General features: G+C 38.4%; 1 protein-coding gene and 1 pseudogene across 1 annotated transcript; one reads left to right on the forward strand and one right to left on the reverse strand.

Moving 5' to 3' along the window:
- Positions 1-12949: 12949 nt before the first annotated feature.
- Positions 12950-31167, forward strand: Anxa1 (annexin A1). The gene is made up of 13 exons (XM_052713232.1): positions 12950-13201; positions 19129-19208; positions 19306-19414; positions 20770-20864; positions 21624-21737; positions 22392-22482; positions 23882-23961; positions 24603-24659; positions 26053-26146; positions 26923-27018; positions 27886-27944; positions 29630-29752; positions 30831-31167. The coding sequence occupies exons 2-13, from the start codon at positions 19143-19145 to the stop codon at positions 30885-30887; spliced, it is 1041 nt and encodes a 346-aa protein (XP_052569192.1). The 5' UTR covers positions 12950-13201; positions 19129-19142; the 3' UTR covers positions 30888-31167.
- A 14680-nt stretch (positions 31168-45847) lies between these two features.
- LOC128125298 (60S ribosomal protein L36a-like) lies at positions 45848-46164 on the reverse strand (annotated as a pseudogene).
- Positions 46165-72089: the final 25925 nt, after the last annotated feature.

Raw genomic sequence — 72089 nt, forward strand, 5'->3', positions numbered from 1 at the left:
ATCACCATAGATGGAGTGAACAAGACATTCCATGACAAAGCCAGATTTAAACAATACTTATCCACAAACCCAGCCCTACAGAAAGCACTAGAAGGAAAATTCCAACCTAAGGAAGTCAGATACACCCTCGAAAACACAGGCAACAGATAAAGCCACAGCAGTAAACCCCAACGTATAGAAGTACCCACACATCACCACCAAAAAATAACAGGAATGAACAATCACTGGTCATTAATTTCCCTCAATATCAATGGACTTAATTCACCTATAAAAAGACATAGGCTTACAGAATGGATACGAAAGCAGGACCCATCTTTCTGCTGCATACAAGAAACACATCTCAAATTCGAAGATAGACACTACCTAAAAATAAAAGGCTGGGAAAAGACTTTCCAATCAAACGGTCTTAAGAAACAAGCGGGTGTAGCCATCCTGATATCCAGCAAAATAGACTTCAAACTAAAATCAATCAAAAGAGATCAAGAAGGGCACTACATACTCATCACAGGAAAGATCCACCAAGATGAAGTCTCAATTCTGAATATTTATGCCCCAAACACAAGGGCACCCACATATGTAAAAGAAACATTACTAAAGCTTAAATCACATATAAAACCCCACACATTAATAGTGGGAGACCTCAACACCCCACTTTCACCACTGGACAGATCTCCCAAATTGAAACTTAACAGAGAAATAAAGGACTTAACTGATGTCATGACTCAAATGGACTTAATCGATATCTACAGAACATTCCATCCTAACAAAAAAGAATATACCTTCTTCTCAGCACCCCATGGAACCTTCTCTAAAATTGACCACATACTTGGCCACAAAACAAATCTAAACAGATACAAAACAATTGGAATAACCTCCTGTGTTCTATCAGACCACCATGGTCTAAAGTTGGATTTCAACAACAACAAAAACTACAGAAAACCTGCAACCTCATGGAAACTGAATAATACCCAACTGAATCACCAATGGGTTAAGGAAGAAATAAAGAAAGAAATTAAAGACTTCCTAGAGATCAATGAAAATGAAGACACCACATATCCAAATTTATGGGACACTATGAAAGCAGTACTAAGAGGGAAATTCATAGCACTAAATGCCCACATAAATAAGTTGGAGAAATCTCACACTAGAGACTTAACAGCATACCTGAAAGCTCTAGAACAAGAAGAAGCACAGTCTCCCAGGAAAAATAGACGCCAGGAAATTATCAAAGTGAGAGCTGAAATCAATAAAATAGAAACAAAGAGAACAATACAAAAAATTAATGAAACAAAGAGTTGGTTCTTTGAGAAAATCAACAAGATAGACAAGCCCTTATCCAAACTAACCAAAAGACAGAGAGAGAGCATCCAAATCAACAAAATCAGAAATGAAAAGGGGGACATAACAACAGACATTGAGGAAATCCAGAGAATCATCAGGTCATACTTCAAAAACCTCTATTCGACAAAACTGGAAAACCTAAAAGAAATGGATAACTTTCTGGATAGGTACCACATACCTAAGTTAAATCAAGACCAGATAAACTATTTAAATAGTCCAATAACCCCTAACGAAATAGAAACAGTCATTAAAAGTCTCCCAACCAAAAAAAGCCCAGGACCAGATGGTTTCAGCGCAGAATTCTACCAGATCTTCAAAGAAGAGTTAATACCAATACTCTCTACATTGTTCCACACAATAGAAACAGAAGGAACATTACCAAACTCCTTCTACGAGGCTACAATTACCCTAATTCCTAAACCAAACAAGGATACAACAAAGAAAGAGAACTACAGACCAATCTCCCTCATGAACATTGATGCAAAAATACTCAATAAAATACTGGCAAACAGACTCCAAGAACACATCAAAACAATTATCCACCATGATCAAGTAGGATTCATTCCAGGGATGCAAGGGTGGTTCAACATACGAAAGTCCGTCAATATAATACACCATATAAACAAACTCAAAGAAAAAAACCATATGATCATCTCACTGGATGCAGAAAAGGCATTTGACAAAATCCAACACCCCTTCATGATAAAGGTATTAGAGCGATCAGGAATACAGGGAACATACCTAAACATAATAAAGGCAATTTACAGCAAGCCAACAGCCAACATCAAATTAAATGGAGAGAAACTCAAAGCAATTCCACTAAAATCAGGAACGAGGCAAGGCTGTCCACTCTCCCCATACTTATTCAATATAGTACTTGAAGTTCTAGCCAGAGCAATAAGACAACATAAGGAGATTAAAGGGATACAAATTGGAAAGGAAGAAGTCAAGCTTTCCCTATTTGCAGATGACATGATAGTATACTTGAGTGACCCCAAAGATTCCACCAAGGAACTGGTACAGCTTATAAACACCTTCAGCAACATAGCAGGATACAAGATCAACTCAAAAAAATCAGTAGCCCTCCTATATACAATGGACAAAGAAGTGGAGAAGGAAATCAGAGATACATCTCCCTTTACTATAGCCACAAATGGCATAAAATACCTTGGGGTAACACTAACCAAGCAAGTGAAGGACCTATATGACAAGAACTTTAAGTCCCTGAAAAAAGAAATTGAAGAAGATGTCAGAAAATGGAAAGATCTCCCATGCTCATGGATAGGCAGGACTAACATAGTAAAAATGGCAATCTTACCAAAAGCAATCTACAGATTCAATGCAATCCCCATCAAAATACCAACACAATTCTTCACAGACCTGGAAAGAATAATACTCAACTTCATATGGAAAAACAAAAAACCCAGGATAGCCAAAGGAATCCTGTACAATAACACAACTTCTGGAGGCATCACGATCCCTGACTTCAAGCTCTACTATAGAGCTACAGTAATAAAAACAGCTTGGTACTGGCATAGAAACCGACATGTGGACCAATGGAATCGAATTGAAGACCCTGACATTAATCCACACACCTATGAACATATAATTTTTGACAAAGAAGCCAAAAGTGCACAATGGAAAAAAGAAAGCATCTTCAACAAATGGTGCTGGCAAAACTGGATATCAACATGTAGAAGGCTGCAAATAGATCCATATCTATCACCGTGCACAAAACTTAAGTCCAAGTGGATCAAGGACCTCAACATAAATCCAGCTACTCTGAACCTGCTAGAAGAGAAAGTAGGAAGTAGTCTTGAACGCATTGGCATTGGAGACTACTTCCTAAATAGAACACCAGTAGCACAGACTCTGAGAGAAACAATCAATCAATGGGACCTTTTGAAACTGAGAAGCTTTTGTAGAGCAAAGGATACGGTCAACAAGGCAAAGCGACAGCCTACAGAATGGGAAAAGATCTTCACCAACCCCACATCTGACAGAGGACTGATATCCAGAATATATAAGGAACTCAAGAAATTAGACATCAAAATGCCCAACAGTCCAATTAAGAAATGGGCTATAGAACTAAACAGAGAATTCTCAACAGAGGAAACTCAAATGGCCGAAAGACATTTAAGGAATTGCTCAACATCCCTAATCATCAGGGAAATGCAAATCAAAACAACTCTGAGATACCACCTTACGCCTGTCAGAATGGCTAAGATCAAAAACACTGAAGACACCTTATGCTGGAGAGGATGTGGAGCTAGGGGAACTCTCCTCCACTGCTGGTGGGAATGCAAGCTTGTACAACCACTTTGGAAATCAATATGGCGCTTTCTTAGAAAATTGGGAATCAATCTCCCCCAAGATCCAGCTATACCACTCTTGGGCATATACCCAAGAAATGCTCAACCACACCATAAGAGCACTTGTTCAGCTATGTTCATATCAGCATTGTTTGTAATAGCCAGAACATGGAAACAACCCAGATGCCCTTCAACTGAAGAATGGATAAACAAAATGTGGTACATATACACAATGGAATACTACTCAGCAGAAAAAAACAATGGCATCATGAGGTTTGCAGACAAATGGATGGATCTAGAAAAAATCATCCTGAGTGAGGTAACCCAGACTCAGAAAGACAAACATGGTATGTACTCACTCATAGCAGGATACTAGACATGAAACAAGGATGAATTGTCTGCTACTCACATCACCAGGGAGGCTACCCGGAAAACAGGACCCCAAGAAAGACACAGGGATCGCCCAATGACAGAGAAATGGAATGAGATCTACATGAACAGCCTGGACATGAGTGGGGGTAATGAAAGGCGAGGGTCGAGGGAAAGAGAGCTTGGGGGAGCGGGAGATCCCAGCTGGATCAACAACAGAGAGGGAGAACAAGGAATAGGAGACCATGGTAAATGAAGACCACATGAGAACAGGAAGAAGCAAAGTGCTAGAGAGGCCCACAGAAATCCACAAAGATACCCACACAACAGACTGCTGGCAATGGTCGAGAGACAGCCCGAACTGACCTACTCTGGTGATGGGATGGCCAAACACCCTAATTGTTGTGCTAGAAACCTCATCCAACTACTGAGGGATCTGGATGCAGAGATCCATGACTAGGCCCTGGGTGGATCTCTGGGAGTCCAATTAACGAGAATGAGGAGGGTTTATATGAGCGAGAATTGTTGAGACCAAGGTTGGATAAAGCACAGGGACAAATAGCCAAATGAATGGAAACACATGAACTATGAACCAATGGCTGAGGGGTCCACACTGGATCAGGCCCTCCGAATGGGTGAGACAGTTGATTGGCTTGATCTGTTTGGGAGGCATCCAGGCAGTGGGACCAGATCTTGTGCTCATTGCATGAGTTGGCTGTTTGAAACCTGGGGCCTATGCAGGATTGCTTGCCTCGGCCTGGGAGGAGGGGACTAGACCTACCTGGACTGAGTCTACCAGGTTGACCTCAGTCTGTGGGGAAGGCTTTGCCCTGGAGGAGATGGGAATGGGGGGGGGGGCGTTGGGGGGAAGGTGAGGGGGACGGGAGGGGGGAGAACAAGGGAATCCGTGACTGATATGTAGAACTGAATTGTATTGCAAAATAAATTAAAAAAAAAAAAATAGAAAAAAAAAAAAAAAAATCAGTCTAGATCAAATTACTTTTTTTTTTGGTTTTTTGAGACAAGGTTTCTCTATGTAGCTTTGGCTGTCCTGAAACTCACTATGTAAACCAGGCTGGCGTCAAACTCACAGAGATCTGCCCACCTCTGCCTCCCAAGTGCTGGGATTAAAGAAATGCACCATCACTGCCTCACTTTAAATTACTTTTTATCTTTTTAATACACATCCATCCCTTAACCTGGAATTTCAATTCTCTTTGTAGCCTGAACCAGTGGAGCTGACAGTCTGTCTTATAAAAGATATGCATGTCTTAAGCTGTAGACTTTGAAATTATTCTTAATTACCACATTAGGAATTATATAGCACTAATATATCCTAAGAATAATGCAGTCAACTGACTTTTTTTCTTTAATAGACTCTAGTTTCTAAAGAAAACTCAGGTTTCTAGAAAACTTAGGCAGAAAGTACAAAGAGTTCTCATGGGTTCCATTCATTCCTGCCCCTGGTCTCTCCTCTTATCTGTAGCTTGCATTGATGTGGTTGACGCATTTGCTGTATTTGTGAATCAGTGCTACTACATTATCCTTAGCTGTTGGCCCCATTTTGGTTATAAGACACTTTTTTTTTCTTTTCTGGAGCTGAGGACCGAACCCAGGGCCTTGTGCTTGCTAGGCAAGCACTCTACCACTGAGCTAAATCCCCAACCCCATAACAAACTTTTAATGTTATACAGTTCTGTTTTTTGCCAAATGTCTGATGTGTTTATATCATCACCATCTCATACACAATAGTTTAACTTCCCCAGTGGGGACCTGGCCCCTCATTGCCCAATCTTTTCCTTTTATCATTTACTTTCTGCAGAATTTGTACTGTTGAAATTCTGCATCCTATGCATGTATTTCTCTCATATTGGCATTCTTCCAATAGGAACATGTACATTAGATTGATTTATTTGTGTCTTTTTTGGTTTGATACAATCATGCTGTATAGCCCAGGCCAGTCTTAAACTCAAAGCAACAATCTTACCTCAGGTTCTCAAGTGCTGGGATCAATACCTGACATATTCATTTTATCTTTGAATAGTATTCTGCACATGAATGTACTGCAGGTTTTTTTTTGTTTGTTTGTTTTTTTTACTTATTCATCTCTAAAGAACACTTTTTTTTTTTAATTGTGAATGTTCTTATGTGGAGTTGTATGTAGACATGTATTTGCAGACTCAGTTAAGAAAAGCCAGGCTCACAATTGCTAGACTTTAGAGTTTGTAAAGAGTGCCATCCCACTGTTCACAGCGATGTGCCCCTTTGCAACCTTCCCACAACGAATGAGAATTTCTGCCAAGTTAGCAACTGAACGAACAGGAAAGTGGATGGAACTGGCAATCACCATTTTAAAAGGAGTAAGCTAGACACAGAAAGACAAGTATCATATATTTTATCTCTGTGTGGAGATTGTGTTTTAAAAATGTATATGTGGAGGACCTGAAAGTAGAAGAGGACTGTTTGGAGGAAGAAGTGGAGTGGTATGAATGGGAAGTGGGTACAAGAGGGAGCTATGGGCAGATAGTAAATGCTGCACATATGAGAACACGTCATAGTGAGGTTCATCATTTTGTAACATTAACATATGCTAGTTGAAATGTTTTTAATTAAAGAAATCTGTTGATCAAACAAATAACTGTCTGCTTTGAGTTCATGTATTTGTTAATTTTTAATCAAAAGTTCTGTCACAAGTGGATTTAAATATTAAGGAGAAAAACTCTAAAGGAACACATTATTAAATGTTACAGAAGAATTTATATACAGGCTTTGTGGAACTAGAGCTACCACTGAGAAAGTTAGAATTCCCAGTTTCAGACTTGAATAACAGTTTTGTTCTTGTAGAACCAAGAAGCTGAATTTGACCTCTTGGCCTTAACACACATCTTACTTTTTCTCCCCAAAAATTTTCTGGGATTTTATCAGAGATAAATTTATCCTAACACTGCATGTGACAAATTCAAAATGTACAATGGGAAAACAGGGTAACACAACCATGTATAAAGAGACACTAAAAATTACAGGTCCTTGCACGATCCTGTGTATAGATTCTAATAAAAAAAACCATTAAATCATTTACTGTCATCTTCTAAGATACTCCATAGAAGGCACTAACCTGTCACTGAACATTTATCTTCTCTGATATTCTTTATATTTTCTTACCTGGAAAAGAAATTCACAGAGATAGAGAGACAAGATTTAAGTACAAATGTATTAGTTATTTTTATTTGGTAACAATTTAAATCGTGTAATTAGGATAAAAGAAATGCAATATTCCTTTAATATATTAATGAATTTAAAGTTCCTTTAAAACTGGAAAACTAAGGATAACAATAATCTCAATAGAAATGAATTTCCACTATTATTATTAATTATTGTTATTATTTTGCTTTATGTCACAACAAATGCTAGGTTCCACAAACAACAACAATAAAACACTTAATAAGATGGGGGTTAGAACAACAACAACAACAACAAACCAAAACCTAATCTTGCTTCAAAATGTTCTAAGATGCTGGTTATAGCTTGTCAGGGACACTCAATGCTGAGGGCTGAGACTCTGGGTTGGTAGCACTCATCACACACTGTGAATGTGGTCTCTATTGAGACAACACTGGAGGGAAGGCACATGAACAGGTTCAAATGTACTCAAGAGAACTTGCTTTATCTGTCTATCCTAAAGGCCTAGGATTGCATCACCTCTGTTACATGGGAAAGTAAGTTCTTACAAAATGGATACACTCCTGTTAAAGTATCTACACTCAAAACCAGAACCTTAACACAGCTACACAATTACCTTAGTGCTAATAAGAAGAACTGCCAATCTTATTGCTAATGTTACAGGTAAATTTTACATCCTTATGAACATTGTACAAACCATCTAGAATATACCAGATAAACAATCTGTAAGAAAATTGGACTGAAAACTGGAACTGTCAGTTCATAAAAGGAATATAGCCAATGGTGTGTATTAGTGACATATGTGTTTGACATGTGTGTGAGTGCATGTGTTCCTGTGTAAAAGAGTGCTTGCCTACTTTAGTTGTTGGAGAAAGACAAATTATTACAATGTCTATTTCACAACAGAATACTTAACGTGAAAAAGAAAAAGCTAATAAATAGCCAGATTTCTTGTTTATAATGATTGGATGTATAACTTGTTACAATAACTTTGAGAAACTTTATGATAGAATCTGCTAGAGTTTAAAATATATATACATAATCCATTACTTGGAAAAATGCCAAAGATATGCATCAGACTGTTTATAGCAGCATAGTTTATATTAGTTAGAAGTTAAATGCTGCAAGTATTCAATGACAGAAAAACATATTGAATAACTTGAGACTTACTTTTGAACAGGAGCCATAGAGAAATGGAAAACTGAAGACATACTGGGCACACCATAATGGTGTTCACAATAATCATGTATACACTCTCAGAGTTCATGAATATACTGCATGGAAAAGTCATATGGGATGTCTAATTCCCTTATCATATAAATTTTTGGACTTAAAAAATATGTCAAATTACAGAGAAAGCTATAATGAACACTTCTATTGAAGAGCAAAACATACCAAATGTTGCTTAGTGTTAAAATGTTTTTGTTTGTTTCTTTTTTAAAGAAAACAAATATGTAAATGTGTTGAAAAAGCCATACTCATACTCTATGTCATTCTTTTTATTCTCAAAGTTAACCTGTATCCACAGTTGGGAAGTCTCTTTCTCAGGCATACTGTTGAGGTATTGCTTAAATGCTCACAATTCTAAAATATGTATACTTTTATTTTTAGAATTTTATGTGTGTGCTAAGGATGGAACCCAGGGCTTCACATGTGCCAGGCAAATGCTTCACTATTGAGCTCTGTTGTTGTTTTGATACTTTAAAGTCATTTTCAGCAATAGCTTACTTATTTTTTGCCGCATGACCTTTTCAAATGGTTTTGTATCTTCAGGAATTATCTTCATGTTGTTTATTCTATATCTAGTTTATTCATACTATGTCAACTTTATCCCCAGTTGATGAAATACACTGAATAGAACTGAATGGAATCATGGACAAATACAAAACTTAATATAATTTTATTCTCTAGATTTTATATTAAGAAGAACACAACTGTAGGTGGATCCACTTTACTATCCAATTGCAAGTCCAGACTGGCGTTGAACTCACTGTGTAGTGGATAATGACCTTGGATTCCTAAAACTGCTACCTTCATTTTTCAAATGCCAGGATTATAGGTGTGAGCTTTAAATACTTTTAAACACAAAATTTTAGTTGGAAAAAACTTATGAATTTACAACACACATTATTGTAAAACAAAATCTTACAGCATAACACATCACTGAGTGATATTTCATTTGTTTCATGCTATTCCCTTCCATTTTGTTTTGTATTTTTAACCAATTATCATTCTAAAACCATTATTAATTTTAAGTAAATGTTGGAATACTTTGTTCTTTGTGGATTTCAGCATTCTAGTCTCCTTCTGGTCCCCTTGTCTTCTCATGATCCAACTTTAATGATAATTTTTTTATTTATTTATTTATTTTTTTTTGGTTTTTCAAGACAGGGTTTCTCTGTGTAGCTTTGCACCTTTTCCTGGAACTCACTTGGTAGCCCAGGCTGGCCTTGAACTCACAGAGATCCGCCTGGCTCTGCCTCCCGAGTGCTGGGATTAAAGGCGTGCGCCACCACCGCCCGGCTCGATAATTTTTTTTTTTTTGCATGTTTGTTTCATGTGGTCAAAGTCCAGCTCGTTTTGTTGAATCCATATTAGGAAAAGAGGAGAACTTATCAAAGGACCATTTGACAAATTTTCAAAAAGTATTCTTCACCCTTCAGATTTGTTTATAAATGAAATTTTCTTTCTTTGACTCATTTGTATACAGGTCAGTTTGTCTTTTTTCTTAAAGAGAAGACCCTCCCAAGGCCTTAGCTATGTACATGTTATCAGCTTAAAAAATGTTCTTTATTTTATATGATATTGATAAAACTTAAGGATAGTGATAATTATAGCTTCACTAATTAATTCTGATGGGGGGAGGAGAGAATAAGAGAGGGAATTATTTGCCTTATATTTGACATATTTAGAAACCCATTTGGAACGTTAGTTCTCAAAACTACAAAACTACTTTATCTAGGAATGTTAGAGACTAAAACAACAATTTTCATTGGTTGTCAACAGTGGGTAAGGGGGGGCTGTGGGGCATCTGGGATCTGGGTGAATTTATGTTCTTTGTGGTTCTATATGCATTTCTTGTTCTACTGGAGACATGAGGCTCAGAGGGAGCTCAACAATAGTCAGGAAGCACCTAATTAACAACCCCTCCTTTTTTTTTTTCTTAACAGTTTTGTTTCCTTGCCAGGTATTACATTAGAGGAAATGAAATAAATATGCTGTGGAAAGGCACACATGTGGCTGCTCTCAAGTCTTCTATCCCACCTTTTCCCCCAGTGTTTTGCTTTCTAGCTGCTTGTGAGTGTGTGAGGCTGATGAGTCATCCCCTTCAAGAAACAGATTGACTGGTGAGTCATAGCTTTGGAACTGGGGCTGTGCTTCACTCACAGGGACTGTTTAACCCATGGTTGTCCCTTAGCTGTCAATGAGAACATCTTTCATATGTTCCTTTATTTTCAGAAATCCATTTGACAGGACCAGAGAATGACTGTGTCTGTCCCAGCAAAAGCTCCAGTAGTGTCCACAGGACATCACATTCTACATGACTAATCTTTACCCCTTTATGTTTGGGAGTTTCCCTGCCTTCACATTATAGCTGGGAACTGTTTGTGGAAGTATTTCTTTAAAACAAATTTTTCCCTTAATTCTATCCTAATAAGTACTATGTTTAGCTTTGCTATTATGAGTTTCCTACTGCATCACAAACTCAAGTATATAAAGCATTTCAACTTGGTTTATGCCATAGGAAACAAAAGCTAAACAGAATGAGATTATGTATCCCTTCTACAGTGTCAATTCTATTTTAAATACATGGATGTTTTCATTTCATAAGGCTTTCAATGTGCATGAATACTCCAACATTTCTGTTACCGAAGTTAGACATATAAATAAAAATAGATTAAAAATGGAAATTAACTAGAGTTTATATAATTATCTTTTCCCTTCTCAGTTGACAACATAAAAATGATGCTGAAGAGCTAGTTTACATGTGTCAGGATCAATTTTCCATTATGTCAATCATATTAATTAGTATCCAATTAGTTGACTTTTATTTTTAACACATACATGCAGCATGTATCAAAAATATAGATTGACTTTCTCTTAAGTATTTACATTAAATGGCCATAATACTTAAGGTCACATTGGCTTCCTTGAAATTGGCATTAGTATTCAGTAATGTGCCATAAATATTGCCAATCTTAAGATAATATCTCCATGGATTTAAGTTTCTCTCTTTCTTTCTCATTCTCTTTCTTTCTTTCTTTCTTTCTTTCTTTCTTTCTTTCTTTCTTTCTTTCTTTCTTTCTTTCTTTCTTTCTTTCTTTCTTTCTTTCTTTCTTCTTTCTCCCCAAAGATCTTTCACTATAGTCCAAGCTAGACTCTTAGTCACTGTGTAACCCAGGCTGACCTTGAACTCATAAAAATCCACTTGTTTCAGCCTCCCCAGTGTTGAGATTGTAGATATGAGCCACCATTTCTGGTCTACTGATTGACTGGTGTGTGTGTGTGTGTGTGTGTGTGTGTGTGTGTGTGTGTGTGTGTGTGTGTGTATGTGTGTCCGTTGTGTTGTGTATACATAACTTATGGAGGTCAGAGATCAACCTCAGCCTCAGGTGTCATCTCCGTTGGTTTTTTGAGACAGGGTCTTTCACTTGGTTTGGAATTCACCAATTACACTGAACTGGCTGATCAAAGAGCCTCGGGGATCGATCTGTCTCTGTCTCTCCACTGGTAGGATAATAATCATGCCATTATGCCAAGTTTTTAGATTGAGCTTCTGGGAATCAAACTCATGTACATGCTTGCATAGCAAACACTTTAGTGATGAGCTACCACTCAGGAACTATTCACTGACTTTTATAAACATGACATATATAATCACCTGAAAGACCTGTGAGGAAAAGAAGAAAAAAGGACAAAATATAAAAGTACAATGCAAGCAAAACCTTCCTGTGCAAAGTTCAGAGGAAATAGCAGATACTCTTTTGTGAGGTTTTGTGAAGAATGAAATGAATCACTATTGAGGTTCCTGGAAAAATTTCCCCTCCTTATGTCAGGTAAGAAGTTTCCTATGACACCTGTCATGTGGTAGTTACTAATCCATTAATCTTTACAATTCACAGTTCCAGGTCTTTGCTTATTGCTCAACTCTTGTACAACACCTGGCCTCTATTTATACTCTAGTTATGCAGCTTGAGTCTATTCAAAAATTAAGAAAATAGGCTCTCTTCTAATACCAACATTTTAATTAAATGTCATTATAATTAAATTTTTAGCATTTATTATTCAAAATGTTGAAGCAATCTGGAGCTTTAGATCTTTCCTATTTCTTATTTATGCCAGTACAAAAAGTCTTGCTGGTGAAATATAAAAAAGTACTCATTACAGCATTATTTCAAAACCTACAAATAAGTTGTATCTCAATTGTCTATGAGTTCTTGAGAATAAGTATAGCCTTAGTGATTTAACTCTTCATGCAAAAATGGTAACAAGTTCAGAGAAATAAAGTAAATTCCCAAGGTCACATAGTAGAAAGTGTTATGGATGAAATTAATCCCAAAACCTCCACCCCTTTACTTTTCTCTTTTAGTTTTGTAGTTAATGTGCTTATAATTCTATAATGTGCTTAGTATGAAAGAAGTTCCAGTACGTTCCTTAGGCTAGGGCTGGGAGCTCAACAGAGTTGAAACTCAATGCATTCCACCACTCCTGGGAGGAATAAAACCACAGAAGGAAGAGGGGGAGAAAATCCATCCTTCCTTTTCTGTTCTGTAACTGAGCTGGTTCCGGGAGGAGTTTTGCAAGACTCATTTCTCCTTCGTTTTGACCAGGGCTGAGCCAGTTCTTCAAACAAAAGACAGCCAGTTACTAACTTCTGGTTGCTAGGTGTGGCCTCCCTTCATACCCTATAAAATCAGAAGTCCAGCCCTCCACTTTCAGACTGAAACCGTCCGAACAGAGCCTCTCTTCAGTTCCTGGGAAGACAAGAAGATAAAAAGGTAAGACTAAGCTTTTGTTTTACAGATTTCTGCTTGGTTTAGAAACTATGAAATCGGGTGAGCACTCCTTGCTTGGTTTGCCTGGGGCTTCATAGAGAAGTGTTGTGGCTGCTGAACTCTACTACAGTTATGGCTCGTTGCATTTGATATAGTTTAATGACTCTTGCTGTAAAATTACATTGTGTTTTATCTTTTAGACACTAAAAATCATAAAGTTTTGCCTTTCTTAGCTAAGAAATGCAGTTTTGAAACTCTGGCAAGTTTACTTTATTGTCAGAGGAAAGGAAGTGTGCTCCTGTCTGGCAGTCATAGAATGAGGTTTTGCTTTCCTCCCCTTCAGAAAATGTTGTCTCCAGAGCTTTATGTTTTGTTGAGTGCATCGTTGAGTGGGAGGCAGGATGAAGGTGGGGACCCAGAGAAACCAGATGTGGCATACTGTGAAGAATTTTTCCAAAACAGAAGGCTTTTATAGCTAAAATATTTTTCTTTAATAAAACTAAATGAATACCAGCATCAGAGTAGTCTCCATGCCCTTTTTAATTAACGTTTTGAATGAATGTTATGTTTACTCATAGCTTAAGATGGTCCGCTTATTACTCGTTTCATTTAAACAGGGTGTGGCCACATTCCCTCCCTGTAATCTCTGTGTCATAGACAGGCTTTTCTGGTGCTCATTTGAAAACCTAAGGGGAAAGCAGATTTTTCCTGGGTGATGTCAGATCAATCATCCCACTGACTGCCAGAGGGGTCCACAGAAGCTCTCCTGCCTAGTGGCTTCTTGGAGGTCACATATGCCAAGGACATAAACTCCCTAGAAAAACAAAATGCAGATCTAAAGTCACACATCGTTGGAAAGACTTGCAAGACAAACGTGGCATATTACAAAAAAATGTTCCTTCCGGGACTTTCTTCTTAGCCCACTTTAAAAACATAATGAAGTGCCTTAACTTCTAATTTTATGGGAGCCAATTAGGAAAATTGTCCTTCTTCTTGCCATAGAGGCCTACAACTGTGTGAATCCTGAGAAATCAATGCCCCCTAATACTGAGTGAGGAATATATTCTGCTAGCTGCAGATAAGGCCTGTTTCAGCTGATTCATATGTGGTAAAAATGCTGGTTTCCTGATTCAGAAGTGGCCTCTTCCGCAGAAGTTACGTGGTTACCAGAGGCCCAGAAACACACCCACAACGCTTAGATACCTGATATGAGATTGATGCTGACAAGACTATAGCAACACCCTTATGGAACCAGCTTAATTTACATGCTTATTAAATACTTTCCCTTCCTCCCGCCCTCTCTCCTCTCTTGAGACAAGGTTTCTTTGTGTAGCTCTGGCAGTTCTGGAACTAGCTCTGTAGACTAGGCTGGCCTTAAACTCACAGAGATCCTCCTGCCTCTGCCTTCTGAGTGCTGGGATATCAAAAACATCTGCATAGTTGATTTATAAGCTTGAAATCAGCAGACTGGCTGACTGTCTTAGTTTTCTCTAGACCTATTAATTTGTTGCATATTTAAAGTCAGAACGAAACAATTTACTGGTCTTTAATGATGAGCCATAAGCAATTCTAAAAGTCAAATATGTCTTTTTCCTTCAAACTTGCACACATTTATCAGAAAGATCAAATACTCGAACTACTTAATATCCCTTTCCTTTAGGCTAATTCTCTCCTATTTGTATTGAAGGTGAAATGTAAGCTATGTGCTTCAGAGCTCCAGTGGATGTTAGAAACTTTATTTCAACATCCTCATTTTATAAATTAAGTTTCACATTTTTGTGAAGTCAGATTTTTTAGTTAAAGAAACTTAAGACCCATGACACCATGATTCTTCTATTTAAAATACTATTGACATGGGCCAAATTTGTTGGTTAAATTTGTGTAGCTGTTTGTTTATTCAGTAATTATTATTTGTTTATTTACTAATAATTCATAATCCTTATGAATATGCAGAATGATGGGTACTTCATAAGGTATTGGTGATGCACAATGAATGGGCTCTGCTTTCAGGGAAGACTGCAGGAGGTACAGATGCCAACATGAAGGGATAATGCATAATGGCATGAGGTTATAGGATGGGTAGAGACAAGATGCTTTGGAAGGTCCCTTAGTGTAATGCTGAGTACCAGAGAAGGCATCATGAATCCTCAATGCATAGTCTTCATCAAATATCAGTGAGTCAGGCAAAAGATAGTGGTGTGGATGAGGTCAGAGCATTCCAGGCAACAGAAACACCCTGTTCAGAAGCCCAAAGCAAAATATCCAGGAGCTACCTTTTATTAAATGGCTTTTTTAAGTGACATCATCATATAGTCTAATTATCATATCATGTGGTCATTGAACAGCCTAATTATCTTCTGCATGTGGGTAGTTGTGAGAAGGACTTACAAAACACATATTCAAAGAACAACTGTACATAAGATAAAAGCATGCAAAAATAAATACCCTCAGGCTGCAGTGAAACCTGAGTCTGCATGGATTCTCTTTAATGAATCTGATTCTCAAGTATATTAAAAATAGTGTTGATCTTGTTCTCATCTCTTTGTTCACTAATTTAAAGAAATATATAGTATTTTGCAGCCAGGAAGCATGTATTTACATTATGATACTGACACTACTAGCAAGATGTCTATCTGAAAAGGACAACATGTGCAAGAATAATAAGGATGGTGACCAAGTTATTTTGTCAAGAAATGGCTAGTGATTGCTAAAATCATTGTGAAACTGGTGTTCCCTAGCATGTAATCGGGACATAAGCCACATAGCTGTCTTCTCTAGCTGTCTTGTGTTAATAAGTTACTCAACAATTTTTTCTTCATTTTGTGCTTTGCAATTAATACAGAAATAATGTTGAAACCAGGAAGAGTTGTTAAACCAGGAAACTCAGCTGCTTTCCACACAGATTCTGGAAGTCACGTTCCATGACACTCAGAAAGATAGAAAAATGAAGATGACTACATACATATAAATATAGAAAAAGGCGAATCCTTAGAAGTTTCTCACTTTATATATAAGTAGAAATTAATAGATGGAGAATATTCACAAAAGAGATTGTCAAGTAGAAAAAAAAATGTGAAATGGTGTCAACTTCCAAGGGGGTTATCTTCAAATGAGCACATTTTAATCCTGGAGATTAACTTGGATTGAGAACTCATTGCTAATTAATTGAAATATATGTTGTGATGAAACAACATTATAGTAAAAACAAAATAAGATAGAAGAAACAAATCTTTTTGAACCAATTCAATTGTCCATGAAGAATCTAAGTGCTGGGCAGGCAAAATAGATCCAATGTGAATCTGCCTGATATTCTTCCTGTGGTATTTGAGAAGTGCTTTATATGTAAGTCATCCTGTTAATGAGGGTTATTATCTTTGGCACTTAACAGGCTGTGAATAAATGAATTTCCTTTTACAGTCCTTGCATCTTTAAACTTTTCCAAGAGCTAGAAGCTGACTTTAGAATCCAATTTCTTTTGTTGACATTCATGAAGACCATTCTGTTCTGGATGCTTTGCTTTTCTGGACCATCCTTCTGGGTTATCATATACATCAGGCTAGAATGTAGATGCTCAAAAGATATAAGTTCAAAACTGTCTTCTCTAGGGACACTCTTATCAAGTAAATCACTCAACCTACTCTTTCTTGTTCGGTTGCACAATATAATTAACATAATCATCATTATTACATTACACTTTCTCAGTTTTCAAAAAGAAAGCTGTGCACTATGCAGTTCATATTAATAGCAAAGAAACTGTGAAAGCGCAGTACTTTCATGAAATTCCTAAGATCAGTATTGAGTTGTCATATTCACTTTTGATATTATATTCTCCTCTAGTTTAAAGAATTTTTTCTCTCTCTTAACTGAAAACAACGAAATTACTGATTTTTTTTTTTAAAGCAAGTGATCAGATCACTCATTTTGAGGACTCCATTTTTCTAGGGGCTTGGGTGTGGTGTCAAGATAGCAAGTCTGAATGCTGAAACTGCCAGTGGCTATGAGGCTGTAGTTGTGCCAACTTGGCAGTCAAAATGTGAAATATCATGTGGCAACAGCAATTGCACCAGAGTTGACTTTAGTGGGAAATACAATGTCATGCATGATTGCATATCTTGACTTTACCTGAGGGAATAGCTTTAAATGTGTTGGTTATGGGAGAGAATACAGGACATTGGTCAACATTCTTCATACAAATGACAGAACACTAATTTGAACCAGCTCTGTGGTGATCAGGTGTGGCCTGTTTCTCTTTTGAGTGATTTTCCTCTGGTATTTAATCTTGTTACTTGGGACTTAGTCATTCTTCTAGCAGATTCAGACTGAAATACTGTGTCTGGACATGTTAGAAAGGGACCAGTTTATGAGTTTTACTCTTCATAAGTCTTAGGGCTACATACCATGAAATGAAGTCCCAGAGCTTATATTTTCAGCCTCACTCAAAGGTATTGATCACTATGAAATCTCCAAAGGGTGTCAGAGATAGATCAGTGTAGACACTGGACACTGGCTCCTAAAAATGTGGACTAGACAAAAGGAATCACTGATGACATTTGGTGTACGTGGAGAAAACAGATTGTTTACATACTTCAAGTTTTAAAAAGATTTTGTTCCACCAGTGGTGGTGGCATACACCTTTGATCTCAGCACTTAGAAGGCAGAGGCAGGTGGATCTCAGTGAGTTCCAGGCCAGCCTGGTCTAGAAATTGAATTCCAGGACAGCCAGGACTGTTACACAGAGAAACCCTGTCTCAAAATAAAAAAAAAAAAAAAAAAAGAAAGAAAGAAAGAAAGAAAAGAGAAAAAGATTTTGTTCTATTAAATTCAAACACTACCAGGCTGCAAGCTATTCAGGCAACTTAAGAGGCATCCTCTAAGATAGTTGCCAAAAAGTTATACATATTGCAGCATCACCTAAGTGATTGTTATGGGGCATTACAACAATAATATTCAAACAACTCAAATGTGAAGAACGTGACGATAGTTATTTACTCAAATAATTTTACATAGAACAATGGGGAAAATAAAGAAGCTATATTATTTAGAATGAAATATGCAGAGTTCTGAGTTGATCCAGTCCAGTAGATGGTTCGAATTATTTTACCTTATAAAAGTAAACATATTTTCTCTAGGCCTGCCTTTGGCACAGGCCCTGATTAATCCCACACAGGTGCTGGGATGACTACTAACTGGTCTCACCCTTTTCTCTGTACCCTTTAGCATGCTTCCCATGATGCAGAAATGATGTTTCATCTAAAATGCTAATGTTATTACACTGTTTTCCATTTAGAGACCTAATGACGTTGCTCTTAGCGGTGGACCTACGTTTAAATTCCTTGTTACAATTTCTATCAACATTTCTGTCTAGTGAACTTTGCTTTGCTTCTCAAATATGATGGACTTTCTTCTATTTTTTTTTTCCCCTCTGAAGCTTCCTGTCAGATTTGCTTTAACTCATTTCAGGAAAGCCTCACCTGAATCGGCACTTTCCTCAGAAGTTTCCTTAGCCTTTTCCCTTTCAGTCTGAGAGCACAGACCAGCTCTAGATCCTCCAAGGCAAAGGATGTCATATCAAAGCTTTTGTACCCTCTTTGCTTAGCATCTGCTGGATGATTTGTAAATTTAGATCTGAGACAGGGCACCCCACTCCTCTCCTCAGACCATATGCTTACATGCTGTAATCCTCTGTTCCTTAGAGGGTAGGGCTGTAAAGATGAAGAAAACAGCCCCATTTTTTTGAGTAGAGGTTGTGGGTTTCTTTTTAACAGTAAGAGCAGTCTTAAAAAGTATTTACACCTCACACTTTATTATGCTCCAAAGAATAATCATAGTAAGAACTAGTATACTGTCTATGGCAGTGTCTCATGTACATAGGGTAATATTTGTGGGTGTTGTGTTTGTTATATTAAAGCATCTACCCATTTTCTTTCCAGATCCTTCTTTAAAAATGGCGATGGTATCAGAATTCCTCAAGCAGGCCTGTTTTATTGACAGTCAAGAACAGGAATATGTTGTAAGTAGTCAAAATATTATGACACAGTTAGCATGTTAAAACAGACACCAAGATAGATGAATGAATGGAGACTAATTTATGTCTCTCACATACACAGCAAGCTGTAAAATCATCCAAAGGTGGTCCTGGGTCAGCAGTGAGCCCCTATCCTTCCTTCAATCCATCCTCGGATGTTGCTGCCTTGCACAAAGCTATCATGGTTAAAGGTGAGTGTGTATCCATAGAAGTGTCTCCTCTTGAAAATTTCATAGAAACTACTTGAATGGTTATCGGGAAATAAACCTGAGTCATGTGAAGTCTTTTCCTGGGGAGATAAAGTTTTTAGTCAGCTGTAACGACTTGTACCTATAATATCAATACTAGAGACTCTGAGGCAGGACGGTTGCCATTTGAGGCCTACATGTGCTGTGTAGTCAGTCTCTGCCTCCAAAAGAGGAAGGTATCCTTGAAATGAATGGTAAACGGCGCAGGTTGTGGCACTGGTTACGGCATGGAAAGGTCATGGTCATGACAGAACCCAGTATTAGTTTCAGAGTTTTATTAGGAGGAAGTGGGTGGGGTAGCATGTGTGGAGAGCAGAGGGAAAGATAGTGGGGTGGGGGGAGAGATAGCAGAGCAGAGAGAGAGGATGGGGTCTGTGTCTGGCTTTCTAAGGACTCCTGGTGAAGTGGTGACCACACTGCACACATGTAGTCACCAGCGCACACGGATGACGTGAGACCCTTTGCTTAACTCCTGAACTGTGCCTTCGCAGTCATATAGCTGGAGTGAGGGCAGAATTCTAACAGTCCTTCCTTTCAGTACATAGGAAATTTTGGTCAGTGATGAAATTCCTGCTGCTATAATAGATGTCCTTACTGTCTGTTTCTAGCAGAAATCAATGCTTAAATCAGCACCTGTGATCACATTTAGGGTTTGAACATACATCTGGAGTACTAGTGTCCAGAAACTATTAATTGGCTCTTCATTTTCCATTCAAATTAATGAGATGTTGTTATATCCAGATCGAGGGGACCCCCAAAAGACCACCATGGAGACAAATCCTGTATATAAAAGCAAAGAGCCTTTGTTTTCAAGGTTGGAGCTTGGACTCTCTGTCTGACGCAGCAGTGAGAGCAGAGAGCCCTGAGCCTAGGCAGGATGGTGTTTTTATCATAGCAGAGGTTGGGGTGAGAGGATTTCCAGGGTTCAGGACTCTGATTGGCTGACATTTGTCTAGGCGTATAGGGAATGTTTGGAATGTCAGGTATTTCCCCTCAGATGCAGGCCTCCCTGGGTGGGGCTGGCTTATGGCTTTTCTAAGATCCACATGTTGCCTGCCAAAAGCTGTGTCTGGGCTTCTAAGCCTGTCATGGTAGCTGCAAGGTCAAGCTGTTTTGGGCTCCTCCACAACGTCACATTACATTTTTCAGCTTGTTACGGGGCCGTGGCATTCATTTTCTAGGCTAATACCGTTCTGTTTCTCAACTTTATTATGATGTGCCTTGATAGTGAATCATTTCATGGCAATTACTGATGACTAAGAAAATTGATGTTAAAGCCTCAGATTCTTTCTTTCCAGGTGTGGATGAAGCAACTATCATTGACATTCTTACCAAGAGAACCAATGCTCAGCGCCAGCAGATCAAGGCAGCATATTTGCAGGAGACTGGAAAGGTGAGGAGAATGATGAACTCAGATGTTTAGTGTGCTCACATTTATGTTCCAATGTGATTCTGAAGCACAGTTCTATCTCTTTCTGCTTTACACACAGTTAACTCATCACTTCCAAAACAGGAATCACAGTATTTGTCTCCTTTGTTGCAATAGGACCACTTTTAGCAAATTTACTCAGCTCACACACTGGCCATCTTGCTGTAAAGTTTTCCAGAGGTGATGTTCTGTGTGCAATCCGTCAACTTAAGCAAAATACACATCAAAATTACTGTGGGGGTACAAAGAATTTGTTCTGACTGAAGTGTATTTTTGTTGTTGTTGTTTTCGCTAAAACTAAAAATGAGCTGCTTTATGAAGAAATTAAGTATTTTACACAACTCTGTGTTGGAAGTGAACTTTATACTTCTCACGGCAAGTGTGGATAGCTTATTTTTAAATGGGTGCAATAAGAAAACTGGAGGGTAGCAATTTTTTAACTATAGTGTTTATTAGACCAATGAAAAGCATGTAACAGCTTTGTGTTTTGAGCTTTATGACTCCGTTCCTGTAAGAAACTCTGAGAACATGGTCCTGGAGGAAGTTTGTATTGGATGCAGTAAATTTCATCTAATTTCTCTAGATTAAAATATTGAGAAGACATCCTAAATATCCAGCTTGTTTTCAGCATGGAAGGAAAGAACTATAAAGGATGACTGAAGTGAGAACTGTCACTGGGTTCATGACGGTTAGGAAGTCACTCTGATCCCTTTGTTTTTCCAGCCCCTGGATGAAACTTTGAGAAAGGCACTTACAGGCCACCTGGAGGAGGTTGTTTTGGCTCTGCTCAAGACTCCAGCCCAGTTTGATGCAGATGAACTCCGTGCTTCCATGAAGGTAAATGATTGTCCTCCCCTGTTCCCCAACAGTTTTAAAGATTTGTTTTATTTGTATGAGTGTTTGGCTTGAGTGTATGTATGCATGTCCCCTCTGGGCCTGGTACTCTCAGAGGTCAGAAGAGGGCATTGGATCCTCTAGGATTGGAGCTATGGATGGTTGTGAGTCACTATGGGGATGATAGGAATCGAATCTGGGTCTTCTGCATGAACAAATGCTTTTAACTGCTGAGCTGTCTCACCAGTTCCTAAATGAACTTTTTAAAGAAAAATTCTTTTCCTCAAAACAATGTGCAAGATAAATCTGCATGTTACTATGGCTGTGCCTTCATTATCTAGTGCAGGACTGTCAATCAGTCCAAATTCAGTGATTGAACAAGCTAATAATTTAATAAATCAATCATTGGATACATGAAAAATTAAATATTGGAACTGACATTCTTCATGCAATTTAAATTCATAAATCAAATAGCTACATTTTAAAATCTTCACCCCAAATACTGAACATAAACTACTTTGTTTTGAAACAATACATTTTTTAAAAATATGGACAAAATTGACTAAATGACAAATTACAGCACACTTTGTTTGGACAAATCAAGTTGATTATCTTGAATGAAAAAATGTAAACGTATTTTCTTTTCTTTAAATTCAGGGACTTGGAACAGATGAAGACACTCTCATTGAGATTTTGGTGTCAAGAAATAACAAAGAAATCAGAGAAATTAACAGAGTCTACAGAGAAGGTCAGGCCAGCATCTGAGTCCCTAGACGGACAGGAAACCACATAGAAATACTTTCTGAAAATCAGCTATGGGTGGTAACTGTGTGTGATTTAGAAAGCCTAAGTTTTAAAATGTTTCCTTCCTGGTTGGTACATATCTCTGAAAGGCAGGATGAGATGCCAGTAAGAAAATACATTTCCCAACCCATCTGCAACTTGCACCTTAATGAAAAATGTCTTGTGGAGATCATGAGCACAAACTGTTTCAAAGAGAATTGAATTCAGGAATTCAGAACATTGGATTTAAATAGCTTTCTAAAAACATTTCTATTGTTCTGAACTAACCTATACCTTTTATTTTGAAAAGACTAAATAATAAGAATGAATATTTCTGATCAGAACACTTTTCATTCATCTTTCTGATCTTTTGTTGGGAACCTTAACTTTACCATTGAGAACATAAATGATTCCTCTTTCTCTGTGCTTAGACAAATACTTGACATGAAAGACTTATCAATGGCTCATTGTACAGTGAGGCCTTCAGTCAAATGACTCAGTCCTCACTGCACAGGGAACGGCTGCACATCTCTGGTGATATTCTAATTCCTTTGAGCTGTTGACTTCTTTGTTTTGTTAAACTACTATGTGACCTCATGCAGAATCTTTGTGTCTGACTCATTGCACGCTGTTCTCAGTTGAGCACCTGAGTCAAAGTGCGGCAGTTTTCAACTACATTTTCTCTAATTCTTACTCCAGAACCAATACTTGTCTTAGATCCATTTCTCAGTAATAATAATTCAAGAGACATAATTTTTAATGTGTTTGATAAAATGTTCTTTACAAAGGTAGACATCCACATTTCCCTATGATCCTGAAGATATGGTCCAGAAATAGCTTAAGGTGTTGTTTTTACTTCACTATAAATTTACTATAAATTCAGTTATTTTTCCTATGAAAGCACTATATTTTATAGCCAATTCGATAACTGTAGACATGAGTTTTAAATAAATGTAACACATATGCCATTGACCATATTATATATTGAATATTTATAATTTTAAGGTAAATAAATAGCCACTGTTAAGCAAGTACTATTTTTTCCTTTTAAATACTGTTCTATTCATTCTAGTGATTAAATTTTCACATATTTCAAAATGATTTGGTACAGTATGTTTAAACAATTAATTTTTGTTAGCAAATATTTATGACTAAGTTTTCATACATGGTATTATTCAGTTTTATTCCATTGATCTATAGGAAATTATTTTATAGATTGACATTGCAGCTGCTCTAGTTTCTCCATTTCCATAAAAATATTTTGAAATATGTTACAGGAGTCATTCCACTTTGTAAACTACAAGCTAATGCAAATATCATTATTTTTCCATAGTTTACTAAAAAATTATTTTCTCATCTTGTAGAGCTAAAGAGAGATCTGGCCAAAGACATCACTTCAGATACATCTGGAGACTTTCGGAAGGCTTTGCTCTCTCTTGCCAAGGTATAACTTAAATGCTCTGGAAATGTCTTTGCTATTATAAATAATAAAACCTTAGATTTGTAAGCATTTTCTAGGAACAAGAGACTCTTTACTTTAAAATTAATACCGCTTAATTGATGAATAATACTTATATGCATTTGAGGGAATAATGTGATATTTTGATATATATGATGTAAAACTAACAATATAAAAAAAACTTCATAATCTCACTTCCTACCACCTTTTCAGGAGAGATATTTGAAGTTTATCTTCTGGTCATTTAAAAATACCCACTACGTTTTGAATATGTTCATCTTACTATGTAGTAATACCACAATGTACTCCCCTTGTCTATTAGAGACTGTGCCTTTCCATCAGCATCCTCCAGTCTTTTGATCCCCACCCCACAATCTCTGATCATCATCAATGTACAGTCTGCATCTGTGGGTTCAGGTGTTTTAGGAAGCACATCTAAGTGAGGTCATGCAAACTTGTTTTGTTCTGTCTTGTTTATGTTCCTCAGAGTAACAATGCTGTAAATGATAGATACTGTTTTCACTGGTTTTTTTTCCTCAAAAGTTATGTCTGATTTTAAGAGAATTAAGTGTATCTTGTGATTATATCCTATAGACAATCTTTCAATATGTTGGGTCATTTTTCAGGGTGACCGTTGTGAGGATTTCAGTGTGAATCAAGATTTGGCTGATACAGACGCCAGGGTAAGCAAGGGAGAGACAATATCAATGAAGAAAATCTTTCTACCTTCTTACTCCCTCTATGTGGAAGCAGATCTCAGGTCCTGCGAGAATCCAGTGTTTTGTTTTGTTTTTATGTTCATTTAATTTGACACAGATTCTTGTAGCCCAGGAATGGAAAATAGTCTTTATGTTTCCAATTTATCTCTCCTTGTTTAGAAAACCAGAGATGACTGAAAGAACAATGAGACTCTGTCTGTCTTTCCCAAGAACTGTTGGATTGAGAACACTCCAAGTTTTGACTCTGTAATATAAGAACATAACTATATGCCAGTCAAACCCCTTGCTGGGTAATATAAGTTGCTACCAATTTGAGATCTTTTTTTCTCAGTCTCTCAATTGCTGGGACTAGAGACATTCACCATGATGCCCAGCTGGGAAAAAAAATCACTGCTGAGTAAAGTGAAATCCTGAAACACATTACAATTCTGTTTTAATAGAAATTGTGCAAACAGATCAAAAACAATAATGATGCATAGTTGCCTGTACTAAAAATTACTCTTATCTTTGTGAATATGCTTTCCATTTCTAGACTCTTAGGGCCCCTCGATGTACATTTATAGAGACTACGTGATTAGTCTGATGAAGGACTGTCATAGAAATTATTATTTCAAGGTGGGTGGAGTGGTGTATGCCTTTAATCCTAGCACTTGGAAGGCAGAGGCAGGTGAATGCTTCGAATTCAATGCTAGCCTGGTCTACAGAGCAAGTTCCAGGACAGCAATGCTACACAGGAAAACTCTGTCTGGAAAAAAAAAAATCCAAAGAAACAAAAGGAAGAAAGAAATTAATATTTTATAGTTAGTAGAACATACTTTTAACAAAAAGACAGGGATTATTATTTTCATTCACAAATGAGTAATAATTGCTTTTAAATTATTTCCTAAGATTATACAGCTTTCAAATTTCAGAGTCGAAATTTGTGTACAGAAATCATAGCATCAAAATGGCATTTCCTTCAGGAGCTAATAAATGTGTGTATACATGGGGAAAATACAAGGCCTAGGCATTAGTTAAGTTTTGATTTATTGATATTATTTGCCAATAATTTATTTGAGCAATAAAAAGTAGAAAAAGGGAATCTGTTTTAATGAGTCCCTTGAGTTGTTTTTATCTACAGAATAATTTTAAAGCAATTGATTCAGCAAACAGATATCCCATATTCTCTGTTTGTCATATTTACAAAGCTCCTTGAGAGATACTGTCCTCATTTTCAAGAAGGGCTTACCCCAGTGATGCCTACTCTGATTGTATTAAGTACACCATAATTGCTTATATAACCATAGTTAAACATGCATGTTTGCGTGCTTGTCATTTCCACACATGGGCACATGTTTACTTATTCATTTCTTGACAGGCTTTGTATGAAGCTGGAGAAAGGAGAAAGGGGACTGATGCGAATGTGTTCATTACAATTATGACAGCTAGAAGCTTTAGTCATCTTCGCAGAGGTAACAAGAAATTAGTTTTTATGGAATGTGTTTATGCAAGATCAGATGTTCCTTATCTAGGACAAGTGAGAGGAAGGAAAGAAAGAGGTCTTTCCATATCAAATGGATGCAGTGATATTTACTGCTTACTGTTGTGTGCCTGTTTGTCAGCCTTGAACTGCTGCCGTTCACACTAATGGGAACATACTCTGTAACTTTGGAGTGCGTAATATCATTTATTTTCACTATTTCTATTCTTTCAAAGTTTTGGAGTAGTTATGACAAGAGATGTAAATAAAACATAACTAATGAGAGAAAAAAGAAACAAAAACAACTCTAGAGTCTAAATGAAGGAAAGAATATGTAGATGGTCCAGAAATAAGAGAGAACAAAAGAAAAAACCCAAATTCCCAAAGATTCAGCATTAAGACTTAAGTTCTGAATCTCTGGGAAGGCAGAGTGTAAGGATAACACAAAGTTCATTACTGTATACCAACATAACAAGTTCCTATATAAACAAAGTGAATTTGCTGTGCTGAGATTACAAAGGAATGAACTATTAATACTGCTGTAGAAAGCAGTAAAGTGGTTAATCACCTGGCACTTCTGATAAAGGTTGGTGCTTGCAATATGAAGATGAAGTCTACACAGTATGCGGAGTCATGCAAATAGCCTTTAAAATGTCACTGAAGTTCAGTGTACCTGAGGAGCTCCTTGAGTCGGTTACCCTAATTTTACTCAAGTATACCAGTAGACAGGCTGCTTTGCACAAATCTTAACTTCAATTTCCTCTTCAGTGTTTCAGAATTACAGGAAGTACAGTGACCATGACATGAACAAAGTTCTGGATCTGGAAATGAAGGGTGACATCGAGAAGTGCCTCACAGCCCTTGGTATGTAAAAGTTGCACAGGCGAAGCTCTGACCTCAACTTATACATCTGCATATCACTGCTTCCCTATACAAAAATACATATAATAATATAAAACAAACCCCCTGTAAATATGATACATCTATGTATCTATGTTCAGACTAAGGCAATATGTAAGGCTGATGAAGAAATAGGAAGGCCTTTTTAATTCAACAGATGTTCTTCAAGATGTGGAGATGCAGAATATATTTTTGAGCACCTGTTTATAAGGCAATGCACCAAGCAGGCCATACCACCTAGGCCACTGTGGATGCTTATGGAGAACAGCATAACCACTTGTACAATCTTGGGCAAGTCCTGCATGACCTAATCCAGTAGGTCTGGGTTAACCTGTGAAAATATGAACCTGTTACATGTCTCCTAGGGATATATTCTGCTTCTGCAGGCCAGGCTTCTGAATTTGAAGCTCTGTTGGATATCAGTCTTGCTGTCCACAAATCCCACTTTGAGTAGCAAGATAAAGAAAGGACCCTACAAATACGTGCTAGTATTTCATTTGGGCAGCTGCTTTATACTTAATCTGCTGCTGTGCTGCTTTGACAAGTGTTTGTATACAACATGAATCAGGTTTTTATGTGCCTTCTCCTTACATTTGTTTCTCCATACCCACAGAGAGGATAGATAATATATTGGGTAGAGTCACTACTGAATATTGACAAGGGAAAGAATGCTGATAACCACCATTTAGAAAGTAATTCTCTCTTCTAATAAACCAAATATCCCACATTAGACAGGAGGGCTAGAACTCTTTGCAGAGTTATTTCTTATTTATTTAATATATATCTTTATTTTGTGATGACTACTTCTACTGAAATATGCATCTCTTACAGTGAAATGTGCCACCAGCACCCCAGCTTTCTTTGCTGAGAAACTTTACGAAGCCATGAAGGTACTGTTCTACTTATAGGTTTTACTTAGAGGAGAAATTATCTGTAGAAAGAAAAGCAGAGAACCTAATGGTGCTTGAAAATCACAATACATATCTTTAAAGAAAATTACATTTTATTCAATTTGAGGGGAAGCATGTATTAGAATAAACTCTTTGAATTTGGTGCATTTTAAAAAGGTATATGTAAATGTGATTATAAGGTGAACTAGCAAAAAAAGTTTATAGGTGATTTATAATTTGCTTAAAACCTGAATCACCAGAAAAAGGGTGGTGCATTCCCCCTTTTAGTGTGCTACTTTAATAACCCACTTCAACTGAGGTTGTGAGCTTTATGCTTTTGTCTTCCTAATTATGCTGTCTTTCATGCCACAGACTAATAGTGGTCTTTTAAAATGTTATTCCATGGTTAGAGAAGTAGAAGGTGGTATTGGGATGTATTTGAGGTTTCACTTTTACTTTATTTTCCTGCAAGGAGGTTGCCATACAGGAGATTGCCCCAGTACTTACATTTTGAGATCTCAAGACAATGGTTATGAGGTGATCTTTCCTTTGTAACCCACACAGAACGAAGCCTTAAGAGAAAGAGAGAGTGATGAAAAGAGCTAATGATTTAAATAATATTGAGAAGCTTCTGTGAAAAGATAGACATGTTCCCAGCGCTTGTCAATCAAGACAGGCCCAATAGGTCTAGCTGAATATTAATTAACCCCCTTTCTGTCCCTCTGCCCACTGTTTTCTGTGTGATATTCAGATAAGTAATGATGATGTCTGGTATGAAAAAAGAGCATTAAGCCCAAAACTTCAGAAGTCAGTATAGCTTTTCCTGATCTACTTTAAAACCTTAAATTTGGGCCAATGAAATGACTCAGCAGATTAAAGCACTTACCATCAATCCTCATGACCTGAATCTAATCCCTGGGACGCACATGGTTGAAGGAGAGAACCAACTCCTGAAAGTTTTTCTCTGATGTCCTCATGGACACTGTGCCATGTGTGTCTATAAACATGCCCAGGAGGGCACACACAGAGATAGTATAGCAAACAAATAATAAAATACAATAAAAATTTAAAAACCTGAGGTTTAAGTAAGAGTGAGGTATAAGTGGGTGAGAATGAAGGAAGAAGAGAAGAAAGCAGCATACACTTGGAATTGAAAGCAGAATCGATCCTTTCAAGACAGTAGGTATGATTGGCTTGACAGCCGAATGGCTATGGAATTATGCAGGACACTATAAGAGAAATGGGAGACCACTGAGATATTTATAATGGATAGGTTAGATTTATGATTTCAGGAAAAAAAAAAAAAACAAACAGACAACACTTGGTTATTATTGGATAGTTCAGATACAGCAAAGATTGGGTGGTGGAAAGCCCGTTAGAAAGCTCTAGAAACCCTTTACACCTTCTGCTAATATAACTCCCATTCTCTTCTTTCATTACCACTGTTCTCTCTCTTTACCCTACTCTCTCTGTCACTGTCTCCGCTCCGTGTGTGTGTGTGTGTGTGTGTGTGTGTGTGTTATAGAGAAAGACAAGCAGTGGGAGGAGAGGGAAAAGAGAAGAACATAGAGGGCTGATTTTTTTTCCATGCTGCATGTGTAGAGTGATAAATGGGCCTCCTTTTAAAATCCAGTCTTCAGTGACAGATTTTCTGCATGTAATGAAACCATGGTCTGTCTACACAGGGAGCTGGAACTCGCCATAAGGCATTGATCAGGATTATGGTCTCCCGTTCTGAAATTGACATGAATGAAATCAAAGTATTTTACCAGAAGAAGTATGGAATCTCTCTTTGCCAAGCCATCCTGGTATGTTGTGATTTTCAGTAAGAGGACCTCTGCAAAGGAAAGTTCTTTATGCAACAATTTCCAAGAGCAGAGCTGATGTGATGTACTATAGCTGTACATTGCATATATAAGATTAATTCTGCTTCTTAGGGTTAATGATTCATAAATAAATTAAGCTTCACATAATTAAATCTAGTCTATCAAAGAACTAAGTGTACTTTTGAAGCACAGAGAAATATTCAGTCTTTGTGAATAAACAGTCCTGGAATATTTCAGAGTTCTTAGAAGTATTGATACATATTTATTTTGTAGTTAAAACTGAAGGATTAAAAATGTAGTACTAAAATTAATTTCTAGTGTTTTACTTGTTACTAAATATGTTTCCTCTGTAAAATGTTTAAAATACATGTTCAGGTCATATTATTAGAGTGTTGGAAAAATAACACATAACAAGAAGTTAAGGGGGCTAATCCTATTGAAAGATAATTATTTAAATTCACATAATTTGTATTTGACAATTAAAATATGTGAAGAACAAATGAGAAAATTACAGGCCCATAATTTTCACTCCTATTGAGTGATTCAGATATTTCCTTATGTAGGGTATCAGCTTATATAATACTTCAATTAATTATATGATATATTAATGCTTAGAAGTACTTGTTCTAATAAATAATTTGTTCAGAATTGACTTTTTTAAAAAAACATTTATTTATTTTTTATGTATGAGTGCTCTATCTGCATGTTTGCCTTCATGACAGAAGAGAGCATCATATCCCACTATAGATCGTTGTGAACCACCATGTGGTTGCTGGGAATTGAATCAGGACCTCTGGAAGAGCGGCCAGTGTTCTTAACCATTGAGCCATCTCTCCAGCCTCTAGACTTGACTTTCTTCTGATTCTTCAAAGCTGTTTATTCTCCTCTGCAGAACGTTTAATTTAGCCTTTTCTTTACACAGCTATATCACACACTGTAAATAAAGTATGACTTACTTTGTTGCTGACTCTAAAACTACATGCTTCTACTACAACTAAAATACCTTGTCTTCGTTATGATTTTGCATCATAACAATTATACTTTCTTTTTTAACCAACAGGATGAAACCAAAGGAGACTATGAAAAAATCTTGGTGGCTCTGTGTGGTGGAAACTAGATGTCCCTGCTGCTCTGAAGCAGTGATGAGGACATCTCTTAGCTGCGTTCCCTCTATCACATAGGCTTAAGTAGGAGAGTTGCTTTAGCAGATGACAATCTAATTATCAACTTTTAATAATATAGCATATAAGTTTTACATCATACCTCTGTACAATAGAGAAACACTTGTTTTATTAATTATCTTTATCCCAAATTATATCCCTGTAAGGAATTCACTGTGTTAGCATTCCTGAGAAATAAGTTTATGTAGACTAAAATAAAACAATTTTATAAGACAATTGGTGTGTTACTAACTCTTATAGTTTGATTTTTCTTTTTTGTGTGTAATCAAATGGCTTAGTGTAACAAAGAGCAGAAGTCAGTTTTTCCTACTTGAAGACGATTTTAGACATGAAATCACAAAGTTCTACCAGAAATCTTCTCCAGATAACCAAGAATTTCCTCAAAGTATCGGGATACAAAATCAACATACAAAAAGCAAGGGCCTTTCTGAATACCAATATCAAGCATGCTGAGAAAGACATGTGAAAGCATTCCAATTCACAATAACATCTGAAAACTAGGACTAAACCTAACCAGGGAGCTAAAAGACATCTGCATGAAAAATTTAAATCTCTGAAGAAGATTGAGGAAGGTACTAGAAGGAGGAAAAACCTCATTATGCTCATGGATTGGTAGAATTAATATTGTGAAAATGGCCATTCTACCAAAAGCACTTAGAGATTCAATGCAAACTCAATCATAATCTCCATTCCATTCTTTCTCAACGGGGAAGAAACAAAACAAAACTAAAACACATAGGGAAGCACAAAAGACTCAGGATAGTCAGAGCACTTCCAGGCAAGAAGAAATAATCTGGAAGGACTACTTACTATACCAGATTTCAAGCTATGTCACAGAGCTATAGTAGTAAAATCATCATTGCATTGGCATAAAAATGTACTTGTAAATCACTGATTCAAAATAGAACATTTTTTTTTTTTTATTTTGCAATACAATTCAGTTCTACATATCAGCCACGGATTCTCTTGTTCTCCCCCCTCCTGCCCCCCTCATCTTCCCCCAGCCCACCCACCCCCCCCCATTCCCACCTCCTCCAGGGCAAAGCCTCCCCTGAGGACTGAGATCAATCTGGTAGACTCAGTCCAGGCAGGTCCAGTCCCCTCCTCCCAGGCCGAGCCAAGCGACCCTGCATAGGCCCCAGGTTTCAAACAGCCAACTAATGCAATGAGCACAGGACCCGGTCCCACTGCCTGGATGCCTCCCAAACAGATCAAGCCAATCAACTGTCTCACCCATTCAGAGGGCCTGATCCAGTTGGGGACCCCTCAGCCATTGGTTCATAGTTCATGTGTTTCCATTTGTTTGGCTATTTGTCCCTGTGCTTTATCCAACCGTGGTCTCAACAATTCTCGCTCATATAAACCCTCCTCTTTCTCGCTAATTGGACTCCCAGAGCTCCACCCAGGGCCTAGCCATGGATCTCTGCATCCAGATCCCTCAGTCTTTTGGATGGGGTTTCTAGCACGACAATTAGGGTGTTTGGCCATCCCATCACCAGAGTAGGTCAGTTCGGGCTGTCTCTCGACCATTGCCAGCAGTCTATTGTGGGGGTATCTTTGTGGATTTCTGTGGGCCTCTCTAGCACTTTGCTTCTTCCTATTCTCATGTGGTCTTCATTTACCATGGTCTCCTATTCCTTGTTCTCCCTCTCTGTTGCTGATCCAGCTGGGACCTCCTGCTCCCCCAAGCTCTCTTTCCCTCAACCCTCGCCCTTCATTACCCCCACTCATGTCCAGGCTGTTCATGTAGATCTCTTCCATTTCTCCGTCATTGGGCGATCCCCGTGTCTTTCCTGTTTTCCAGGTAGCCTCCCTGGTGATGTGAGTAGCAGTCCAGTCATCCTTGTTCCACATCTAGTATCCTCCTATGAGTGAGTACATGATCACTTCCTAAATATAACACCAGTAGCACAGACACTGAGAGAAACAATCAATCAGTAGGACCTCTTGAAACTGAGAAGCTTTTGTAGAGCAAAGGATACGGTCAACAAGGCAAAGCGACAGCCTACAGAATGGGAAAAGGTCTTCATCAACCCCACATCTGACAGAGGACTGATATCCAGAATATATAAGGAACTCAAGAAATTAGACATCAAAATGCCCAACAGTCCAATTAAGAAATGGGCTATAGAACTAAACAGAGAATTCTCAACAGAGGAAACTCAAATGGCTGAAAGACATTTAAGGAACTGCTCAACATTCCTAATTATCAGGGAAATGCAAATCAAAACAACTCTGAGATACCACCTTACACCTGTCAGAATGGCTAAGATCAAAAACACTGAAGACACCTTATGCTGGAGAGGATGTGGAGCTAGGGGAACTCTCCTCCACTGCTGGTGGGAATGCAAGCTTGTACAACAACTTTGGAAATCAATATGGCGCTTTCTTAGAAAATTGGGAATCAATCTCCCCCAAGATCCAGCTATACCACTCTTGAGCATATACCCAAGGAATGCTCAATCATACCACAAGAGCTCTTGTTCAGCTATGTTCATATCAGCATTGTTTGTAATAGCCAGAACATGGAAACAACCTAGATGCCCTTCAACTGAAGAATGGATAAACAAAATGTGGTACATATACACAATGGAATACTACTCAGCAGAGAAAAACAATGACATCATGAGGTTTGCAGACAAATGGATGGATCTAGAAAAAATCATCCTGAGTGAGGTAACCCAGACTCAGAAAGACAAAATAGAACATTTAATTATGAGTCCACACAATTACAGACACCCGATATTTGAGGAAGGCACCCAAAATACACACTGCAGGAAAGACAGAATCTTTAACAAATAGTGCTGTCACAACTTGTTATTCAGATATGAATGAATGGAGTTAGACCTGTATCTGTTACACTAAAAAAAGTGAGCTCCAAATGGATGAAAGAGCATCATGTGGAGCCTGACACAATGAGACTGTTAGAAAGATAGACTGTACTCTATAAGGTGCAGGTACAGAAAGGATGTTCTCAGCGCTTCATTTGCTCAGGAATTAAGGGCCAACCATTGACAAGTGGGACCTCATGAAGCTAAGAAGCTTTTGTATAGCCAATGAAACAATCACGTGGAAAGGAAGATCAGAAAGCTGGAAAGAATATTTGCCAGATACACATCTAGTAGAGAATTTATATATAGAATATGCAAAGAACTCAAAAGGAAAGAATTTAGAAAGAAAATTATCCAACAAAAAACTGGAATACAGATCTGAATGGAGGGATAAAAAGAAGAAATAAAAATGGTTACAAAATATCTTTAAAAGTGTTTAATATAATTAGATATTAGTGGGAAAGCAAATCAAAACAACTTTGGAAGTATATGAATATTGTCTGTTCATGACATCTAAGAATTATAAAACATTCCTCATAGTAATGGTACTTTTTGCTGTAATAATTAGCAATTTTTAACAGTGTTAATATGAAGAGAATATAATGCGTTTTCATAAAACAAATGGATATTCCTTTTTGAGAGAAATAAAAACAAATCAAAATAAAAATTGTATTGACATTTCATCTTACATGAATAATAATGACCAAAATAAAATAACATTAAAAATGATAGCAAATGCTGTCATGGATGCACAAAAAAAAGTGACCATAATTCACTGTAGGTAAAATTGAAACTGATCCAACTCCTGTGGAAATCAGTATGAGGAATTCTCAAAGAGCTAAAAGTAGACTCATTATATCATTCAGCTATTTCACTCACTGGTGTATACTCAAAGAACTCAACAGCCTACTACTTGCTTAGCTGTGTTCATTGGTGCTTTATTCGCAATAGGTAGAAAATGAAAACCTAAACAGCCCTTAACTGATGGATGGATAGTGAAAATGTGGCACATAAGCACAATGGAATTCTCTTCTGATGCTGTGATTATTTGAATGAGAAAGTCCACCATACTCTCCTATGTTTGAACAAGTGGTTACCAGTTGGTAGAATTATTTGAGAAGAACTAGAGGGATAGCCTTGATAGAGGAGGTGAGTCTCTGGGGGTGGGCTTTGATGTTTTTAAAGCCCACTCCCTTCTCAGTTATCTCCTTTTGCTTACCCTGTGGTTGTAAGCTCCCAGCTCTGGATCCAGTGCCATGCCTTTCTGCCTGCTGCCATGGCCCCTCCCCTCATGGTCATGAACTCTAACCCCCTGCAACTGTGAACCCCAAATTAAATGCTTTCTTTTACATGTTGTCTTGGTTATGCTGTTTAGTCACTGCAATAGAAAAGTAACAAGACAGATGTAAAGAAAAAAAATGATATCATAACATTTGTAGACAAATGAATAGAATTGAGAAATACACCAGATGAGGTGACAAAGACTTAGAAAAACAAGTGCTGCGTGCTCTCTCTCATTTGTTGATCTTAGCTCCTAATCTTGAGATTTGAGTGTATAACCTGGAGTAAACACTGAAATCACAAAGTAAAAAGACCCCATGGAGAAGAAGGAGGAAGTGGAGGAGGAGCTCTAGAAAGGGGGGCGGGTATAGAAAACAGGTGTTGTGAAGGTAGAAATAGTAAAAATTGGGGGACTTTAACTGGGGAGGGGGAGGGTTGTAATACAGAAGGAGAGGGAAGACAGGGGAACAAGTGACAGTAAGAAATGTGAAAAAACCACAATGATGCGTATTATTTTATGAGCTAACTTATGAACCAAATGGACTTACAGCCTACCAAGTGACCATTACAGAAATTCACTTGTCAACATGCAGAGAGTAAGTGGCCACTGAGAGTCCAAATGATACATCTACAGTGCAGACTGTACACCTGAGGCTCTAGGGAGCATCAGAACAGGAGGAGAAAGAGTGCAAGAGCCTCAGGACCTTTCCTGTATAAACAGCAGACAGGATGTCTGCAGGAATATCTGGATCCTGTTAAGCTTTCCTATATAAACAGCAGACAGGATGTCTGCAGGAGGATAATACTCTGTATCCATTTGAGTTATCATGGCATATTCCTGAACCCGTAAGGTTAAGTCTAGGCCCTCACATTCCCCCCTTCACAAGTACCAATGACAGAACTCAAACATGAGTCCTAACTGTCCAGAGTTCAAGGGTATTGGGATAATCCTCCTGAGCAGTCCAGATAATTCTGTTCAGCAGGTTGTGGTTTTGTGCTCCAAGTCTAGACCAATAGTTTCAAAAAATCACTTTGCCCCTTCTACCCATTTCAAGTTGCCAATTCCTGGCTTGTGGTTTTCCCTATACACCTGGGCTAGTGGCCTTTCGCCACATTTGCCATGCAGCGGCCCAGGTTGAATCTGAAAAAAAGGTCCCTTATGTGCCTGAATTAAAAAAAAAAAAAAAGACACAGGACCAGGATGCTGGATTTGAGATTTTTGTCTTTTGTGTGACATAGAAGCAGTACTCCTGAAATCTTCATGATATAGTTCCTAAACAAGAACTACGAACTACATTAAGATAACTCTAGTTGACATGACTACATAAATGTAGGAAATTTCATAGATCCCACTTCTAGATGAAGGTCTACAGGCAATCAGAGGTTGCTGAGATGGAAAATCTCTCCTTTCCACAACTATCTCCTGATAGATGATCCAATCCCAAGTAGTAAGCCTTAAACACACACACACACACACACACACACACACACACACACACACACACACACGGTGTTGGTATTTAATGTTCCATGTATATACGTATATATTTACACAAGCAGCACTAAGTAGATTCAGTAGGTTGTAAATATATATATGTACATACATATATACATATATATACATATATATGATATATAAATCATATATATGTGACAATGGACAATGAATATAGAAATAGAGGTCATGAATTTGCTAGGGAGTGGGGGAGACACATGAAGAGTTGGGGTGGAGGAAATGATGTAAATGCATAATTGCATATGAAATTCTTAAAAATATTAAAAATAAAATAAAATAATATTTGAAAAGAGGAGAGGCTCCCTTTCTACCATGTAGGCTAGGATTGTCTTCAGGGACCCATCATGCTGTCTGTCTGTGGCACTGGGCCTGTATTCTTCTCTAAGTCCTCACCATACTGTTGCCTCTCTGTCTGCCCATGGCAGACAATAAACTCTTCCAAAAAGTTCCTTAGACCCCAATTATCTGTCTCAATGTCCTTTCAAACCACCCCTGTCCCATCCAAATTTAATAGTTAGTAGGGAGACAGGCTACTCCTGTGGACAGAGGTATATCTGAAGGGGCAAAAGAGATGTGGTGTGGAGTGGGCTGACTTGGGTGGGTGACTTGATTGCCACCAAGGGCCATGGTGATGTCTTGGCCTGGGCTGCTGCTGGGGCCCATGTCTGGGTTCATGGCTCTGATGCAGCTACCTTTTGTGTTGGCATCCAGGGCTCCTGATACCACTCAGGCTGACAGGATAGGACTGAACAGAGTTGCTCCTGCATCTCACTGGTTGCAACCCCAGGGAGAATTGGTCCTGCCCCTCATTGGCTGAAGCACCCAGGAGAGAGGATCCTACACTTTTCTTGGGCTGTACAATAGAACCGACCCTGGTCGCAAGGGCATAGGCGGATTGGCCCTGAGGGCATGAGAATGGGAAAGCAGGTCACATCTGCCACGCGGTGAGGGAAAGATGCCTCCTCTCTCCCCTCACCGCCTGTAGTGGGTGGGGAACCACACACTTGCCCCTCACCAGCTGCAGCACTCTGGAGAACAGGCCCTGTGCCGCTCCTGGGCACCACAGTAGAGTTTGATCCTATAGACAGGGGTATGAATGAGCCAGCCCTGAGGAAGTGAGAGGGGCATAGCTGGTACTGCCTTGCTCATCTGTGGTGTAGTGGTGGGGGCGAGGGAAAGGTGGCCTCCTCCCCTTACGTTTTGTCCCCAGCTGGCAAAGGGAGCTAACTTGCCTCTTTACCAGCTGCAACACTTGGGAAAGCTTGCCCTGAACCTCGTCTGGGCAACACAGCAGAAATGACCCTGTTGACAGGCGTGGGATGGGCAGGCCTGAGATTGGGAGCATGAGAGATCTGGCCCCGCCCCTCATCTGCCATATGGCAGCATGGGTGGGGAGAGACATCTCACACCCCTCCACACACACACCTGAGGCTAGTGGGAAAGCTTATCCTGAGGTTAACAGAGCAAGAGAATGGCCCCTGCGCCTCACCTGGGCAACGCAGTAGAGCCGACCCTATTGGCCGTGGTATGGGTGAGCTAGCCTGGAAGTTGTGAGCATGGGAGAGCGGTCCCCACGACTCGTCTGTTAGGTAGAGGCGTGGTCAGGGGAGAGATGTCCCCTTACCCCTTGTCCCTCATCACCTGCGACCCTTCCCCTTACCAGCTACAGCATCAGGAAAGCAGGCTGTGGTCCTCACCTGGGCAGCACTGTAGATCTGACCTTGTTGGTGGAGGTGCAGGTGAACTGGCCCTTGAGGATGTGAGCATGGGAGAGCTGTCCCATGTTATGCGGAGGCATGGACAGGGGAAGGATGCCCTCCTCCCCTTTCCCCTGCGACCTGTGGTGGCAAGGGAGTTGATCCTCCCCCTTACCAGCTGCAGCACTCGGGAAAGTGAGCCCTGTACCTCCCCTGGGCAGCAGAGCAGAGCTTACCCTATTGATAGAGGTGCCTGTGAACCTGCTCCGAGAATGTGAGAGTGGAAGATCTGGCCCTTTTCTATGCCCCACTGCCCCTCACTGCCTGTGGCAGGTGGGAGAGATGGCCCTGCTCCTCACCAGCTGCAGCACTCTAGGGAGAGTGGCCCCTGCACCTCTGCTGGGCAACATAGTAGAGCTGACCCTGATGATGCAGTTGTGGGAGAGCAGACCCTGAAGCAGGAGAACTGGCTCTGTCTCTTGCTCTTTGCTGCAAGGGGTAAACTAATCAGAGCAATTCTGGAGAGCTCACCCCGAGAACAGGGGAGAGCGGGCAGGCTGACCAACCCTGCAACTACACAGGCCCAGAACTAGGGTTACAAATTGGCCCGCCCCCGACATCCAATCCATCTATGGTCTGCTGGAGCACATGAAGAGACTAATCCTGTAGACCCAAAGCTGCAGGACCTTCACTACACAGGGCAGCAACAGTATATCCAAGAAGACTCTTAGTGAGGGCCCAGCATCAATTAGTGTAATAATAACCAGAGGCCTCGAACCAGACCAATAGACTCTTTGCAATGAACACTTGCAAGTAAAGATATATGGATAAAAGAGTTTACTGTGTGACTCACTGAGTCACACTATAGTTTCCATGACGAGATTGATTTTCTCCTGTTTTTTTTTTTTTTTCTTCTTTTTCTCTCTTAAATTTTATTTTATTTTTGAGGTGGAAGTTGCAAGGACAGAGAGTGGATACAAAGGGACAGGAAAATGATTTGGATCAAGACCCATGATGTGAGAGACACAAAGAATAAGTAAAAAGAAAGTTAAGAAAAATGTATAATCCTTACTATAAAATACTTGCAAATAAATAAAACCACCACATGCTAAAATTAACCAGACCCAAAGTCTACGCAACTTAATGATTTATTTATAGTTAGAACTCCCATTTGAAGTGGAAACTATGAAACTTCACATTAAATCTTACTCTTTCAGTACTAAATATATTGGATGCACTTATCTACCACCCAAAATAGACTATCCATTATAGAATTAGAATTAGAAAAACAATTAGCTTTATGTTCTCACTTATAACTCATGTCACTGGATACCTTGAAACTATAATTGGTGTCAGAGTTGGGATTTTATGTTTGATATATAATACCTTATAGATCAGAGGTATGTGAAAGCTGCCTGAAGATTAATCATCATGTATTTCTCTACAACCATCCATGAAGATGGAGAAGAAAAGAGACTTTTAATACTTGTTAAGAGTTTAGTATTATGGGACCTGGGGATGGGGCATTGAGCAGAAGCTTTCTCCTTCAAATTGAAAATTTTCCCTCTTGAAGAGAGGAAGGAGGGAAGCTCGTAAAGACTCAGACAGTAGACAACACAGACAAGACCAAGAAGTAAACCAAACTAACAAGTTCAGGAAGTGCTTGATACTTACAAGAGTCACAAGTCCCCTCCTCAAGGTTAGAAAAACAGTGAAAAATTGTTGAGAAGGAGATCCAGTCCTGCTAGGTAAGTTTCCTGATCAGGGCGCTCTAGGGATGTAGCTTTTGAGAGTGGCCACCTTTGCTCATGATATGTCTCCCCTTAAATCACTCATGCCCTTTTAAGTGACCCCAGTAAATTTACAGGTTGACTAAGCTAGACTTGAGGGTCGTCCTTCTTTGTCATCATTGTCTTATCTGGGATAATGGACATTTATTCACATCTTCCCAGGAAGTCACACAACGGTGGCACTGGCACTGTACTCCAGTTAAATCTCTACTACTTATTAGTTTAGTTACTGCTTTAGTTACTGTTCTGTTGCTGTGAAGAGACAGCATGACCAACACAACTTAGAAAAGAAAGAATTTAGTTGGGAGTTTGTTTACAGTTTCAGAGGGGGAGTCCATGACCATCATGGTGGGGAGCAGGCAGGCAGGTCTGAGGCTAAAGCAGCAGTGAAGAGCTTACATTTGATCCATTGAGCAGGAAGCAGAGGGTGAGATTGGGTCTGGAGTGGGCTTTTGAAACTTCAAAGGCCACTCCCAGTGACACCTCTCTTCCAACAAGGCCATACCTCCTGATCCTTCCCACTACAGTTCCAATAGCTAAGGACCAAGCTTTCAAATATAGAAGTCTATGGGGGTTTGGGTGGGGTGGAACACTCTCATTTAAAAATCACAGCAGCTGCCTATAGGTAGCAATTTTCTTTTCTAAGCTACAGTGTCCATTAGTAAAACAATGTGTTTGTGATTGTTTCGAATTCTGTAAAGGTTGCATGTAGTGGTGCTCAAGTGACTGATACTTAGCAAGAAAGTGAAAAGAATACCTTATATTAAACTAAGAAAGAGAAAAGGAAGAAAAAAATCTATGTTTTGAAATGATCAAATACTTTGTAATAATGGGTCAACCAATATAATTGGTCAGTTCTTATATATCCACTTTGTTGTAGATAGCACAGACCCTGGAATGATTAAACTTGGCTCCAGACTGAATTAGCTTGAAAATGGTGAATTGTCCAAGAAGGAAATTTTATCCTGTCCTATGTACCTGCTACAGTCTGGGCCAGAAAGACAGGGCTAGGAATAGTGCAGGGAAGCCGCAAATGCAACCAGTCAAATGGAAATGGTCCTTCCCTATGTACAGCACTGTGTATTAGGGTTGTTGGCTCAGTGGCCAAAGGGTCCTCCTTTCCAAATCTTTTCATTGGTCTTGGCAGGAAAACAATGTGCCTTCTTGCATTTACCATCCTGACTACTTTCTAGATCTGAAAACTGGCTCTAAGGAGAACTTCTTCACAAATGCACTCCAGTCAGTTTGGAAATTTGATTCACACTGAGGCCTCTTCTCATTGACGAGGCCCCAACCCAACCACTCACTGTCCATGTTTTAGTGTGATATGAGGACAATGGTGATTATGAATAAAAAAATAAATAAATGAGAATATCAGCATCCAGAATCTAGAAAACCCTCAGTAAATATTATAACATACAGCTGCCACTGCCTGGGGCGATGTCACATTCTTAAGCAATACATTGTCCTTTAATATGATAATGCATAACACAGCTTATAATATGAGAACCTCACATCATTTCCTATTCCTAGGAAGACAAATGTGATGCCAATTTTCATATTTAGTAAAATGCTATGGGTTATATGACCTTTGTTCTTACTTCTGCAGATTGTCAAATCTAATAGTTCTAGTTTTTATAGCAGCGTAATGATTACCCAGCAGCTGTCCTTTTTTTTCTGACGATGTGGAATACAAATGAAGACAATGTATGAGCAGGAAGAACGTGAAAAATAACAGAAGAAAATGGAAATATTAAATATAAGAGAAAGAAAGAGTAGCAAAATGCTTGAATGTTTCTACATAGCCAGAATTACTGAGGTACTGCTGTTGCCAATGATGTTGAATTCAGAGCTGTAAGTAGATATGGTACTAGAGAAGAAAAGGAAGATGCTGGCTATGCCCAGCGATGCCAGCAAGATAGATGATGAATGTGGTGGTTTGAAAGAAAACGCCCCCTTAAAGGGAGTGGCACTATTAGGAGGTGTGGTTTTGTAGGAGTAGGTATGGCCTTGTCGGAGGAAGTGTGTCACTGTGGAGGCAGGCTTTGAGGTCTTATATATGCTCAAGTCACTCCCGGTGTCACAGATCACTTCCTGTTGCCTGTGGGGTCAAGAAGTAGCTCCTTCTCCACTCTCAGCTCCTCCAGCACCATGTCTGCCTGCATGCCACCATGTCCCGCCATGATAATGGACTAAGCCTCTGACACTGTAAGCCACTCAGTTAAATGTTTCCCTTTCTAAGAATTGCTGTGGCCATGGTGTTTCTTGACAGTGATAGAAACTCTAAGTAAGAAAAATGAGGGACCCAACAGTGTGAATGAACAGAAGAATTTGTAGGACCTGGGCATGGTTAGAGCTCTGAGACACACCAGTGTCCACCTGGAGGAAGACAGAGGGGATTGCAGAGAGGAGGTGTTTGTTGTCTAGCATGCAAGTGGCCCCAGCACAGCATAAACCACTTTAACAACTGGAATGAGAGAGGGAATGTGGCTTCCCTCTCTCCAGCCTTCGTCACTCACATAGCAGCTTATTTTCTTATTATATCGGGCATAACATTTGTTTCTTATTTGCGTGACAAAAATTCCATATGAATTTCATAGATTTTGGCATAAACATGTAGCTTTTATGCAATTAGCAGTGATTCCAGCTTAATTAAGTTGTGTGATTGAATAAAAAAAACCCAACACACACATACACAGAGACAGAAAAAGAATTGCACATGTTTGAGGCCCCAAAGAGAAGTCTACACAAACTCAGGCATAGCCCCAGGCTGAGTCATTAACCAAACTATCCTTCTGGAAAAAGAGTGTTTGGGGAAGTGCACTGGAAATATAATTATAGGCTCTTTTCTCTTTCTGGAAACAATGAGTGTGGTAGCACTTTTGTGGAGATCGTGACCATTGAAACATTTGTGTTGGCAGTATATAAACCAGCTAATTGATTTCAAATGTTTCAACTCTTGTTTTTTTAAATACCATCATGCCACGGATATGGTATGTTTAACATCTACATATGTTGCTTTCAGATGTCTGAATTTTGAGCTCTATTTTGGTCTTTCCAAATCTAATAAAATCTAAGAAACTATCAAAGAAGTGTGCACGAAGCTTATCTACACGTTCATAGAAAAGCTCTAGTTTATGCTTATTTTCAAATGAAAGTAAAGAAAAAAGATCATGAAGGAGGGAGGGCAAGGCAAGAAAAGATGAGGCACAGTACATGGAAGGAAAAAGCGCAAGGGCGTGGGGAGAAGAGAGGGAGGGAGAAAAGAAAGGAAGGGAGACTGGAGGAAAATAACTGCCTTTTCTGCACTGGGAGAGTACACTGAAGTCACAGAATAATTTGCAATGACAAAGGAAGCAAATGTTTGCCACATGTGCTGGTTAGTTAGAAGGAGGAACCTCCTCTGAAGAATGGGCCAGATCAGATTGAATTAGTGTTGGAGGGTCCAGCTCACTGTAGGTGTGCTGGGATGGATAAGAAAGGTAGCCAACTGTATTAGGCAGGAGGAAGAGAACTAATTTCATACACATATACATATATACATTTTGATGATGATATAGTAAATATATGAATTTACTATAAAGGGAATTGACTACAGTGGTTTACAGGCTATGGTCCAAGTAGTCCAGCAATGACTGTCTCCTGAAGGGAAAGCCAAGGCTCTGGCTGTCCCATTCTGCTGCTAAAGTCCCAGAGACATCCGAGAGAACTACTGGCAGTACAATGGCATCCTGAAGAAGTAGATTCTAGCACCAGTGAAGCAAAGTAATGCCTCTGGAACAGGGTAGATGAACTTGCTAGTGAGAGTGAGGACAAGAAGGCAAAAAGCAAAGGCTTCCTTTTTCCATGTCCTTTTATGTAGACCTCACCAGCAGGTGTGGCTAAGATCAGCGTGGGGCTGCCTGCAGAATGATCCAGGCTAGAAAATCCTTCAGAGCCGTACCCAGCTGCTTGAGTTTTAGTTAATTCTGGATGTAGTCAAGTTGCCCATTATTTCTTCTTTCTCCATTGTTATTTGATGGATTCAGTGGAACACAGCACTTCCCAGACCATTATGACCATCTATACTTTGTATCTCTTTATTGGTTCTTTTCTGTCTTCACTTAAAGATTCAAGATTTTTCCAAGTTCAAAAATACGTAACATCAGAAATAGTGTCTAGTCTAGTCTGTATGCACAGCATTGGACACAAGAGAAAGCTATTTTAAGTAAAAGGTTGGAGAAGTGCCTCTGAAGGTATTTGCTGTTCTTGAAGAAGACCGGGGTTTCATTTCCAGTACCCACATGGAAGCCTAGACCAATCTTTAAGTCCAGTTCCAGTGACTCTAATGCCCTTTTCTGGCCTCCACATGAACTATATGCACAGGTTGCACATACCTACATGCAGACAAAACACTCATACATAAAATAAAAATTAAAACAATACGATTTAGGTAATAGGTAAATTATCAGTTGACTATCTAGGTGGGCAAGGATTAAAAACAGGCTAAGAGCTGTATGCTGAGCTGTCCCAGTTCCACGATTCTTCCCAGTCAGTAAACATGTTTGCCCAAGTACTACGGGATCCTCAAGAAGTTCTGGTGAAAGTCTGTGGAGCTGCCTGGAGTGCTGAGACAGTGGCTAAAGTTCCCTAGATTATCACATACATTTGAGAGCAGCACTAACCTCTCTAGAATAAAATGCCAACCAAAAAGTGAACAACTGGGGCATTATTTAAAATTTCCAAAATACACTACTAAATATATTTAATTGTAGATATCTATTAGAATCATTACAAAACATCCTAATGTTGTTTATTCTATTCGTGTGTTAGAGGAAGATGGATGGAAGTGCCGGAAAGAAAAAGTAAAGAAACCCCACCACGTTTGTTTGTTAGCAATCATGTGCTGACCGAGGGCAGCATTGAGCTGTGCTGTATTAGATGTGATTCCCTCATGGTGCAAAATGCTTAGAATCCTTTTAGAGGGCTTATGAAAACACAAATACAAGTAAGCAGGTGGCTCCTTAGGTTTTGCACTTTAGCACCTTGGCAGCAACATTTCCATGATCTGTTTTTCAGCTAATCTACTTTTAAACACTGACATTAGGACAGTACATATTTTTAGAAAATTTCTAGCCATATAAGAAGGCAATATGCTACTTATATTGGTTTCTGATGGACAAGTTTGTAATTTATTTCAAAATGATTGATTACTTCTGTTGGAAGACTTTGACTCTGGGTTCATCCATCTTTTGATCTTTACCACCATCTAGTGGTAACACTGTAAAATTTCCCCTCGATTCACATAGTGTAAAGAATCATACTCAATAAAATGCAATGGAACTAGAAAAACTGCTCTGTATCTTTTTAGGGTTTGCGATCTAGCCCATGACACAGTAAAAATCATTTTTGAAAAGTATAAGACCTCTATATAAATAATGTGGTAGAAAAACATGAACAGGGAGAGAAATTACGCATTAAAATTGAAATGAATATTTATTATTATTATTGCGTGTCTATATGTGTATATGATGTGTGTATGCGTGTGGGACAGAGGTTGTGTAGGTCAGAGAATAACATGTTAAAGTCAGTTCTCTTCTTCCACTTCTTGATTCAGGACATGTGCTCAGGTTGCCAAGCTTGTACAGCAAGGGCTTTTACCTACTGAACTATAATGGACTCTAAATTACATGTCCAAATATATGCACTACTGAAATAGAAAACAGTGATTTCTACACATTTATAATCTTTTAAGAGGTGAGTACAAGCTCATGATTTTATTGTCTTTATAACAAGATCAGCTTAGAACTGGGTCACCTTGCCCTTTCTCTTCTTATCACCTTTCAGTTCAAAGTGCTTGTATCTCTTAATAGCCAGCATCCTCTTCAATCTGCAGTTGGGCTCAACACACTCAAGTCTCAGGACAATCTTCTTTGTAGTTTTATCCTTTTTGCTGAAAATAGGCTTAGTCTGCCCACCATAACTGCTCTGTTTCCTGTCATAGCGCCGCTTTCCCTGGGCAAAGAATCCTTACCCTTTTTGTACTGTGTCACTTTGTGGGGGTGGTGCTTGCCACATTTCTTGAAGAAAGTCTGGCAGGTCTTAGGAACATTCACCATGTTGGCTGGAGTGATAGGCACAGAAAGAAAGAGGCAAGGCCAGCAACAGAAGTTCCACATTTATCATTTTTACTTGAAAAAAAAATCAATAAACTCCTGTCTAGTTTCCCTATTTAGGTTTACATTGTGTGGTGTTAAGATTTTTAGAAACCACCTTTAATCCCAGCACTCGGAAGGCAGAGGCAGGTGGATCTCTGTGAGTTCGAGGCCAGCCTGGTCTACAGAGTGAGGTTCCACGAAAGGCGCAAAGCTATACAGAGAAACCCTGTCTCAAAAAACAAAAACAACAACAAAAAAAGATTTTTAGAAACCACATGAGCTATTCTTGTCATCACTTATGAAAATCATCACACCAGTCACCAATGGGAAGACAGCAAGAACAGCTGTACCAATAATTGAACTGGACATGAGCATAAGCAGGGCATTCAGGGGCTCCACAGGTACACTGTCAATAAAAACTCTTATTAACTCTGCCTAGAAGTCATCAATTTCAAGGGTACTTTGGCAGAAATTGTTCTAACCCTTGGATATGTACTTCCTGCTCTGAATACTCTTTCCTTCATACTGGGAGACCTGTGTCAACTGCCTCTTGGATTTGCTGCAGACTGTCCTGTAGTTGGAAGGTTTCCTGTGTCCTGCCTGGCCCATGGTTGGGACAAATCTCTCACCTACAGTCTTGTAGTCTTGTATAAAATAATCACCCAGAGGCTTCTATTAATTATAACTGCTTGGCCATTAACTCAGGCTTATTACTGACTAGCTTTTACACTTAATTTAACCCATAATTCTCATCTATGTTTAGCCACGTGGCTTGGTACCTATTCTCAGTTCTGCCTTGTCACCTTGCTTCCTCTGTGTCTGGATGGCAACTCCTGACTCAGCCTTCCTCTTCTCAGAATTCTACTCATCTGCTTGCCCTGGCTATACTTCCTATCTGGCTACTGGCCAATTAGCATTTTATTTACCAACCAATCAGAGAAACACATATTCACAGCATAAAGAACGACATCCCACAGCACTGTCCAATACCAGGTCACAACTAAAGGCAGCCTCCTAAATGCTCAAGAGTTTTAGCATCAAATCCAGTGTATATGTCTGATACTAAGGGAAGAAATTTAGAAAAAGCCATGAAAATGGAAATGCAAGGGAAGAAATTAGCCAGGTAGAGCCTCATAAAATCAATAATTACTGCCTTTGCTTATTTCTAGGAATCGTTGCATTCAAACATCTGCTATAAACACTATATGTTTTCTTTGCATTGAAAAATAATTATTCTTCTCAGCTTTGTGAAGATAGAAAAAAATATGTTTGATTTATTTGGCCCATTCTTTAGAAATAGATTATAAAACAAACCACAATATCCTAAGGAATACAGAAAATAGTTATAGTAACTTCTTTGAGCAGGTAAATATGGACATGATAAACTGACAGAGTAATAAATGTCATCTAAAATTTTCCCTCATCTCATATGAAGTTCTTTTGACTTATTTGTTGTTGTTGTTGTTTTTTTAGTTTGTTTTCCTATGGCATTGTTTAATGCATTTCACATATTCATGATATTGAAAAGTTTTGAACTTACATTTTCCCCTAAAAATCTACAGATCTATTGCTCAGTTAATTAACTATAGTAAATATATGCTAAGGTTCTGACAGTAAAAGATGAAGACAAGCCGGGCAGTGATGGTGCACACCTTTAATCCCAGCACTCAGGAGGCAGAGGTAGTTGAGTCTCTGTAAGTTAAAGGCCAGCCTGGTCTACAGATCAAGTTCCAGGACAGCCAGGGCTACACAGAGAAACTCTGTCTTAAAAAAAAAAAAAAAAACACGAAAAAATTTTTTTAAAAAGATGAAGATAAATCTTATTCTCCTTAATATCACCTGCCCTACAGATATCTTATAATTATATCATAATTTTGAGTTTTTCTGATAATTGCATTTGCATATATAAATGTGGACTGTGTCTTTAAATGATTTTAGGTCCTCATGAAAGTAAAGTATTTTGTAGTAGCCCTGCAGGACTCTTTTACCCCCATGGACTGGAGAAATTCAGCAGTCAAACCTTCAGTCCACATGCCAAGAGTGCCTGGTGCAACTGTCAACACATTGCTGAGAACAGACTTGGCTGCACATCACATCTGCTGGACAGTCTTAGTGTTTAAATATTTAATATCCAGTTAAAATGGTCCCTTTAACTTTAGTACCTGGAAGGGGGAACATAGAAGAACAAGGACAGTAGAATAGTCACAAAGATGTTGATATTACATCTGTTAATGCCCAGTATGAGAAAACTTTTTTCTTTTGGTCAAGTGGGTGAAATCTCTGGCATAGATAGAGACCTAACATTCCTGTTAAGAAGGTCAAAGACATGGTTAAGCCACTACCTCTCAGAAAGGCAGAATCATCCCTAGGAAGGTAGGTGTACCTTAAGTTATGCTAAAACAGTGGGAAGAATAATTAATCTTTAATGAGATAATATATTTTTCCTTCCAAGAATTCCAACCCTCTCAGCACAGTCCTTATAATTCGTCATGAGATTCTGCTGGGTTGGTCTGTCTTTTGGAGTAATGCCCCAGAGAGGTGCTTCTTTCTTTCTTTCTTTCTTTCTTTCTTTCTTTCTTTCTTTCTTTCTTTCTTTCTTTCTTTCTTTCTTTCTTTCTTTCTTTCTTCTCCTCCTCCTCCTCCTTCCTCTCTCTCCCTCTCTTCCTCCCTGTGTGTGTACATGTATGCACACATGTGTACATGTTTATTTAACTATGATTTATTATTTATTTATTTTCCTGGCCAGAGACTACAAATGCTCCTTCTGGTACTTTGGGCTCACTTACTCTTCCTCTAACACTCACACACTGCGCTATAGCTACTTGTCCATCATGTTTCTGACCTCTGTGCCAGCTTACTGAAATGGCATGTATTTCTTCTTGTCTTCTTCTCTCTCTTCTTTTGAGCAGCTGCCTAGATTTACAACTTGCCAGACCTATGGTTGTGGTGGTATTGTGTTCCCCAAAATATTGTGTACCTTAATAAACTTATCTGGGGTCAGAGAACAGACAACCACTAGATACAGAGGCTAGAAAATGGTGGCACTCACGCCTTTAATCCTAACATTCCAGAGACAGAAATCCCTCTGGATCTCTGTGAGTTCAAGGCCGCATTGGAAACAGCCAGGCATGGTGACTCACGCCTTTAATCCCAGAAAGCAGCCTTTAATCCCAGGGAGTGGTGGTAGAAAGCAGAAAGGTTTATAAGGTGTGAGGACCAGAAACTAGAAGCATTTGGCTGGTTAAGCATTTGGCTGGTTAAGCATTTGGCTGGTTAAGCTTTTAGGTTTCGAGCACAGTTCAGCTGAGAGCCATTCGGATATGAGGACACAGAAGCTTCCAGTCTGAGGAAACAAGATCAGCTGAGAAGTTGGCCAGGTAAGGTTAGCTGTGGCTTGTTCTCTCTCTCTGATCATCCAGTGTTGTTCACCCCAATAACTGGCTTCAGGTTTGATTTTATTAATAAGAACTTTTAAGATTCATGCTACATATGGTTTTTCTTTCAGACACTAACACATTATCTGTACGCTTCCATTTAAGTCCTTTCTTAAATTCTTTTATTAAGAGATCATTAAGTCCAAGAGAGAACTACTTTTCCATAATATTATATAATAACTCTTGCTGGATTCTCTCAAATTTTGGGTAACAGTATTCATTATTATTTAAGTTAAGAATGGAAGGGAAATTATAAGGATGAGAGCTAGCCTTTGGTTATTAAAAAATGGATGACAAAAAAGAGATAAAATGATCATGTTGGATGTTATTGCGGTGTGTGGTGTTGAAAGATTAAGGAAATCACGAAATGTTAGATGTCGGTAGTAAAAATAAAAGGGGGTAGGGAAAAGAGAAAGGAAGGAGATGAAGTTAGGCAAGTCAGAAAATAGATGACTTGTACATAAGAAGAAGATGTGGGTCTCCTTTTCCTCATTGACCACCATCAGGGCGAAAAGAGCAGAAGCTGCAAGCAGGGTTTGGAAGGCCGTGAGCATGATGGAAAGAACTTCAGAGAGACAGCTCATTTTATCATTCCAGGGGTAAGGTATATAAGGGTTCTTAGGGTTCTGGGAGTGTAGGGCTGATTGGCCATGACACAGCACCTGATTATCATGTGGATGGGAGGAAAGAGCAGGTCTTGTATGTTGAGTCATACAGCGTTTGCAGGGAGCTCTGTGCAGGGTCATCCTCCAAATAAGGTCTAGCTTAGAGACACTCTCCAAACAAGGTTAGTGGAGAAGAGGAAGACCCGCTAAGAAAGGAAGTCCTCCATTTTGCACCGAGCTCGGAGAGCTGTCTGGACATGGTAGACTGCAACCTTAATTGCAGGAGTTCTCCAACAGAAGAGTAAGGAGTGTAGAAAAAATGGGTACAGAAACATGAAGAACAGTCTTAAGACATAACCATCAAATATAAAAGCTAAAGCAAGGGCATTAAGGCATATCACACAGGAGTGATGATACTTGAAAATAAAAGGAGAAGTAAAAGGCTAAGTGAAATGATAAAGTACATATTATCACACCAGTCAGCACCCCTTTTAGTGGAATGAGTTTGAATTTTGTCCTGACCCATGATGATTCCTGTAATAGACTGAAGTCATCGGGGGGGGGGGGGGGGGGGGGGGGGGGGGGGGGGGGGGGGGGGGGGGGAGGTACAGGTTGCAACTCCAGTTCAGGTCTGTAAAAGCAGACTCCTGGGTGTGCAGCGATCCAGTAGAAGGGAAGCAGATCACCCTTGGCCCGAGTTTCTGGCACAGGTGGTTTTAGCATAACAGTGTGCTTTGCATTATCATGCCCCCTCTCCCTGCGGCAGGGACAGGACCCTCCATGGTGCCCTGGAAACTAACTGTTGGGCTCACAGACACAGTCCTGTGCTGGTCCTGTATCTCTCGGCCCATGTGTATCCAGTCATGTCTCTGTCTAACCAAATATTTGCTTACAAAATCATAGCAACCTAACATTTGGAAATTAATATTGACAAAATGTGCTATTTTATCTACAAACCCACCTCGAGGAGTCATCACTGTTTAATTCAGACACAGTGAGAATTAAAGTGATAGGGTCTTTTGCTTATTACACAGTAAGTTTTTAGTTTGAGATTTCCTCTTTACTAAATATCAGAGGGGACTAACCACATTCTAAAAGCTGGATGCTCATCAGATCTTGACTGATTTTTACAAACTTCTGAAAAATATTTTAGGCCATTGAAAACACATTAGCTTCTTATTACTATACCCCAATGGCTCCCTCTAGTAGATTGTCTCATTAGTATATTCTCTTCATTCTCCGCACTTCTTAGAGCTTACAATAATTTAAATTAAATTGTTAATTTGTATAACTTATTAATTAATGTATCCTCTCAATTAATACCCCAGAATTATTTCTTCAGACTGAACCAAAAGAATCTAATGTAATTGCTAGAAGATAGAAAAAAATCTCATTAATTATTGTGAAAAATACATTGAGCATGAACATTTCTTGTTCTGGAACTATTGTGGTTTTTTCCACCTGAGAAATTTTAGTTTCTATTAACTAATATACTGAAGAAATATTTATTTAAAAGTTTTTATTTTTTTTTATTTTTTTCTAGGGATAAGAAAATTTTAAGTATACCTTTAATAATGCAATAGAATCTTTCAAGAACATCTTGAAAGTTGTAACTATGATGCAAAAGAAAAAAATGGATTTCTATCATGTGGCTTAAAGGCTGTTATTTCCAACCTGTATTCAATCTAACTTTCCTCTTTCACTGCTATGTCAAATACCCCATCATAATGTTTACTATTTTTTATACAACCTAGCAATAGAAGACAGTAGATTGGAGGCACAGGGTGTTAAAAGGCAGCTAATAAATAATATCCTAACTATTTTAAATTTATTAAAAAGTAAAAAAAATTTTATATTGGGGATTGCATATTCCTAAAACTACTTAAAATATATTTTAAATCTCACAAATTTTTCTTCTAAAATATGATGTGTTATTTCACATGTGAGTATTAGGTACTCAGGTATGTAAAAAATCTCCACAACTTAAAATAAAGATGATAATTCATGAATAGCAGATAAAAGTGACCATCTCTACAAGTAAGGCATTTGTGAATATGTGCCTGAAGAACTAGTCTGGTAGATTTTCATCTGATGGACACAGAGACCAGGGAAGCAGGGTTAAGGTACATTATTAAGATAACTAAAGTCTAATACTTTTAGATTTTGCAAAACAAAACTAAGGAGAATATAAACAAAACTTCTTGTTCAAGAAGTACATGCAAATTGAACTCAGCAACAGCTCAGACAGGCAAGACAGCAGATATTTATTTGCATATTTATTAGTTAAGGGTCATGTTCTCAACTTCTTTTCTTTATTATTTATTTCATTCTTTGAGAATTTTATACATGTGTAAAATGAAATATGATTATATCCACCCCTATTCCCTTTCTCCAATTTCTCCTATAGCCCTTCAACACATCAACTTCATGTCTTCTATATTTTTTTAATAACCCATTAAGCCCAATTAGCGCTTCCCATATGTGCACGGGTGTGGGGACATGCACTGGAGCATGGGAAACCTACCAGTGTCCACATCCTCAAAAAGAATGGTTCTCCCTCCTCTAGCAGCTACCAACTGCCAATAGCTCCTCAGTAAGAGGTGGGGCCTGTAGAGCACCTCCATAAACTATTCCAGAGTATTGACTGTGCAGTTTTGATCTTGTGTAGGTCATATGAAAATAGCCACAGCTGCTCTGAATTCATAACTTCACTGGCATGTCATAGCCCATATTCCAGCTCTTACATTCTTTTCACCTCCTCTTTTGCTGTGTTTCTGAGTCTTGACAAGAAGGTATGGGTGGGAGCAGTGAGGTTGGTTAAAGATGTAAATTTAACCTTGAGCACTCAACTTATGACCAGTTTATGTGTCACTGCATTGACTGACTAGTGCAATAAGGACTCTTTTCTGACAAAGGTTGAGAGCAGCCCAAATCTATGACTATAAACATATGTATTTAGAAAACATTTTGAAAGCATAGCCATTTAGCTAAACAACACTAGCAGATTGTATGTTAGAGAATATGACCTCCCCAAGCTGTGATCTTTTGACCAGAATTACAGTACCAGACATGGAATTCTCTCCTGTGTATCATGCCTAAATCTAATCAGAGAGTATGTAGTTACTCCATAATAGTTTTGCCACCATTATACCAGTGGACTCATTTTTACTGGCAGGCTATTATGGTAGCATGCAGGGTCCAGAGATGGATAAGACCATCAATATCTGTTCTATCCATTAACCTGCATAGTATCTTACAGCATTATGAAAACTAGCAAGCAGGGTGGAACTACACAGGTCAGTTTGAGATTTATTTCTGTATGTCTTACAGAAGGTGACAGATCTTGAGTATACAGCTTCTTCATGACCTAAGCATGAATATACACATTTAAGTACCACATAGACACATATCAGTCAATAGGCAACACATACATATTAATACAACCGAGTCACCTAACAGCAGTCTTTTAAAAATGTATCCTGTTGAGGTTGGAATGTAAAGTATTTTCCCAAAGATCCCTCTGTTTGTACACTTGGCTTCCAGCAGATGGTGCTCTTTTGGGAGACTGGAACTTTGAGGAGGTGGAGCCTTGAAAGAGGAAGTGAGTCAGAGAGACCTTGAATTATCTAGAGTGCTATACTTCTAGTTTGGTCTCCACTGCATGTTCTATTATGCTTTGAGAAGATGATGGGTATCAGACACATGCTTGTGCCATTATGGAGCTGCCTGTTGCTAGGCATTCCACTCCATGATAGACTTTATTTCTTGACATCATAAACCAAAGCAAATTATTCATATTCTTTCTTTTTTAGGGGGGATATAAACATATGAGAATATGTTTCTGATTTTATTTCAGTTTCATCCTAAACGTAGTATGTGTTCAAAGTTCAATGTAAATTAATACATTGAAAGGTTCCCTTGAACAGACTAGTCCTCATTTTACTCATCTGTAAACTCAGGTTATAAGAGAGAGGTGAAAAACTGTTAAGTGAGATAATCTCACCAAGGTGTTCTGAATGAAAGCTGAAAAGAAGCTGTGTTCACAGGGATTGATTGACTGATTCAGAATTTCAGTACTGTAATGAGATTGGAATGTCAGAGGTCCAGAGACGAAACCTTTCCTTGGGCTAGCTTTAGATTGTGGCACCACTGCTGTGCCAGAACTAATACCTTGTGATTAATAAATAAAAGTCTTTGGCCTTTGGAATCTATTGGCTTAGCTGGCCCACTGGCTTCCACCAACCCAAATGCTAAAAATGCCAGCAGATAGCATTGTAGGCCTATAGACTTGGCTTCCCCATCTTGCTGTAACTACCTGTCTGATGTTTCCACAATTGTATTTTAAACTTGCCCTGATATGACTCCCTTTGTTCCATAAAACTGTCAAACTTCATGAAACTGCCTTCATGTTCAAACATGGACTTTGGGGTAACCTAAATCTGTGTCCCTGGGCCATTGCCACTCAGAATGTTTACAGAATAAGCTGTCTCTTATTCCCTCTAAGGTGAGTGAGATCTGTGGTTTCTGAGTTGACAGCATATGCAAGTCTTATAATATCCACTTATTTATATCATTTGCTGATGTTGCTTTTAATATTTTCAGTGTTGTTACTTTTGAAGAAATGAAGCCAAAGATCAGCCCTGGGGAGAAGCTATGAGGAAGAAAGAAATAAAGAAAAGAAGGAAAGTCATCAATGTCAGGGAAAATGAAGAGACAAAAGTGTTATAGAACTTTGGGTCACAGTCTGTGTCCCAAAAGTCAGGCTTAAAAAAAAAAAAAAACACTAAAAGAAGAGCCAAAATAATAGTTAAAAGCAGAAAAAAAGAATTAGTTAATGTGTCTACATTAGGAAGAGGGTCAAAAGGATCCAATGACTCCCTCCAGTCTGTCTTTGGGGTTCTGAAGTATAGTTTGAAGAGTAGGCCAGGGATATAGACATCTAATCACGCTGGCTAAGGACTTTATACACACTTCAATTTTACATTGACCAATCAGCATTCTGGGCTTCTCTGGAGGGACCAAATCTCCAAGTCTACCAACAAAGCCCGGGCTGCTATGCTAGAGAAAAGATCTCTTATGCGCTGAGCAGGTACAGTGCTGCCCCCTGGTGGTTCTGCTGTGCACAGAGAAGCTCACTTGTTTCTTGATAATTTCTCTGTTCATATAAATACATTTGGCACAACAAGATGTTTAACTGGAGCAAAAGATAAAACAATCTTGAATTTGCATTAACAAATAACAATAATGTAATCAAGACTATTTGTAAAAGAACTTTAAATTACTGCCTTCATACCACAACAGCTTGGAGACTACTGTTGTGATAAACTATGAAAGAAAAAAATTTCTCAGCAATCTGCTTTAGTTCTTATTTCTCCCAGGAAAATGTGATTTGTTTGCTTATATGTGCATAATAGCTATTAGTTTATTTGGAAGTAATAGCTGAGAAGTTGATGAAAGATCATTTAACAAGAGATGTGAGATTTGTATCTTCCCGACCACATACAAGACTAGTAAATTAATTCAGTTTGGTATTTTATTGCATTTGATAACTTCTTGCCTTACAATGCATGTAAAGATTTCCAAAGATCAAATTTGTACATGTGGTATTGGGAAGGATAACTTCCCTCTAAACAAGTGTCATTTTCTTTTTTTTTTAATTCCCTTGTTCTCCCCCCTCCCGCCCCCTCCCCTCCCCCCAGCCCACCCCCATTCCCACCTCCTCCAGGGCAAAGCCTCCCCCGAGGACTGAGATCAACCTGGTAGACTCAGTCCAGGCAGGTCCAGTCCCCTCCTCCCAGGCCGAGCCAAGCGATCCTGCATAGGCCCCAGGTTTCAAACAGCCAACTCATGCAATGAGCACAGGACCCGGTTCCACTGCCTGGATGCCTCCCAAACAGATCAAGCCAATCAACTGTCTCACTCATTCAGAGGGCCTGATCCAGTTGGGGGGCCCCCTCAGCCATTGGTTCATAGTTCATGTGTTTCCATTCGTTTGGCTCTAAACAAGTGTCATTTTCTTTTCTTCTTTTTCTGACCAAGCTACGGACGGGATCCAGTGTCACTTGGTGAACCATGATTCTTCTTAGGAAAACATTTTATTGTAAAGGTAAATCACAAAGTTGCATCTGAGATAAATTTGTTAACACACTGCTTTCCTCATCTGATGGTAAAGTAGAATGTGGTCATGTGACCACTAGATGGCGATATTGTCATTTGTAGAAGGCAGCCATACTCAAGGGCTGGGCGACTTATTTTTTTTTTTTTTTTTTTGCCCTATGAATAAGAAAATTATATATGTCCTCTGTGACCCACAGCATACATTTACTGTCACCTACCATCCCCCAACACACACACAGAGAGAGAGAGAGAGAGAGAGAGAGAGAGAGAGAGAGAGAGAGAGAGAGAGAGAGAGAGAGAGAATATGAGCTCATTTGAGTGGCACAGAGCAAAGCTAAAAGACAAACATCATCTTAGGAGTTAATAATGGATTGGCCACAACAGAGCTACAAAATAAATTCAGAGAGAAATATCCAGCTCAGAGTCTGACATTGTAATTACAGGAGTGGAGTGAGGTTTCTCTTGAAGCATCAATGCTTTCTACATGGGTAGGATGGAGCCATAATCCGATCAGCTGCAACTGCCACAGCAACAGACGGACACTAAAAATAGGCCCCCTCTGGTAATCTGTCTGGATTACTAAATTCAGTGATGGCTTGGCAACAAATCAGGGAAATGTTTGCGGAAAAGGATTTAAATATATCATGAAGTTCTATCTGCTTTACCGAGAAACGCACAAGGCCCCGATTCAGAGTGACTGCTTCAGGGCTGCTTCCAAACAACCAAGCTCATTTTGTCAAAACATCACCTTGCAGTCCTGCCTTTTGCAATTTAATCATCTTCAATCCATTAGTGGGGGCAGAAAAAAAAATAGAGATTTCAAAGGTGTTCTGCTGATATTGGCACCTACATTATATATTACAATCGTAGGATAACATTTAGCATTATTAATGCTGTTAGGGTTAGTAACTGGGAGATAATATGGATTTCAGTCGAAATAGTTGAAGGTAAGATTTGTTCTTAACTGTACCAAGATGCCTGTGACACAGACACTCGTGTATAAACAGAAAGTAGCTAATACTTGGCATGTATGCTAAGTAGTACTGACTGGAGAGAAAGACACTTAGGTTGACAATGACTGCAGATTCAGAATTTAAAATGAAGCAATGGTAAGTATTCTTGGCGGACATAGTCCTAAGCATTTAGGGTTAATTATTTTATGGGCTGTCATGACAGTTTTTTAGCATGTCAATACAGACCTCTCGTCAACATAGCCCCACATTCTTTTTCCAGTCCAGGAAAGTACTTTGGGTCTGTAACATTCAGACTATTCTGTCGTTTTTTTTGTTTGTTTGTTTGTTTTTGTTGTTGTTGTTTTGGTTTTCTGTATTTGGTACTGATAGTCTGTCCTTTCTCCACTAAACGCTGCAATTGCCCACCTTAAAAAAAGTGTCACCCTCTTCTACTCTAAGCTGTTCACAACTAAGTCATCCAGGAATCAGGGAGTAAGGAAATAACAAATGTGAGGATGCTTCAGAGGATGCAGGTAAGAGTTCTTTCTGTTCAGCATCTTCCTTCTGCCTCTGAGATGACTGAACTCTTCGGATCCTAACATTCTTAAAACTCATAATTTAAAATAAAAAGCAATCAATAAGTAGTTAAAAAAAAGCAGCTATTCTACAATGCGTTTACTAAATATATCACACAGAAGTTACAAATGCTAAAAAACACTTTGATTCAAAACTATGATAAAATGATACCCTTAATGAAAGCCAGACTAATAGCTTGTAAAGTTTACAATGAATCAGTCCCATTAGTTCAGAAATATTTGCTGAATCCTCTTGCTGTCCTCTCTCCATAACTATGTAGTTTGTACCATTGATCAGGTAGCCTGGGAAGTTACGTTAGATACATGGATGTTTTATTTTTAAAATATTGCATAGAACATAACTTTTGGTATCTGTACTGTTTCTTTACCTACCTAGGTGACATATGCCAATAATTTTACTTGATCCTCAGAAATTTATAAAGTTTATAAAATGCAGGGGACTCTGAAACATCGACTCTATTTAGCACTTAAAATATGTGTATATATTTTGAAGTCTTTATTTTGAGATTTTGAGAGGTTTCTTTTGTTAATCAGGAATCATGTCCTGTGATTAACACTACCTTTGATTTAACAAGCTCACCTAGTTTTAGAACCTTATCATTGGAAATTTTGATGGCAGCCAAGGAAAGTGCACTCATCATTGATAGGAAATTATACACATGAGAGGCAGGATAATGAAGAACTAGCAAGCAGTACAAAGTGTAACCAGGCTATAGTATATTTTCTTAAACCCTTAATTTTAATTTTATTTATTATTTTAAATGTTTAAAAAAAATTTTGAGATAACTATACCTATGACATACATATGTAACAATAGTCAAAGAATAAGAGACCTATGATTTTTAGTATATCACAATATGTATAAATTTTGACATTGCTTTAAGTAATAATATGAAAACTGGTGAGTTTGTACAACATAAAAATCTGTTGGGCAGCAGCAGTAAAACACCGGAGCAGTGTGATGTTAGAAGCAGTGATGAATTTGTCTGTGTGGTTAGAAAGACTTAGTCTTCTCTGAGTGTACACAGGAAAACAGCCCTATACACAAAGCAACAAAATTGTTTGCAGCAGTAGGTATATTCTGATGTTTGTTTCTTCACTAAGGTAGTTAATCTATTATGATTTTTATCCAGTTCAGGAAGATAGCTTTCTGGTGACACTTCAAAAGATACATCTTACTTTAAACATTGTTATTATTAATTCTAGTTAATACCAAAACATATATTGCTTAGGAATAGTGACTGCTTATTTGTTTTTCTTTCCTTTGATCCTGAAAATAAAGATGGGTTGTCCATTGATACCGGAAAATACAAAAATTGGTGAAAATCAAATCAAGGACCATTAGCTATGCAAATATAAAAAAAACAAGTTTTAAGGTATGCCTTATGTTAATAAAAATGAAGAACTCCAAAGTCTTCAGTTTAATGACTGATAATTACACAGCATTTCTAAGGGGAAGAGAGTGTATTAACTAATGTGCACAAACACTGCAGTTTCTCCTGTGCACCAGGGTCCTTCCTCTGCCTTGCGCAGCACTGCTAGGTGTCAGTTTTGAGACATTATATTCACTTGTAATTTCCATTGTATATTCTCCATCACTTCCAACACCTCTTGGTTCATTTTTCATCTTGTAATCAAGGTTCTGTATTTTACAGAAACACTGTCTAGACTCCATGTAATGACCATGAGTACAGATACTTTTCCAAGCCTGTACTCTAAAATGCCCACAGAGCATAGTCTTCAGAAGGTTTTAGGCAAATTAAATTCACTTCTGCCTATAGACATATGCCCATGCTAAAGTAAGGTGACCATAATGGTTGAGGATGTAAGATTGGATTTCAAAGTTTAAAGTTAATGAATATCTATGTAGATCATTTTTATGAACAGAGCACCAAGAAGAATCAAAACAATAACGAATAATTTTTGTCCTCAACACACTTAAGTGGCACAACAATGACCACATTACAGCAAAGAATACTCTTAAAGTTGTGTAAAAAGTAGGAAAAGCAGTATGTAGGCACATGTTCAGGGGGTGTTGACAGTGCTTCTGGTAGCAAAGGGACCTGTTGCAGACCCCTGATGATTCAGTCTGTACATACATCCATAGGGAACTTTCTTTGTTTTTGCATCATTACATGCAAGATCAGCAGGACGTCCAGGCAATAGTTTGGTTGCAGATTTGTGTGAGCATATAAACTTGAGACTATATATATATATATGTATAATTTTCACAATAGTAAAATTTAAAGTTGTAGTGCTATTATGTACATGCTAATTCACACCCATTATCCAAGCATTCTGGGGGCTAAGAATCGCAAATTTGAGGCCAGTCTGGGTTATATAGCAATATCCAGCTTAAAAAATGAATATTTAGATATAATTTTTGTCCTCCCTCCCTCTCTCTCTCTCTCTCTCTCTCTCTCTCTCTCTCTCTCTCCTCTCTCTCTCTCTCTCTTTCTCTCTTTCGTGTGTGTGTGTGTGTGTGTGTGTGTGTGTGTGTGTGTGTGTGTGTGTGTCTATGATATGTATGAGGTGGAATATTCTCATCCATGGCTTATGTGTGCAGGTCAGAGGACAACTTTGTGTACCTTAACATGGGTTCCTGGGATTGAACTCAAGTTATCAGTCTCTACTTTTTATGCTATCTTGCTGTCCCTCCTAATTTTAAATCTTTTAAAATTTTAATAAACAATTTTAAAACTGTATATATAGTTACTTCGCTCGTTGCTGCGAGCAAATAACTGACAAGAAACAATTTCATGAAGGCAAAGGTGTTTCTGCTCATAGTTGAAGGTATAAGAGCAGGGAAGACATGGCTGCAGGTGTGTGAGGTTGCTTGTTCACATCTGAGCTGATTGGGAAACAAAGAACGGAAAATTCTGATGCTCATTTGGCTTTCTCTCTGGCCCTCTTTTTTTTTTTTTAAATTCTTGGCCCTAGTCTGTGGCATGTTGCTACCCACGTTCAGTTTCTCCTCTCTGTAAATACCTTTAGTGCCACACAATGCCCTAGGCATTCATTAATCCATTCAATGAAAATTAAAACCATTATAATGTAGAAGGCAGCAAGAATCTCCAATGGAAAAAATATGAAAAAGTAAAGAAAATATGGTGAAGTTTTAATAGTTCAGCAAAACAAATTGTTCTCAACTTGTGTGTACCTTAACGACATATCCTTCAGGTTAATTAGCAATATACCTATACTTCAGAAGCTTTATAAGTTTACTCACAAATGGACTATAACACAGATACTTTAAAAACTGCTTAAATGATATGAAATCCTCATAGTGATGTTTCTCATTAGAAAGCAAATTATCTGGCTCATTTTTCCCCTGCTCCTATCCTAAATATTCTACTAGAGTTCTTGACTAATCAAGCTTGACTAATCCCCTGCACCCCATCTCCTCTTTTATATTTTCTTTCCTTTTGGATTTTTTTCTTTTTGGATACTGTCTCACATTATATAGCCTAGGCTTTCCTACAGCTCACTATGTAGCCCAGGCTGACCTTGGATTCTCTGCCCTTCCCTTCCTTGTTTTCTTGAGTGCTGGAATTACAGGTGTAAGCTGCCATAGCCAGCTACTGTAACACTCTTTGTCTGACTTGGAACTTTTCTGTGACTTGGAGAATTGAAACTATAGTTTCATTTTGAACCTAATGTTCTTTTAAAGGAGCCCTGAGATGAATTCAAGCCTGTGACAGGTCAATAGGCTAGTCAACAGTCCCCTGTTATTCTCTGCCTTTTATTGGTAGATGTTGAAGATAAAATTGAAACTCTGCACTCCAATGTGTTTTCTCTTTACTGTGAAACACTTGGGTTTAGAACCCTTGATCAACTGAACCAAAGTTTTAGTAGCTAGGAAAAGAGAAATATTCTGCTGCTTTATTACCTAGGTAAACCCAAACTTAGTGACTTGAAATATTGGTTTTAACTAATGTCCTAGATTTGGTTATGTGGGCTATGTTCAGCCAGGAACTTCCTTCCTATGTCTCAGGCAATCCCTTTCCTGTAGAATCAGTCAGCTAATGGGAACCTGCAGCTTCTAGTCAGTTGTGTTATGGTTTTCTATGGTTTCAAGCAATACCAAGCCATGTGTTGCCAGAATCTACTGAACCCATTCTCTTCCAAAAAAAGCTATAAAAGCAAGCTCCAGTGTTCAATCACTTTTAAGCCTTTGCTTGGAGCATGCTTACTAACATCTGAGGAGCTAAAGTAAGTCACAAAGAATGTCTAAATTAAGGGGAAGTGAATCATACTGGCTCTAGTATTGACTAACAAATACCGAAACATGTTCAGAGATTTGGAGGTCATGTTTTGCGTTGGTCATCTCTGCTGATTTTAATGTTTTCAATTTTAGTTTGCATTAAATTTGGAAAATTTTTCCTTGGTTACTGCGCTGCACATCTTGAGAAGTACATAAAGTAGACATTCCAGTAGAATAAGTAAATATAAAGTAAATGTCTATAAATCTACCACTTAAATTAGGAAGTACCTTTATTAATAATTGTCCTAGAAATACCTCACGAAGCAATGCTGTTCATTCAGTAATGAAGCCACCAGCCTATCTTCTCCACTGAATCATTTATCTGTGATTTACATAGAAATAGACTTTGTTGACCTGTGCTCATACTTTGTGCATGCTGAAGTACTATGTATTTCATGTTGTGGTTTGGTTTGTTTACTATCATTTGTATTGTATACAACTACAGTTCTCCAACTACTTACAATACACATTTCCATATGCCTGGCAATTTGATGGATATTTGGGATGCTTTCATGTTTTCATTGTTATGAACCATGTTGCTATTAGTTTAGTAAGCCTTGTTAAAAGACATTTAAAATTAAATGTTTTAACTAAACAGAGCTATCCATAATGTTTGTGACTGGTAGTGTATCATTTCAAAGATGTCAACTTCTCCAGATCAATTTCTCAAGAGACCATCTCATTTCTCTCTAGAAGTCCTTAAATAACACTGCCTAATTCATGCACCTTAAAGTCAATTTGCATCCTATTTTTCTCTCCTAAAGCTCTTGAGATTTCCCACCCATCAATAGCCTCGTGTGGCCACTTAAATTTAAAATTTAATTAATTAAAGTTACATAAAATTTATATTCACTTTCTCAGTTGCATTTCTTTTTTTCCCACACTTTTTTATTTATTTGCTTTTCTATTATCAGCTTGGTACAGTATAAATTCTTATCCCAATTGTGAAATGTTTCATTGAGGCATTAGCCACATTTCAAATGTTCCATAACAACCTGTGTGCCTACAACACATGGGACAAGACAGATATAGATCTTTTGCCATGTTCTAGCAAATTCCTTTGGGAGTATCCTGTTCTAACAATGAGTATTCTCTCAATCCATATCTTTCACACCTAAAGCAGACCAGTCAGATGCACTCCTCTCCTTTGTCAGTCTGAGTCCTGTAGGGCAGTTATTGCTACTCATTTCTTATTTAGTGGTAAACTCATATTTTAAACAGTAATAATAATCATCTTCAGCACATTTTATTGATTTATTTTTGTTTGTAGACTGTGTCTTTAATGTGTGCTGGTAAGATTTGTGCCACTGTCATAAAGCCAGGAAGAACTCAGGCGAGTATACACTGGTTTGAAATTCATGTGTTTTCCAAATAGGAGAAGAGGTAAAGGTTGCTTCCAGGTCTGCATTATTGTAAACTAAGCTCTTTAAGTTTGCAAACTTGATGAGAGATATTTCAATGGTGAAAAGCCCAATTAAATGGCACAACCCACTATGTTCATGATTAGTACTATCAGAAAGATGCCTGCCTCCTCTAGATTCAGTACAGTCCCAACAACCTAAAAAAGAAACATTCTTTTTTTTTTTTTTTTTTTTTGCCTCGTGGTGTCAGAAGTTTCACTTGGTTTTGTTGTCTTGGACTAATGAGTAGCAGAATACCCTGATGGTGAGAATATTACAGGAGGAGGATGGCAAGGAAAGAGAGAAATGTGGTGGTGGGAGGGCAGAGGAAGAAGGAAGGAGAGACAGAGTGAGAGGGATGGGGGAGAGGAAGCTGGAGAGGGAAGGGAGAAAAGGAGTGTGAGGAGTGGGGAAGCAAAAGAGACTTGAGAATACTCACTCAGGGGTTAGGTTTCTGATGTCTTCTTCAAGGATACTTTGGCCACTAGGCTCCACCTATTAAAGGCTCCATGCCCTCCCACAAGTGGTACCCTGGTCTCCAAACTTACACTACACCATATTGCCTTTGGGGGCTTTTGAGTTTCAAGCCTCACCTAAATTTCTATACATTCTCATGGATTTTTTGTTTGAGGGTATTTAAAGTTGGATAGTTTTGTTTTGAATGGAAAAATTGCTGCCTGTGTGCTGTTTGTCTACTACCTTGTCTGAGTTCAACAGTTCTAGCACATAACTAGCAATGCCATGTAGCCATTGGTGACTTGCTTTTCCACTGAAAATGGTTCACTTTAGCAGTAATGCTCTACATTTCTCCTGCTTCTACGATCTTCATCTTCTGTGACTATAGTGTGTATATGTGGAGACCCTGGAAAAATTCTGGCAGTGCTTCCCTCCATAACTCCAGGAAGCACAGAAAGCTCTGCTTCTTCACACTAAACTCCCACATTGAATTCCTGCTGGTGACAATGGTGGCAATCTCTTCACTGACTGTGTCACACTCTATTACTTGTGTATTGCTGCTAATGTTAAATAATAAAAATTGTTAATGGGTTAGTATGCCCTTCATATCTAATTTTCCAAGTTGAATTTATATCCGTCATTATTGGCCCAATGTCAGAAGTTGATACATGCCATCTGTAATATATTCAGAAAGCTTTGTTAAATGTTGGTTTAAAAGAATGGGTACACTCCGTCCATTTCTCAGCAACTCAAGTGTCCATGTCACTGGCAATTTCACTGGAGTTGATAGTAATACAGGCTGACTGTCTCCTTTATCATTCTGAAAAGGCAGCCAGAAGAGAATATACTTAAAACCTCAAAATATATTCTCTGTAGACTGTCTGCAGTTTATTGTTCTTTATTTGTCTCTCTTCTTTTTGTCTTTTATGACACAAGATCTCACATTTTCCAGGCTGGCCTGAAATGCAAGTGGAGAATGTCCTTGGACTCTGGATACTCATCCCTGTCCACCTCATACATGCTGAGATTACAGATACACATCACCAGGCTTGATTTTTTTGCCATAGGGACATCAAATCTAGGGCCATACATGTTAGGCAGTCATGCTACCAACTGACCTATATCTCCAGCATTTCATCACTTATGATTCTGCCACATACATGAGGGAAAAAGATGCAAGTCTGAACTGTAATGTGCTTGTCAAGTATTATTCTGTCTGTGTACCAGAGAAAAAGCCACTGGACCAAGTTTTAGACAAAATATCAGGACAGCCTGTTTTAGTTGAAGTTTCCTGTCACATGTTGATGAGATCCAGTCAGTTATGTTTCCTTCTGCTTCTTATTGGCCTGCATGCTGTGTAGACTCCTCTGAAACTCAAATTAAAATGGGGAAAGAACCAAAATAGAGAAAAATCCAGTGGTTTTAGAAAATACATATTTTTAAGAATGCCTAGATTCCCCCAGCTTAAAAACGGATGACTAGAAACTTCCAGAGGGGAAAGCAAATAAGTTGAAAGTGTCCTTTAGGTATTTAGTGGCTTGTGATTCTGATCAGTCCAGTGACAGCTTCTTGCCAAGGGAAGGTTTTTCATTATATGATGTGTGCGTTGAAATTACCTTGTTCTTTAACAAGAACATCACGGAAAGGGCGAGCATCAGACCCTCATCACCTGCTGTTTGTCTGTTGCCCAGCTACCTAGTTTGATTAGTAGAATCGTGTTTTCAAAGATGTTGCCTTAATTCTCACCTCATCTCTAATCTATCTTGAACTGAACCACCAGTATTTGACTGTAAATAACTGCATCATGACATGCTCCGATTTTTGTATTTGCTATTAATTTTGCATCCCCAGACAAAAGTGTATTTAAAATTGTTCTTTAGTAGTTATAAACCCTAGTATTGGTTTTATTTTCCATTTTTATTTTTTTCCTCCTTGAGGAAAGTGTTTGTGTTTAAAGTACTGTTTTGGGTATTTTGTTTGTTTGTTTGATTGTTTGGAGAGGCCTTGATTTGCAACACTTAAAATATTCTTTTTAAATAAACTTTACTATTAAAAAACTTGTAAATAAAAAATCACGTTGGATCATTTCCTATTGGACAGTTAAAATAGTCTTACAGGATCTAGAAAACAGGAACAAATAATGTATATTTATTTCTTCTTTAATAAGTATTAACAAATGCTTCATACACATACATGTATATTTCTGTATAGAGAATTGTCAGTGTTTCTTTAATTTGGACATATGCTAGAGTGGATATGGTATCAGCATTATGGAGTGGAATCCTTGTTGTAGTGAAGTGTTTGTGGTAGACTTGCTGTGTGAGCATCCACAAACTTTTGCAGTATTGTTCTGCAGTGATAGGAGCCCATGGCTTGGTTTTATCAGTGAAAGCAAGTTTGTTGGGTTTGTCCTTAATTAGTTTATGTAAATTCTACTTTGAAATAATCCCTTAAAACAATCAATACACTACAAATTGTGACTCTTTCTTATTTACATTCTTATTTAGTAAAGCAGTTTCTCTAATGACAGCTTCCAGGCAACGTTTTATTAGTCTAGTGTGAGGTCCTGAACACACTCAAGAGGGAAAAAAAGATGGTATTGACTTCGACATAGTCATTAATTCTAGCTACTTCCCTTTATTTAGTATGAATTGGGGAAGTTTGCTACACCCATTATTCATTCCTCTACCTCAACACACAGAATTAAGTCCCCTGAATTATGTCTACACAGAAAACTTCAAATGTCTTCCCTTTTTGAAATACCAATAGGAAATAGCGCAAAGTATAAAGTGTCTGTGAGTTTGACTATATTGAGTCTAATAAATAGATGTAAATGAGTTTGTTTCTGCTTTCTAATAGATATGTAAAATGGAAAAAAATTAAAACAAAATGAAGTGAAATATATAAATATCATTAAAAGGGATGTTCTTAGTATATTTTAATTGAATGACCAGTATTGTTATTAGGCAATATAAAAACCCAATAATTAGCTTAGTACCCACCATATGGATACCACTCATAATTACTTTTGATGATAAAAACCAGGGGAAAGAAGCTAGAAAGAGGAAGATGGCTGGTTCTAATATAGTGCATTAATGGCAATTCACCCATTCATTGTCTTAGTTTGATTTCCTGTTAAGGAAGACTCGGAGAGTGGGTACACATTCACTGGTGGTGTGACGAGGTGATTCCAGGTATCTCTAGAAAGAGAACAGAGAAACTAAACAGAAAGATCACCTTCTGATCAGAGAGCATGCTACTAAACAAGAACACACTGTGACTGACTCTCTTAATTCTGTTAGGGAGCTCTGGAAGATAGACAAAAACAAATTCTGCAGACCTATTTAGTCTAACAGGCAAGGGAACTGGGTATTGATGTATTATCTTAATCTGGTCAGACAGCTATAGCACAAAAACCATGAACTGGAAAGCTTTTAAGTGATAGAAGGTTTTTTTTAAAAATTTGTTTGTTTGTTTGTTTGTTTTATCTCAGTTATGGAGAAATCCAAGACGAAGACACTAATAATTTGGTGTCTGGTAAGGAGTCACTCTTTGGTTCATAGATGGAATGCTTTTCATAATAACCTCCTGTGGAAGAAAGGATAAGGAATCTCTCTGTGAACACTTCAATAGTACATCAATTCCATCCATGAGAGCTCTGCTCTAATGACCTAATCTCATCCAAAACCCACTTTCTATCCCTATTTTGAGAGTTAAGTTTTCAACATATGGCTTCTATGAGAAGCACAGATATCAGGTCATAGGCTGTACACCTCACCATAGGGAGTATTTTGTCAGATATTAATCTCCAAATCTAAAATTCTCTATCAAAGGCAACAGGAAATAGGAGTAATGTGAGTTGTCCCACACAAAGTACACCACTTTGTAAGTATTGTTTAAGAAACAAACATTGGGGCTACTGTTACTTTCCATTGTGACTACCTTGGGAGAACACAGACTCTGGTTTCTAAATTTAGACACACTACTTAGTAAATAGAATGCAGATATGCTTTTTTTTTTGTTGTTGTTGTTGTTGGTTTTTATGAGACAGGGATTCTTTGTGTATTTTTAGTACCTGTCCTGGCTCTCGCTCTGTAGACCAGGCTGGCCTTGAATTCACAGAGATCCACTTGGCTCTGCCTCCCAAGTGCTGCTCCACCACCACCCAGATGCTTTAGTTTTGTATAAGAGACCTTAAAATGTTAGTAAACACTAAGGGTTCTGGTAACAAAGAAAATTTGAGAAAGTACTAATTATTTCTTTTAAAAGCTGTGTGCATAAGTAAGTGCCCTTTTCATGGGTAAAGTCTATAATTGTGGGAGTCTATAGGGAAAGCCAGAACTTTCTTCTGATATTACTCCTTTGAAATTTCATAAGCAGGAGCAAGCTCATGTGACCTTCCCTGTATTGCAATAAAAGTGACAACCACATACCGATATATCGCTATAATTTTTACTTCCGGTAACAGAATAGAGTTTTATAGACATTATGGCCAAAATTGTCTCCAGATTACCTTGGGTCCTCAAATGGTCTAGAGGGTCATTTTTGGCTCCAAAAGAAATTGCCAATTCCTCCCCTGTCCTTTCTTCTCAGATTAAATAGGAAATATTTTGGCTGAAATGTTGTCATTTCTATAGTCAAGACAAGCATCTAGATTGTCGTCTATTTGTATTGCTTGATACTGTTACTCTAAGTTTCTGTCTGTCTCTCTCTTTTCTATCTCCCCATTTTCCATATCTAAATTTTGTAGATTCTTTTTGGTTTTTCTTTTTGTTTTTTCGAGACACTGTTTCTCTGTGTAGCTTTGGAGCCTTTCCTGGAACTCACTCTGTATCCCAGGCTGGCCTCAAATTGATAGAGATCCGCCTGCCTCTGCCTCCTGAGTGCTGGGATTAAAGACGTGCACTACCAATGCCCAGCTGATTTTGTAGATTTTGTTGGAAGTATTAAAATAGACTTCTATGACAATAAAGAATTCATTGAAAAGCACAAAGATAATTGTATATAAAACGAGCATTCAAGCCAACAAAACATATTTTATCATAATCATATTACTTCAAGCCATAATTTAATAAATATTATTGAATCAGGCCTTAAGTGTCTTGTATATGTATATCTAGAAGGTGCTAATAGAGCCCTAATGATAAAGGTTTTTATCACTCTCCTGTTTGAGTCAATTTTTTTATAGCAGAAATTTCTTGTCTTTAGTTATTTACCCCATATTCTGCACCCCTTTTTTCAGTTGTGTGTGTGTTGTATGGGTGTGTTTCTGTCTCTGTGTGTATGCATCTGTGTGCATGTGTCTATGTGTGTGTCTTTGTGTTTACAAATCTCTATGTGCATGTGTGCTTGTATCACTATGTTTATGTGTCTCTGTGTGTGCTTGTGTGTTTGTGTCTATGTATGTATTTGACCCTGTATGTATCTCTGTGTGTCTGTCAATTTCTCTCTCTCTCTCTCTCTCTCTCTCTCTCTCTCTCTCTCTCTCTCTCTCTCTCTCTCTCTCTGTGTGTGTGTGTGTGTGTGTGTGTGTGTAGCCAGACTTGCCCCTTCCTCAGTTCCTTATTTCACCATGGTCTTTTGGAGGATCTCAGGCTATGGCACCTCTGTGAATAGACCCATGAATGTAAAGCTGCCTGATGTCAGATCAGAACTGATACCTGGAGTTGAGAGAGTACTGTTTCAGTCTTGTGTAATGGGATTTCCTCAGAATGGGACATAAGAAATGAGAATGGATTCCATCTCAAGACAAGGAACTCACTGTACAGTTTCAATTAGGACAAGTAGTCAAATCTATTTAAGTCCTGAGTAGAGAAGCTGGGAGAAGGAAAGGATGACTGCCATGCACAAAGGCACAGTTATGCTCTCTGTTCACACCCAGAGAAAGAGCAGTGGTGGTATTCAGATATTTTTGGATTCTAGATTTTCTCTTATTGGTTGGCAAAATGATGTGGAGAGACAATAGGAAACTAATTGAATTTTGAAGTACTCAGATTTGAAAAGTTGTATTGTTGTAGTGAATATCAGGGGGTGGACTGGGCAACTTATTTATATGCCTGTAAAATAAATGTGCACTTGAGGGACTAGAAATTAGACAAATTCTCTGATAGGCTGAGAAAAGGAGAGATGGGCCATGAATAGATAAAGATGGTGAAACTCCAAGATGGCTAGCTTCTTCTTCAGCCTCCTGACCTGACATAGAAGCCTGGTGGATTAAACCAAGGGCCTGACAGTCTTTTTTCTCTGCCAGTTGTGGTGACATTGTGTTCCCCAAAATATTGTGCACCCTAATAAACTTATCTGGGGTCAGAGAACAGAACATCCACTAGACAGATATAGAGGCCAGAAAATGGTGGCACACACCTTTAATCCTAGCATTCCAGAGGCAGAAATCCATCTGGATCTCAGTGAGTTCAAGGCCACACTGGAAACAGTCAGGCATGGTGACTCACACCTTTAATCCCAGGAAGTGATGGCAGAAAGCAGAAAGGTATTTAAGGCATGAGGACCAGGAACTACAGGCTGTTTAAGCTTTTAGGCTTCTAGCTGAGATTCATTCTGGATGAGGACTCCAGGCTTCCAGTCTGAGAAAACAGGAACAGCTGAGGAATTGATGAGGTGAGGAAGCTGTGGCTTGTTCTGCTTCTCTGATCTTCCAGCGCTCACCCCAATAACTGGCCTTGGGTTTGTTTTTATTAATAAGACTCTTTAAGATTCGTGCTACAGCCAGTAAGCTCCCCTGCCTGTGGACTAGTCCAGCAAGTTCAAGGCCAGACCAGCAAGTTCAAGGCCAGACCAGGAAGTGTTTGTCCCAAAGCTGTGGCATTACCATTCTACCAGCCTTCCTGTCTGTCCAAACTTACTGACAACGTGAGGAGGAAGACCACCTCAAAACCTTTAAGACCCCCCAACCCTCAAAGAGAAATGGTGCAGCAGTTTCCCATGTGATTGGCAGAGAGTCTTTTTCTCTGTGTACTTTGCTGTGTGTGTATTTTTGCATGAATAAGAGAAGCCTCTTTTTACAGGACAATGCTGTATATTGCTGTATGCTTTGTCTGAGATTTCATCTGCTGTTACCTGTTACACTTACGATATTTTTCCTACATTTTAATTCTTTAATTGGCAAATAAAATGAATCTGATCAATGTATAAATTGAAACCCATGTATACATAGGAGTAGATCAGCCACTGTGTCTAGTGAGAATATGAAGAATTGTGCCCTATGCTCATGTCACTACTGTATCTTCCTGATGGCATGCCTCCTAGGCACTGGCATTCCCATAAACTGTGATTGACAGCAAATTTCAGTGAAAGTATGGCTTCTCTGACTCATTTTGATTTGTTTAACTTTTAAAACTTTTTTGGTGGGGTAAATTTCAGAATTTACTTTCTTCTTCTCTGACTACACTTCTATTTTATTATAATTGAAATTGGTATTTTATAACAGTGGTATGTGTGTGTATTTTAAAGCAAGCTAATGATAAATCAGTATTTAATCTATGGTAGATTGAAACTAGGTATAATCTTACTTGGCAAGCTGCTCAGGTCTGAATGGAAGCTCTGTGCTTCTCCATCAGAGTCATTAGCATGCATGCTGCGAGTGTGAATGTTCATTAGCATATTATGGAGCTATAATTTCTGCTTTTAAAAAAGCCATGTGAAGCAATTACCCAGGGTGGTAGGAGCCCTGTTTTAATTCCAGCACCCTCTCTAGTTTACTTTCTCTCAGTCGCTCTTCGCTGTACTTGTGTATATTTGTGTGTGTGTGTGTGTGTGTGTGTGTGTGTGTGTGTGTGTGTGTGTGTAGGCAGCACAGATATGTGTGCCTGTTCATGCATGTGCATGTGAAAGTAAGATGATAATCTCACATTATTCTTCAGTCACAGTCATCCTTTTCTGTTTGGATGAAGCTTTTCACTCATCTGGAGCTCACCAAGTAAGCTGTGCTGTCTGGCCAATGAGACTCAGAGTTCTGCCTGTCTCTACTTCCCAGGCACTGGGATTACAAGATTGTGTCATCACACTCAGCTTTTTACATGGGTTCTAGGGATAAAACATAAG

Source organism: Peromyscus californicus, unplaced genomic scaffold (genome assembly GCF_007827085.1).
Source record: "Peromyscus californicus insignis strain IS unplaced genomic scaffold, ASM782708v3 Scaffold_4__1_contigs__length_199733344, whole genome shotgun sequence".
Classification (NCBI taxonomy): domain Eukaryota; kingdom Metazoa; phylum Chordata; class Mammalia; order Rodentia; family Cricetidae; genus Peromyscus; species Peromyscus californicus.

Bases quoted from the DNA above. Each gene is read 5' to 3' on its own strand.
- Anxa1 (XM_052713232.1), top strand. From the start codon at position 19,143: ATGGCGATGGTATCAGAATTCCTCAAGCAGGCCTGTTTTATTGACAGT. The intron at 20,865-21,623 runs GTGAGGAGAATG...TTGTTTTTCCAG, and splicing joins ATTTGCAGGAGACTGGAAAG to CCCCTGGATGAAACTTTGAG. The intron at 27,945-29,629 runs GTACTGTTCTAC...CTGTCTACACAG, and splicing joins AACTTTACGAAGCCATGAAG to GGAGCTGGAACTCGCCATAA.